General features: G+C 36.9%; 1 long non-coding RNA gene across 1 annotated transcript; it reads left to right on the top strand.

The window, feature by feature from the left end:
* Positions 1-14,356: 14,356 nt before the first annotated feature.
* LOC137026546 (uncharacterized) lies at positions 14,357-55,714 on the top strand. The gene is made up of 3 exons (XR_010895880.1): positions 14,357-14,513; positions 25,327-25,436; positions 55,527-55,714. It is a non-coding gene; the product is annotated as an uncharacterized lncRNA (long non-coding RNA).
* The last annotated feature ends 16,375 nt before the right edge of the window (positions 55,715-72,089 follow it).

Genomic DNA, 72,089 nt, shown 5'->3' with positions numbered 1-72,089 from the left:
GTCATTTGAGTAATTTCTTCATATTTCATCAGACTTTATTTTTTCCCCAGACTTCATTCAGTGTGTTGAATTGTGTTTGCCGGTATGACTTTGTGCTTTGATTTATTCTGTATTCAGAGCCTGTTAGCTACAAACCCAATTCTCAAAGGGGATGCAGCTCCACGGAGAGGTGTTTACTATTCTGAACATTACAGTAAATTAACTTATGATTGCTCTAACTTGATGTGTATGTTGTTTTTTTTCTTCACCATGCTTTAAGTTCCTCCCTTCTAATCAAACGTAATGACACTCCACGTCGTGTCGTTACACTAAATTTAAATTGCACAAAATCCTTGGTGGGTAACATAAATATGTTGCTCTGTGATGGTGTTGACGACCAGAGAGAGAAAAATGCAGAAACTCTTTAGTAATGTGTGATTTGCTAGGGGCCATTTTGACTCTGGCCAAAGAGTTTGTGCCAAGAGCCAGGATGGCTGCCAGTTTCCCAAACAATTGCAGACACCTGTGATGAATGGCTCAATGGTTTCAGCTCCACTGACCCAGCTGCACTTGCATGGGGTTGTGTATGGAGACAAAAAGGCCTGTGAGCAGGAGATAGACTCAGGGTTTAGAAGACTCCATGTTGCTTCAGGCCTGTGTAGAAGGAATTTTGACACGAAACAGCACTAAAGGAAGAGGTTTGGTTTTATTCTCCATGTTGTATGTTTTTCATATGTTATGACTAAGTATATTATGATAGTATTGCCACAATAGCATACTTTCATTCATTAATAACTACACCGGTATTTCACAATTCTTTATACCAATTTTGATTCTCCATCTATTGAATAAAAACAGCATCTTTTAAATAAATTATAAAATATATATGTTAATATCTGCAAATTTCAGGCCCGTTCACACCAAGAATAATAATTATAAAGATAACCATAGCGATATCTGTATTACTGTCCACCAACTAGTAAAGTAACTTTAAATAATTAACTTTTTTTAAATAGAAAATATCTAAGTTACTTAAAAAAATGAGTAACGCAAGTTACTGTTTTCCCATGTATTGACTGACAGCTCTCCTGTCCCCATGTTGAGAGAAATCAGTAGTAAGTGCCGAGGTGTTGTGTGCGCTGTGTGAACAAACATGATGGTTATTGTAGTTCGACTAAATGTGAACATGCATTTACTCATCTCACTTGCACAAAAACTGATTCAGTATTAATCAAAATGAATAAAAACAGTGAAGCACAGTCTCAGAATATTGCACAAACGTGCAATAGTTAAATATATTAAATTAAACAAATATACTTCATGTATTTAATCTCACTTTAACCAATGTATTTGCTGCTGACCTTCGATGATCCAATTCAACCATACTAATAAGCAAAAATTACTTTAGATAAATATCACATCTGTGATCAGCCTGAAGCTTATTCATTTCACTTTTGCTGTGAAAGGGCCTTTACATTTGACAAAAATAGAACTTTTTTGTTGTTATTAAAAAAACAAACAAACAAACAAACATGCAAGCCCAGCCCAGGTGAGAAAAAGTAATACAAAAGTAATGTAATGCTTTACTTTCCATAAAAAGTAACACAATTAGTTACACAATATTGTAATGCATTACTTTTAAACGTTACTTTCCCCAACACCAGTGGACGATATCATTCTATTTATTTAAGCATATGTTGCAGTTTGTTTGTCTGTCACTTTAAATGCTCAAGCTCTTTGGATTCTGGTTGGCTGTCAACGTTTTTTTATCATTCATCAGCTGGAAAAAATCGTTCTGAAAGAGATTTCAATTATATAGTTTCTCGGTGCCATTATCATTAGTGTGGTGTGGACTCTGCTATTCCTTTATATTTAAAATAATTTTAGAGCTATGTTTATTATATGTATCGTCCCTGGTCTGAATGGGCCTTATATAGTTCTGAATTGTTAATGCAAATGCAAATTCATTTTAATTTTAGTTTAAATTTGTATTTTCTATTTAATTTAGTTTCACTATATCACAAAGTTTTAGTTTTTTAGTTTTCTAGTTTCAGTTTATTTAGTTTTAGTATTTTTGGGCTCCCCAAGTTAAAGGGATAGTTCACCCAAAAATGAAAATTTGATGTTTATCTGCTTACCCCCAGGGCATCCAAGATGTAGAGGACTTTTTTTCTTCAGTTGAACGCAAATTATGATTTTTAACTGCAACCGCTGGCGTCTGTCAGTCAAATAATAGCAGTGATTGGGAACTTGAACAATAAGAGTCGAAAAAAACTTCCATAGACAAATCCAAATTAAACCCTGCGGCTCGTGACGACACATTGATGTCCTAAGACACGAAACGATCCGTTTGTGCGAGAAACCGAACAGTATTTATATAATTTTTTACCTCTAATACACCACTATGTCCAACTTCGTTCAGCTTCTGGTTAGTGAGGTCTGATCGCGCTCTGACAACGGAAGTGATGTCTCGCGCTCATTGAAGTATATGGGCGAGACATCACTTCCGTCATCACAACGCGTTTTTTGACCTCACTAACAGGAAGCTGAACGAAGTTGGACATAGTGGTGTATTAGAGGTAAAAATTATATAAATAATGTTCGGTTTCTCGCACAAACCAATCGTTTCGTGTCTTAGGACATTAATGTGTCGTCATGAGCCGCAGGGTTTAATTTGGATTTGTCTAAGCAAATTTTATTTACTGTTATAGTTGAAGTTCCCATCTACTGCTATTATTCGACTGACAGAGGGCAGCGGTTGCAGTTAAAAATCATAATTTGCGTTCGACTGAAGAAAAAAAGTCACCTACATCTTGGATGCACTGGGGGTAAGCAGATAAACATCAAATTTTCATTTTTGGGTGAACTATGTGCTTTTTTAGCTATTTATATTTTATTTTAGTTTGTTTGGGAGTCATTAGAATGTATTTTATTTATTTATTTATTATTGTTTTCTGTTTTGTTCTTGGCTACAATGTTTTCATTTACGTTTAATTTTAAAAAACTAATGGACATGGTCTATTAGATTTACTTATGAGATATACTTTTTTTTTTTAGTATTTGCTTATTACAGCTGATCTGCATCCACTTACAGGCATCACTTACTGTGTGTGATAATGCGTAATTGATGTTCATTAAGACCTCTTTCCTTTTTATCACTCTGTTACATTTGTTGTCGTTTAATTTATTATAAATTAACACATGAACCCTGAGATTGCATAAAAGGCCTCTTTAGAACACTAGGATGTTTGCTTGAGTCACCTCTGAGCTGCAACCTTTGTTTTGCTTTTGCAGAGAGACATGCTGGACGTTAATCAGATTATAAAGGACTTGGCCAGCATGGTACATGAACAAGGAGACACCATAGGTGAGATCTTATTTGTGTGTTTGTGACTCTTTGTTTCCAGTTAAGAGTCTGTTGACTCATCCTTGTTTGTCTGGCTCTTTATTGATAATCACTTCTCCCCTCATATCCATCCCATAATCCCCTGCTGTGCCAAGCTGAAGTTACAGAGGAGAAAACAAGTCATCACCTTCGCTAGCTCAATACATGACAAACAGAGAGTTAGTCTCTACAGCACAAGGCCTCTAGAGGAGACTAAGATCAGAGAAGATCCTCCAGGATTCAGTTTATAGGTAACAGGCAGAGAAAGAAAGAGGAAGCATGATTCAGAAACCGAGTCATCGCTTACTTATTTACAATTTTTTTTTCTAAATTCAACATCTCTTACATCATGTCAGTGGTCAACTGTGTTTGTTAAATTTATAACTAAACCAAGTTGCGAACAATTACACAATTAAATTGTTGTTATTATTATTATTATTAATGTATTTGTATTCCTATTGGTATCAGTTGGCATTGGACATCTAATTGTGCCTTCTCATTTTCCATATTTGTATATTTAGATTATTAAAGTAATCTTTAAAAACATTAATAATGTAATAACACAATTAAATGTAATCTTTAGCAAATCTCATAATGCATATCCATAGTCACTTCACATTATGTTATGCATAAATTCACTTGTAGCATTTAAAATAAGATTTAAATTTTTAGTGTTTTATTTTTTAATTTATTTAGAAATAACAATATATAAATAATACAAAAAATACACAATAACTTTAATATAAGCCATAATACTGAAATAATTATTGGTTTATCTGTATCAGCTAATAATTTTAATATCAGTGGATCTTTAGTGGTAAATGTTACTGTAAATGGAAAAAAAAAAAAAAGAAAAAAAAAAGCTGTGTCACTGTTATTTCACAAATCTTGAGGGTGTGAATTATGAGACCGTGCCCACAAGTGATGATGTAATGTAAATCACTTTATTTTGCCTTTTTTCTACTGAAGTAACACAACCATATGACTGGAAAGAAAGTCATACAGTATGAGTTTCAAAAGATTAGTAAATGATTTGTTAGGTGAACTATCCCTAGATTTTTCTAATTGTACATTTGTTTTGCGTTCCACTCATTCCTGTGAGCACACATACAAATATAATTTACTTCAGTTTATAAAAGGCATGTGTTTGAGAACATCAAAAATAAAAATGATTTTCTATAGCTGATTATGAAATGGTTACATAAGATCATAGACCCTTAGCTATGGGCTCTCTGTTGGACAATGTCCATTCTTGTTCTAATTGGTACCCATCCAGCACTGTGTCCTTTCCTTCGGCTGTTTTAATTAATCCTGTGTGTACTGTACATTCAACAGGCCAGATGAGTAAAGATATGATGATTCCTTCAGGAGAAGTTAAGGATGTGCTTTTCACATTCTTCATCCTAATTTAACACTCACACGGTCACAATACAACCGCTTCTCAAGGAAAAAGGAGAGAAAATGGAAGAGTAATACAATAAGGAGTTCACAAGAGAAAAGGGATATTGAAACTTTCCTCGTCCCCAACTTCTTCCTCACATGGACACTTAACATTTACACAGGGAAATGATGTCAGACATGCTGAAGGTTATCACAAGTTATGACTAGCGAAATAGCTAAATTCTAGTGGGATGCACAGTATACAATAAACCACCCAATAATGCCGTTCTGCCCTTTAGAAGGACACTTGAGGATGTAGGTGCACTATATTTTGTTTTGTATTCTTCTGTGCTTCTTTGGGGCTTCTCATTATGCTACATGCATTACGATTTTCTTCCCCTGCGAACTTTGTTCATTTGTTATTTTCCAAAACCAAGCCTATCTGGGCTACATTTTTAGGTGTCTTAAGCGTTATCCTGTTAATTTTCCACAAAATGATGCTACTGTATGTAATTTTGACCTGCAAATACCCTTTGTCGATAAGGTGATACCAGAATGCATTGCATTGAGGTCTGTTTATTCTAAGATTCATTCAGTTTTTAAATGTTTTGAAACATTCATATACATTCATAACTGTTTATTTAGTTATAACAGAGGAAAATGTTTTATTATACACAGTATATTTTTTTTATAATTTTATTTCATGTTTTACTGAAAATAATATAAAATTGATTTTTCAAATTTAAAAAAAAAAAAAAAAAAAAAAAAAATTTTACCCCAATTAGAATAAAGTTCATTAGCTTTAAAACATGGTAACCTCATACTCTATTGGAAACAATTGTGAAATTAGTAAAATCTTGTGTACTTCATAAAGAGCGATATTGTGGTATGTCTGAGGGTCCTGTAGAGAGATTCTATACACCTACATGTTATGCGCATGCAAACATTTCATAGATGCATGTTTAAAAAAAAAAGAAAAAAAAACAAAAAAAAAAACAACAACAATAGATCTGTTGCATCCAGATGTGAGGATTTCAGAAGCATGCAGTTCTGTATATGAAGTAAGGCTTGAACAAAAGCCTGTGTGACACATTTCTGTTATGCTAAGAATCCATTAGAGTTTAAAGAGCCTGAAATAGAAATGGCTAAATTGCTCTTTACCATTGAACCCAGGATGTTTATTAGGAGGTGGGTGTGAATAAAGTCTCTGTGGTTGGATGTGGTTGGAAGGGAGGAGTGGAGGGGGGGATAGGACAGAGGAGGCAAGTAAACAGGTGCAGGAACATAGGATTGGTGCTTTTAACACAGCTTTATGGAAAGGTGGACTTCAGAGTCGTGTCGTGACATACCTGAATGAAACTAGTCATGCTGTGCTTTTAGTGCTTTTAATTTGTGAAGTTTACTTAAAGCTGCTGTCTGTAACTTTTTTTGATTAAAATGATCCAAAATCAATTTTTGAGCAAGTATATAATCAGCCAGTGTTCAAAACTATCTCCTTACCTTAGCCCGATTCACAGTGGTAAGCTTGTAATAATGTTTTCTTATTCAAATGGTACTGGTAGGTTTCAGCAGGAAATTCGAGAATGTAGAATTTGCTTCATTACGTCACGTCTGTTTACATAAAGAAGGAGTCCCAGCTAGTAGGCTGTATGACGTGGAGGATGCTACAGACAGTAGATCATTTATAACCTTTTCTCACAGCAGCTGAAACAAGTAAACTTATCATTTTGATGGCGGATTGTAATCCAGAAAGTTCCAAATGACAATCATCAGTGAAAACTGGAAATTAACCCGTAGCCAATAGCAAAAGACTTCGGACTGCAGAGTAGCTACAGAAATTGAAATCTACAGGAAACTCTAATACACACTAAATACGCATAGTCACGCAATGCTGATGTTGTTAACATTAACAATTTGAGAACAAACAATAATAATAATTTGCAGGGTTTGACGTGATCCGAGCTAAGCAATCGTTAGATATAATCACAATTGGCAGCGCGATTTATTGTAATGCTTTTTTTCCTCAGTTGGTCAGAACAAAAGTGGCAGATTTGTTACTTACTTGTTCAGATGACATTTTCCGGTGAAAATTCTTATTTTGGTCATACTTCCAAGACGCAGAATCTGTGATTCCGAAGTACAGTATCCACACTGATGTGGTGACTGACAGCAAACATTAGATTCAAGATGATAATTCCACAAATAACTGTAGTTGCAGGTTTCAAACAGAGATGGCGACAAAGAGGCAAAACTTACGTACAGCTTAGCATTGGGATTACGTGTATTTTTTTTTCCTCTGAAATATAGTACTCCACTAAATTAAAATATAATCATTTATTTATGCCTTGTTGTATGCAATGAAAAAACTAAATTGCCAGTGTTTGGTGAAAATGCATTTTAAATGTATTAAAAATTTGTCAGAGACTTTAGATATACAAAGACAGTGGACTCATATTACTATGAATGAGAGAAAGTGCAACCTGCAATATGGCGGAATAAGTCCCGCCATCTAAATAAAAGATCTAATCACCAATTGCTAAAGTCATTGCATCATTGCAACTGCCTTTAGATGCTCCGGTTGCTTTAGAAACAGTCAGTATTTTGAGATGCATGCTTAGTAATTGGCTGGTGTAGCCGGAAAAAATGCCATTTCATGCGTATATGTTATTTCCATATTAACATTTCCTCAAGTGTGATTGTATTGCCACATCTGTCTTACTGAAGTCAGCGCTAATCCTGCTCTATTTATTTACTTCTTAAGCATTGCTTAAGGTTGTCTGTGTACATGGTGCGCCTATTAATTCCGTAAAGAGGTGATTTGATTCTGCAGCTACGAATGGTAAATTGTGTTTCAAACTAATTGGGTGTTTGTTTTACGGCTCAGCTTTGTGCTTCCCTAAGTGGTTGATTCTTTAATTATTTCTAACCTAATGTTTTCAGGAGTATTCAATGTGCGCACATGTGCGTTCGAGTCAGTGGTGACCAATTGAGGAGTCTCTAGAAAAGAGCTTGTCAAGCCTGTTCATTTACAGTCATTGTAAAGTACAGTATGTCCCTGTAATTCTTAAATAAATTGAGGATGATTGAAATTAAAAAGTAACAATTATTGTTTGTTTTCTGAGCCTGTTAACCCATGTTTGGCAGCCGATAAGGTTATATCACACATAGCATGACTCTGCATATAAAAACTGAATTAAAAGAGGAACAAGAGCTGGTGTGAATCAGCTAGTTCAAAGCACAAACAGTACTGGCCTTTTTGGATCCCAGTGCCACCTCATCTCTACAGCCGAGCTAGAATTTCATTACGGTTAATGGTGCATCTTTTTTTTTTTTTTTTTTTAATTACTAAATCAAATTTTGTTCAGTTGGTGAATTAAAAATTAAGCTATGCACTTTTGTTCTGTTCCAAAATCTAGATTGCTTAGCAAAACATTAGCTAGACAATATTTTTGTGCATTATACTGATGTGAAGCAAGTTCAAAACACTATGTAGCAAAACTGTGTTGAACAAGGCAATCTCAGAATGCATTGTGACAAGCATACTGAAAGTTTTAGACCAGATGGCTGATGTAGTCTCTGGAAATGTCAAGTACTTTTTATTTACTACTGACAAAGTTTTCTGTTGATACAAATATCAAAATTGATTGATTGGCTGATTGTATTGTATTTTGTAGAGTATCAAGCCATTATCTTAGTGTTAACATCAATAACTAGGAAAATCCCATTCATTATGTCTACATTTTTAACAATAATGTTTAAATCTTTAAAGACAAGTGCTCATATGACATAGAATCCAAAAGTATGTGTTATTTCGACTTTCTCAATTTGTAATATTGTGTTTTTCATCTCAGAGCTGGTTGGATTGGTTCATGGCTTAAAACTCTTTATTGCAGAATATTTGTAAATCTCTATGCATACAATGAATGGGAAGAATACTGTACTTCTTCAAACCAAGGCTGTTGAAAAAAGTGGGCGGTCACTGTTGAGGTCTATTGAAATCATCTGAGCGCAAGTCGAGTCTCTTGTGTGCTTCATGTAAGGAGCCACTTGTGCTGTGTAAGTGAGTGACAGCTTACGGAGTTGCTATGAAAAACATTTCAAATCATTCAATTACAAAGTTCCATTTCAGTTGTGATGCTGCTGTAGAAGATAACTGATTGTGTAGACAGTAAACAGTGAGGCGGCTCTCTAAGTTTTGGAACAGCATCGCTCAATAACTTTGATAAAATTCCATTTAGAATATCTGTTTGACACAAATGACACTAATAAGAGGTTGGTTGCCCTGCAGGGTGTCTTTAGCAGACATGGCTGATGATTCATCAAGCACAGAGCCCTCTTTTCAGTTTCGCTATTGAAATATTGATTGATAAGTCTCCGTATGATGTGTCATCTCTCTTCAGTGTTTCTAAATGAGCCATTTCTCATTTCCACACAGATTCTGTGTGCTTATATTGGTAGTAGATGACAGGTCAGTAATCTCAGATGGAGACAGAAGAATTGTTCACGCTGGGAGGGTTATATTGGTCACCGGAGTATACTGAGGTACTGAGAACTTCCTGAATAACGTACAGCCCACACACACTTTCAGATATTGCTTTGTGTAAACTTTAGTCTGTTTGTTCCCATCTGCTGCACTCTAAACCTTATTCTTGCTATTTTTCACATTTGTTACTCAATGAATCTTGTTGTTAAGGAGGGCAGGCTTGTGACGAGAACATAAAATAACTAAATGGGAAACTATGATGTGGTACAACAGCTCCTACAGGTTTAATTATACCAGGGAGTGACTGCGCTCCACCCAGCTCATTTAAAACAGGCAATTTAGCTGTTACCAGAAATAGAAAGAAACATGGGGTAGAAATGAATGCAAGTCAGGAAGGTGGGATGAAAGATTACAAGTTGATAGCATGTTAGAGCTCTTGTTAATCCTTTTAAAAAGCCACCTTACTGAAAGACGAATAGACACATATGTAGCAAATTAGATCAAAAGGGACATATGAATAATTAATTCTAACTCATTATAATTTTTTATAAATATTTGGATCAGTTAATAGAATTAACTTGATGTAGCTGAATCAATATTATAATCAATTCATCTGTCTGTCTAGTGAACACTCAGTATTGATCGTTTATCAACTCTCAGAAAGGGTATTTTTTTTTATGGCCACAGAAAATTAACTCTCTTCAGCATGTAGCTGTGATTGTAATCGTTAAATTGATGTTGATTTACAAGCAGGGACCAGAATCAAAATGTGTGAAAGGTACACCAAAAATTTTAACTAAATCAGGAACACATGACTAATATAAACAAACACACACACACACCAGAGGGAAAGTTTACGACTCTTTTTCTTCAAGCATGTTATTTGCATATGTAACTGGATTGGGTGTTGATGCAGAAACTATTAAAGATTCTTGTAATACTACTTGCATAGGTATCAACCAGTCCCTCCAGAAAAACGCGATTATGCGATCGCCTGATTTAACGCATAATCAGCCAAAGTCCGCATATTTATGCTGGGGTCGCATTTTTTCAAATACGTCGCACTTTCGCCGCATAAATTGCCGATTTCAGCAAGCAAAATATGCGGGGCTAGCATGATTTCATAATCCCTGTATTTTCGTTGCAAAAAAGTCACATATATCTTAGCAGAAAGTTGAAAAATTTTGCATTTACTTCACACAAGTAAAGCGCCATTATTTCCCCCTATTGCCATGGGAACCTTAAGAAGTGACGCAATTACGTGACGTGAACATCATCTGCAAACCCCACGGTGAAACCATGATGAAGCACGCAAATCATTCTCATTTGCCAACAAAAATAAGCGCAAAAGACTGCGTGAAGCATTTTCCCGGTGTGTTACATGACAGTGGGGGCTAATTATTTTGCACTGCGTTTGCAACTGCGTGTTGGACCACAGACGGAAGTTTGAGCCATGTGTTAATTAAGGTCTGAAATAAAACAGATTGAGAACTTAAATATTCTGTGATTTAGTATGCTTGCTTATCATAGGAAGTAATAAGAAATGACTCTTTACATTAAGGTAGTAGTAGCCAAGTGAAAACAGGGTGTTGGGGAAATTACCTTTTTTTTCTCTTTTTCATCAAACCGCAGTTTTTGCAAGTTCCCGCAATTTCATCGCATAAAATTGCAAAAATATCCCGCATATTCCATCACATTTTTTAAGAATACGTGCCGCATAATCAAGGATTTTTGCCCGCAACAATCACAAAAAAAATCTGCGTTTTTCTGGAGGGACTGATCAACATACAGCTTGATCATTTAGATCATCAAAATACAAATTTGTAGATACCAAGAATGCTCAAAAAAAAATAAAGGAACACTTTTAAATCAGAGAATAGCATCAAGTTAGTTAAAATCCTGGGATATTGATCTGGTCGGTTAAGTAGCAGAGGGGTTTTTTAATCAGTTTCAGCTGCTTTGGTGTTAATGAAATTAACAACAGGTGCACTAGATGGTCAACAATGAGACGACCCCCAAAACAGGAATGGTTTTACAGGTGGAGGCCATTGACATTTTTTTCCCTACTCATCTTTTCTGAGTGTTTTTCACTAGTTTTGCATTTGGCTATGGTCAATGTCACTACTGGTAACATGAGGCGATACCTGGACCCTACAGAGGTTGCACAGGAAGTCCAACTTCTCCAGGATGGCACATCAATGCGTGCCATTGCCAGAAGGTTTGCTGTGTCTTCCAGCACAGTCTCACGAGCATGGAGGAGAGAGACAGGCAGTTACTCTAGGAGAGCTGGACAGGGCCGTAGAAGGTCCTTAACCCATCAGCAGGACCGGTATCTGCTCCTTTGTGCAAGGAGGAACAGGATGAGCACTGCCAGAGCCCTGCAAAATGACCTCCAGCAGGCCACTGGTGTGAATTTCTCTGACCAAACAATCAGAAACAGTCTTCATGTGGGCGGCCTGAGGGCCCAACGTCCTCTAGTGGGCCCTGTGCTCACTGCCCGGTACCGTGGAGCTCGATTGGCATTTGCCATTGAACACCAGAATTGGCAGTTCCTCCACTGGCACCCTGTGCTTTTCACAGATGAAAGCAGATTCACCCTGAGCACGTGACAGATGTGAAAGGGTCTGGAGAAGCCTTGGAGAACGTTGTGCTACCTGTAACATCATTCAGCAGGGTCTGGTCTGGGGAGGGATGCACAGACCTCTAAAGGCTAGACAATGGCACCCTGACTGGCATTAGGTATTAGGATGAAATCCTTGGACCCACAGTCAGAACCTACGCTGGTGCAGTGGGTCCTGGGTTCCTCCTGGTGCACGACAATGCCTGGCTTTATGTGGCGAGAGTATGCAGGCAGTTCCTGTAGGATGAAGGAATTGATTCCATTGAATGGTGCCCGAGCTCGCCTGACCTAAATCCAATAGAACACCTCTGGGACATTGTTTCGGTCCATCCGATGCCACCAGGTTGCACCTCAGACTGTCCAGGAGTTCAGTAATGCCCTGGTCCAGATCTGGGAAGAAATACCCCAGGACACCATCCTTCGTCTCATTAGAAGCATGCCCCGACGTTGTCAGGCATGAATACAAGCACGTGGGGGCCAAAACACACTACTGAGTACCATTTTGAGTTGCTGCAATGAAATTTCAGCAAAATGGACTAGCCTGCTGCATCATTTTTTCACTTTGATTTCCACTTCGAATTCAGTCCTCTGTAGGTTGATAATTTTAATCTCCATCAAACCATGTGGCATCCTTTCGTTCCTAACACATTACCCAGTCCATATCAGTATAGATATCCAGCCTGATATTTTTCCCCCACTGAGATCTGATGTGTTTTCAAAGTGTTCCTTTCATTTTTTTGAGCAGTGTATATCTTGATTAATCAAGTAATGCTAACACATTCATTCAAGGATTAAATCATAGGCAAACACTATAAAAGAATGTATGATCACATAGGGAAACTGGATACATGATTGTACATGTCTCAAGTGATTATACAACTGAGTAGGAAAAAGGTAAGGCATGCATAAAATGGTATACAGTACAAAAGACAGTAATAATCATACACACAATAATCATATGATTGCATGTTCATTCATAGAAGAGCTTGTTTAATTAATGCAGTAAAATCTGTTTGTCTGGCTTTATGTGTCTTTTCTATGGCTTATGCTTTTTCATGTGGCCAACTTTCACATTCTTTCTGGTCGTAAATCATACCTTGATGTTAATTGCTCTTTGGGGGTTGTCGGTGTCTCTTTTTGTTGTTGGGATTATTTGTTAAATATAACAGATAATTGTGTCTGATTGGTCCAGCCATTACAAATACATCACTTCCTCGCATAGGTTTCCAGCTTCTTTCCATGCAAACCCTCCTTCACCTCCCTTTCCACATCTCACAGCGACGGCCAAATCAAATCAGAGAAAGATAAACAAAACTTCATTAGTTCCTCCAGCTAGGCGAAGGTGAGGTCTACAGTGTTCCCCTCAGCTGAGCTTGCCCTGTTTTAACCCCGCTGTAACTCCCCCGCTTCTGCTTTCGTTCTGCTCTCCTGTGTGGTGAACCGCACATTTGTTTTTAATTGGGAAGGGAATTGACTTTGCATTTGAATCAATGTTCTCACTTGCTAGTATAAGTACATGCGCATTGGAACAAGACAACTCATTTGGATTATCCAAAGTTAATAATTGGCTGACTTTCCTACGATTTAAGGAAGCAAGGACATAACAGTCTTTGTGTGTTTCTTGCTGATTATCATACAGTATGTGTTTTCTAAGCGCAATTGTCTGTGGAAAATGTCTTTTTGTGTTGTGTTTCTTGAGTAGAATATTAGCTAATCTTGCCTTGCTACCATAAGAGATGCAACAACTATTTGTTTACACTTCTATACTAAATATCGCCTAAAACACAAATGGTCACACTTCTGACACTAATGACGAAGTACTTTTTCACAGATTTTAAGAGTAACACTATAATTTCACAGACCAGTAATGCTGTAAATGCTTCCCAAAACAATGCAGAATTGAATCTTAATAATTCATATGGCACAACTACATCCTGCTTAAGAGAGGCTAATCACTGTGATGAAGAGCACCTAATTATAATTCACCTAAAAATTAACATTCTGTCATTTGTATATTTATGCTCATCTGGCAACAAAATCTTTTCTGTTTTCGGTTCTGTGGTAATTGAATGTTTTTTTGTTTTTTTTTTCCTCGGCATGAACATAGGCAAGGTTATGCAGTGAATAATGACAATAATAGTGTGCAGGTTTGGAACAACATGAGGGTGAGTAAATAATGACAGAAGTTTCATTTTTGGCTGAACTCTTCCTTTCAACATGGCCTTTTGTGACGATGGTGTATATAGGCATACAAAATGTGATACAGCTTCAGTTTTTGGCAGCATTAACATTGAGCACTTTGCTCTCTAATCTCTTTCTCCCTGAAAAAGGGAACATGAATGATAGAGTGGGTATGCTTTAAAGATGCTCTGGTACACCATGTACTTGGACATTCTTTTTGTTTTTGTGAATGTATGAGTGAGTCACACCTTCTCTTATGAATTTTAAGGTTTTGCGCACATGGGCTGAAAATCATTTGGAAATAGTCTGACAGAACATCCTGATCACATTGTAACATTGTGTACATCAAAACACAACAACGATGACAACAACAATAATAATGCTCATTTTCTCTCTTCACAGACAGCATCGAAGACTACATTCAGACCACTTCGTCACATGTGGAATCAGCCAATCAAGAGCTTGCGAAGGCCAGCCATTATCAGGTAAGTTATTGACTTCTTGGAAAACTACTGCATTATGGCACACAAAAAGCAGTTTGGTATGTAAAAGGAGTCTCTCTGTAACAGTCTATGAACACAATTATTGTAGCAGGTTTGTTTATTAGTTTCAGTTGACATCACACAGTGAGATTTTCAACATGCTGTCATTCATTAGCCGCTCACTTCAGTAATCACCAATCACCTGACGGATAGACCATAAACCTATTTGAAAATTTGTCATTGATTGTTCACTTGCTCTGTTTGAGTATTAAGTATTGTGTATGTAGAAACAAAATGGCTGTATTATGTCTTTCTCTACCCTGGTGCCATGCATAATTTACACATTTTACAATTTTAAACAAATCTCAGTTTTGTCACCTATGAGATATACATTTTTCTGCTAAACAAATGACCCATCTCAACAATCTACTTTCAATCAATCAATCAATCAATCAATCAATCAATCAATCAATCAAAAAACAAACAAACAAACAAAAAAGCAGGTTAAAAAACAAACATATGATGAAAGCCTCTGGCTTTCTTTTAATAACATATTGACAAAAGTGTCATTGGTATAATGAAAAATCCCCCCTTTCTGAAGCTTGAAAGCTTAAATGAGCTTCACACAAAAGCGTTACCCATGCTCCATTTATTTGTTCAAACTACAATAAAAAAATTGTTATAGTAATAAAATGAAGAACAGTAATATTGTGAAATATTACTACAGTTTAAAATAACGGTTTTGTATTTATTGTATTTAAAATGTAATGTATTCCTTTGATGGCAAAGCTGAATTTTCAGCATCAATACTCCATTCAGTCTTCAGTGTCACACGATTCTGCAGAAATCATTCTAATATGCTGATTTGGTGCTCAAGTAACATTTCCTATTATTATCAATGAGGAAACAATTGTGCTGCTTAATATTTTTGAGGATATCATGATGTTATTTTTTTAAATGTATGCGTGCATGCTTCCAGACTTTTGAAAGAAAGTGTATGTTTTTGTTTTCTTTTGGATATTTTTTATTCTCCTCCTTTTTTAGGTTTCTCCACCTCATTGACTACCCCAGTAGGCCTTATTAAAATAATTTCACCTCATCATCATTTATTTCTTATCTCTGTTGTCCTGTCATAGATGTGAGACACGTTCAACGGTTGTTGTCTGCTCAGAGCATGTCTGCACCTTTTTTCTACTTTGACAACCTCACACTTATACTTTGACCCTTTGTTATATTCCTGTCTGATTAGAGCAGTTGGTGTTGGTTGTGTTCTTTCGCATTGTTCTTCTCTGGGATTCGCAATAAAAAAAAACTCTGGCTAATAATGAGTGGTCAAGCACATGTGCTCTCACACGTTCATGCGTTTGTGTTTCTACCCATCCACCGGTTCCCATCCATGTGAGTTTGTGTGTCAAAACAAATGAAAGTCCCAAAGGTGTGCTTTAGCATTCCTCTCTTGGCTGTAGATTTCTCGCCTCTTCCTTCCTCCACTTACAAGAGCGCAAGGGAGTAAATGAGTGAGTAGCAACAGCTTTTGGATTAATTGTCATTTCATTATCTCAAGGAGAGCTCAGCCGTGACCAAACTCACGCAGAGCAATTTAGCACTTCGTCGGTCCCGCTGCCGCCCACCCTGAGGGGAGGAGGGAAGCGCGTCTGGCTTAGGGCGCTACCCCATTTCCTTTCGAACATCTCCTATAAACCCACAGTGTTGAACACTACCCACGCAAGTCAATTAAAAATAGCAAGTCATTTTCTTTCCGTGGCCCAAAATGTCAGTTAACTGAACGCGGGAAATAAATTGAATCTATAATCCATCAAGCCAAAAGTAGTTCCTCTTCGCTCATGGAAGGTCTGTAAATGACAAGAATGATGTTGTATCGGCCCCATCAGAGTTCAATGGACCACGATGGAACATGATTGTTCATTACCATGCTGCTGCTCCAAACTCTAAACTCAAATGAACAGACAGTGAACAGAGTTCACACCATAATACATAGACTCCAGACTTCAATTACCATTATTCATTTTCTCACTCTCTCCATTACAAGGCCATTTTGTGATGTGGAAATGTGCTTTACTGGGTGCTCTTAACTAAGTGAACCTTAGTTAGGTTTATTTAATTCAGTTCTAAGGTCAGGAAGTCTTTTACAATTTTTATGTCCCTTTTCCTGTAACTAGAAATACTGTGTAATACAGTAATGGCAGTTTATAATTAAAATACATTTTAGAAACAATATTTGTAGTTATTTTCTCCATTTTTGCTCCTCAACGCAAATAGTGAAGTGAATAGTAATAGTGAATAGCCAAAGCAGAGCACATGAATGAATCAGATTTCTTTGTGAATCATTTGAACAAAAGATTCAATGATTCACTCATAAATAGTCAACTGAACGTAAAGTAAATTGAAAGAAAAATTCACTAGATAGATTTTTTTCAGTGTTTTTTTGTGTGTGTGTGTTTGTGTGTGTGTGTGTATGTATATGTGTATATTTATATATATATATATATATATATATATATATATATATATATATAGATATATAATTTTTTTTTTTATTATTATTTATTTATTTATTTATGTATATATGTGTGTGTGTGTGTGTGCATATATATACTAATTACGTAAAAGTCTTTCATTTTACTTTCGATCATTGGAATGTGTCCTTGTTAAATAAAGGCATTAATTTCTTTTAAAAATGTGTTCAATTAAAAAAAAAAAAAAAAAGAAAATCTGTTAAGGCACAGTTTAACTTTGCAAATTCTTTTAGATCAAAATGTTGATGCGTGCATAAAAATTAAGTGCTTTTCAAGAGGCAAGAAAACAAATGATCAGTAAAATGTTTTCTTTGAAGAAAAGGTTAGGAGTTACTGCCCTTGCCGAGAAACGAAAGAAAAAAAAAACCTCCTAGACCATAATTCAAGCAAACATGTGTATTAGAATGCACATAGTAATCTAGTAAAAACCAATACCATAACTACTGTTGTGCAACAAGATTATTGCTTAAACATACATAGCTCATATCTGGTGTGTACTACATTTTTTTTTGTGTGTGTGTGTGGGCTGTGTTGGGCTGTATTTATGTCAGTTGGATGATCTCGTGGCCTGTAGAGTGTGACAGTGAGCGGGGTGTTGGATTATTATTTTCTATCTGGTTCTACATAAGCCGCATGCTGTCCCGATTGCACTGAATCCATGCAGACCAGACGGCTTATTTGTGTGCCCAGAGCAGATTCACTGCTTCAACATACCCTCCATAACCCTCCCTCCCACACACACAAAAACATAAGGGAGCCAAAGTGTGATCTAAGGGGGCAGAATGAAATTCAATTTATTAGTATCACTATTACTGTTGCGAATACTTGGGGTTAGGGACTTGATGATACCTCAAATCATGCAGTTTGTGGAGGAGAGGTGTGCTATTGCTTTTCTGAGCCATCAGACTTGTGATTTTTGCCTGGTATACGATAAAATGGACAAAAAAATGTCATTTATTTATATTGAAGGAGGGATCCTAGTTATATATGGAGACCATTATCGGTCACCTTTGGCTAGTTGGGCATTCAGCTGGCGTTCTGACGTAGAACCTGGAAGCGCTGAATATAAACAGCGTACAAGAATGACACAGAGAAGAGAAGATATTGTTGAATAAAGTCGTTATTTTTATTTTGTTTTTGCACACAAAAAGTATTCTCGTCGCTTCATAAAATTAAGGTTGAACCACTGCATGTTACGGGTGTTGGTAGAGAGATGAGGCTGATACGGATTTCCACAAACACTTAACACTTTTAATGAACAGAAGGCAGAGCAAACCAAACACACATTTAACTTAAACAGAGAACGGACAAGGAGTGCAGGGAGTGAGTGCCATATAAAGGGAGTGATGATAATAGAGTCCAGATGCAGGTGATGAGTGATGATGAGGAGCTGACGAGGGAAGTGAGTGCAGGTGACGAAACAGGAGGATCATGGGAATTAGAGTCCAGGGGAACAAGGGATCTTTAACACTGCAGTCACGTTGGCTTTTTTGATAATGTCTTTACTACCTTTCTGGGCCTGGACAGTGATAGTTACATTAATTGCTGTCTATGCAGGAGTCAGAGAACTCTCAGATTTCATCAAAAATATCTTAATTTGTTTTCCCTAAGATGAACAAAGGTCTTACGGGTGTGGAAATGACGTGAGGGGAAGTAATTCATGACACAATTTAAATTTTTGGGTGAACTAACCCTTTAATGTTCAGTAATATTATCAATTTGACTGCAGTGATTGGATGAGAAAAATCTTGAACTGAATTGAACTACTCACCATACCCAAGATCCAGTTTCCATTGGTTGAACTTTTAAAGGCGCTCTAAGTGAACACGTTTTTAGGCCAAAACATTTTTTGTCACATACAGCAAACATCTCCTCACTGTCCGCTAGCTGCCTGTCCCCTGAACATACTGGGAAAAAATATGTGGTCTCTGTAGTCGCCACAAGCTCCGAAAACGGCAATAAAAACAAACTGGTGCAGCCTGGACCACGAAACATAATAAACATGCTCCAGCCAATAACCGTCAAGAATGATTTTAAATGTGCGTTCATGACTGTTTCAGGAAGCACGGAGGGGAGGGGGTTGAGGAGGAGGAGGGAGGGTCTTGCTAGCCTCTGTTTTGTTTGACAACACTTCGAACGTCAACAGGAAGTTACTCCACCCAGGATCGCTTAGAGAACCTTTAAATAACATTGTAAAACACTACATCATGCATCGTGACGCAAACGGATCCCGGAAGTCCTATAGTTTTAGCCAAGCAGCATGTCATGTCATGTGAGGATTTTCATGTTATGTTACATGTAGGCTTGTTTGAATTGAGACAACCTTTTCAAAATAAAGATGTGCGATTTACTAGATCGTTTACTAATGTTTTGCAAAGTTACAAAGCAGAATGTGGTGCAAAATCCTCATCTATACTGTTTACATTCACGTCGACGGTAACTTTTTCAGTGCTATCTCACGACCAATTTGTACGCATTTTATGAAGTGGCTATTTCCGTACGTATTTGTCTAAACCCCAGTGATGGGTAGGTTTAGGGGCGGGGTTAGGGGGTAGGTCATTACTATGAATTCATAAAAATTTGTCAACTTATAAAATACGTACGATTTAGCAAAAAAAAAACTTACTAATTCATAAAAGTGGGGTCGTACGAATTCATACGAATTAGCCACATCGCAAAATAAGTACAAATTGCTGTGAGGTCGGGTTGGACTTTTTATGGTTTTACGTCAATAAATTGCTATGGGTTCATGAGATCGGCCAAATTTAGCGACTACTGATCGAGTCATAGATTGTGATTATCGTCCGATACCGATCTGCAGAAGATTGATTGAAGCATCCCTAAAAACCACCCAGAACACTCTATCAACAACCAGGACCACCCTAGTACCACTTTGTAACCACATAGCAACACTCTAGCAACCACCCTAGTGACCTATTAAAAACTACATCGAACAACTTAGCATCTGTATGCTTTAGCAATACCCTGACAACAATTTTGCATGATACAGCATCACTCACCTTTTCTCCTGAAGATGTGAAACATTGTTACATGCAATATTTGCTTTACGTTGGTGCATTTTCACTCTCATTGTCAAAATTTGGTGTAGAAAATAGGCCTATAATATAATGAGAAAACATGTTTTTGGTTTACACGTTCTTTACAAGTGAATTGCATATTGTGTTGAAAGTTTGTCAGGTTTGTGTAATGAATGCAGAAAGCAGCTGATCAGTGCTATGTCATACTGTGATCAGGCACAGCAATGCAAATCAATCATGCAGTGTAATTTAGGTAATGGTGATGAATGGAGTTTAGATGGTGGTGATGACTGTCACATAGGCCTGTCTGTAATACTGGAGCTGAAGTGGAATGAATATGTATGTGAATGAGGGGATGTTGTGGAGAGTTTAGCATAGGAGCATTATTCTCCATGAGCTGGGATGTGGCAATGTTGGGATGTTGCCAAACTCGCTTCTGCTAATAATGCAATAGCCTACCTTACTTACAGATACTTACAGATGTACAGATGCAGATATAAACTCATATTGAAAGCATATATATTATATTATATTATATTATATTATATTATATTATATTATATTATATTATATTATATTATATTACAATATATATAATATAATATAATATAATATAATATAATATAATATAATATAATATAATATAATATAATATAATATAATATAATATAATATAATATAATATAATGGCCCTTTTACGAATGTAAAGAGTAATTTAGAGTTCATGCTGAATTTAAAGTTCTTTTTTTTTTCTTTTCCAAACTAGTTACAGATCTTTGTATTATGTAATGATTCCTAATGACTTATTAACTAAATTTATTATAAAGTGCTACCTTTAAAAAAATAATAATAATAATCAACACCTATTTTGTCAATAACTGTCCCTCTTAACAATCAATATAGCGCAAACATTTGGCATATGTAGGTGTCAGGATCAAGGTACAACTCTATAACCCTCCTTGTTCATCTGTAACACTTTCTTCCACTGAGCTTTCATGTACTTACAGCAGCCTAAGGCGAAGAACAGCGTGCTCTAAAGGCTGAACTGCAAAGTGAGGACCTCAAGTTCCTATTTGCTGTGTCTTTTAAGCATCATAATCAAGAAGACTTGTATTCTGAATTTTTATGTAAATTGCACATAAGCCGATTACAAGCCAGGCACTGGCAGCGCAAACATTATTTATTTTATGGACCTTCAATTTTCTGAGCAGATGAGATAAAGGCAGAATAATATTATGACAGTAATCATCATGCTGCGTTATTATGCCATTATAAAGACGTTTTTCATGTCACACAAGGTAAATGACTATCTCCCCCTTCTTTCTCTCTCTTGAAACCAATGTCATTTTGTTTCTCACAAAAATGGCATGTCCATATGTGACTTATGTGGGTTAAAGTGAAATTTGCTGCTTTGTTCAGGGTTTGTTACAGGGGTTAATTCAGTTGAGTTCCTGGTGCAGAGGTTAGTAGATATGTTCCGCCCTTCTCCATGGCTGGAAATCCTTTAGTGGTCACATGATGAGCTGGTCCAGCAGAAACAGCATTTTGCACATGCCCTCATATAATGGATAGTGGAAAATTTGGTTTTTCATACGTATGTTAAATATGATGTAAAACCATACTAATATAGGAAAAATGCCCAAGAATTAAATGACCCTCCTACCTCATCCTCAGGTGGAAAACAGTTCTACCAGTAGCATAAATAGTAAAGTAGTTCTGATAAAACCCAGTACAATTAAAACGATTATAGTTCACCACCTACAGTGAAAAATAAAGGATTCGTTCTCTTTAAAATGAAAATCACCCCAAGCTTTACTCCCCTTCAAGCCATCCTAGGTGTATATGATTTTCTTCTTTCTGATGAACACAATCGGAGTTATATTAATAAATATCCTGATGCGTCCAAGCTTTATAATGGCAGTGAATGGGAGCAAAGAGTATGAAGATCAAGAAAGTGCATCCATACATTATACTCCACACGGCTACAGGGGGTTATTAAAGGCCTTCTGAAGCGAAGCAAAGCGATAGCTAGATATTTTACTTTATAACTTGTTAAATATGGATATTTTTCTTACACAGATGCCTTTATTAACCCCCCGGAGGCGTGTGCAGTACGTTTATAATGTATGGATGCACTTTCTTGAGCTTCAGACTTGGTTGGTCCTGTTCACTGCCATTATAAAGCTTGGATGCGACAGGATATTTATTAATATAACTCTGTGTTCATCAGAAAGAAGAAATTCATATACACCTAGTAATTTTCATTTTAAAATGAATAATCTTTTAACTCATGACAATGAGCTATGTCATTGTCATTCCAAATCTGTATGACTTTTTTATATATATTGTTGTTGTTGTTGTTTATTACTGTATTACTGTATTTTTGTTCAAATTAATGTAGCCTTGATGAGCATGAGACTCTTTTTCAAAAACATTACAAATAGTAACAGTATAGTGACATCAGTATCATATGCAATATACATTTTTGTACAATTTAAATAAGTTAAAATCTTTAAGAACTAAATCAAAGCTTCTGATTAAACTATCAGCACATATTCATACAGTAGTTTCATCATTTATAGGACTACCCTAAAAAACTTTTTCAATATCAAGGTGCTTTAGTTTTAGTGTTCTACAGCGGCTTGATTAAATTGGATACTTGGAGATGGAGAAAATTCATTTCCCTTTTCCTTTTCTCCCCTCTCGCCGGCACTTCACTGCATCAGCTTTCCTTTTATCCTTAAGTCATTTTCACTTTCTCTTTCTCACTCTGTGAACGTCTGCACACTCCATCTCCACCTTGCCTCCCCACCACAGCATCAGGAGAAAATTCAAGCTCCGAAATGGAGCAACAGTTGTATTGTCACCTAAAGCTTTTTGTGTTCCCTTTTTACCTGATTTATTTTCCTGTTTTCTCTGAATGACAGAGCAGGCCTGGGATAACACAGAGTGAAAATCAGCGCCGAGAGACTGTATGCTGAGTGATAGAGCGAACGAGGGAGAGAGAGAGAGAGAAAGTTTATAAGGCGCGGTTTTGGAGAAATGTAAGAAAGAAGCGAGGGAATCTATGGTGACCAGCTGCAAGAGAGGAGATAGCAGAGAGAGGCTTTTAATTCCCAATCCCTACAGAGCCTTTGAAAATTACCAATCTTCTTATCACAGACGCAGGGCTGCTTATGCAAATTGTTGTGGAGTGGAACGTTTAAACGGAAAATTACTCGACAGCAGTTTTTTTTTTTTTTTTTTTTTTTTGCCTCCTTGCCTCCCTCTCCCCCTCCCTCCCTCCCCCCACATGCACACTTCCACATAGAAAGCCTGTTTCCAGTCTCAGATAAGAAGATGAATTGCTCTTCGCACTTTGAAGCACGTCAGGATTTAAAGACTTCAGCCTAGCTGTGGTCTACAACTGGTGCTCTTTCTAGCTTTGTCAAAAGAAAAAAAGATGGGGAGTAGGGAAGGGTATTTCAAAACAACATAGAATCTGCGCTCCAAAACGTCGGAGCCGCCCGCGAAGTCGGAAAAACATATTGAAACGCACCCAGCAAGCAAATTTTATTCACTGTTGTTTATTTTCCCCACACTTGTTGGTTGCATTGGTTCTGAACTGGATCTCGGACATGACAAAGCAATAGATACGCGGGGGTTCCAGTCTTAGACGTTGAAAGTCCAATTGACACTTTCGGCAGTTTTCCAAAATTCTTTTGAAAATGGAGCGGGGCGTCCTCCCACCGCAGCGTCTTATCAGAGCCGAAGAGCATCAGAGAGCCAGATGGGTTTTGCGAATACTGTTCAACCAGAACTCGAGCACGGCGGAGAATGCGGCTCTCTCATGCTTGTCCAACAGCTCTTGACTTTAGGCCACAATTCAATTCTGTCTTAGAGAAATCATTTTCAAAGCCTGTTTCTGTATTGAGGAGAGAGCCTATAGAGGTCAATTGATGGCAGTGCCTTCATTTCGTATTGCGGTATTGCGTCGGTGGCAAGAACCTGTTTGGAAAATTACGGTGTAATTTTGTTCTTTTATTCCATGCGGGTCCTTTTGTACCTAGATGGGCCGTTCATACTGGATAATAACTGTTGATTTATTGATTTTAAAAGCGGTGTGCGACCGAGAAAGAATTTATTCGATGGATTTTTTTATTTTACTTTTCCACGTTTTTTTGGCAAATCTATGGGTTATTACTCACAAGTCTTGCTGTTGTTATTAGTCTGTCAAGAGTAGCTGGATGGTATCTGAATGAATTTTCAGTTATTGTGGCAAAGTCTCGACTAATTTAACTGTTATATTCTGTATCTTGAGAGTACACTGAAAAAAATTTGGTGTAGAAACAAGTTTCAAATTTTTACAAACAAAAGAAAAAGGAAACAGCCAGTAACACACAGAATTAAAAATGACATTCGATGAAAACTGAAATAGTATTTTCTATTATAAAACTGTTAGTTCCAGTCCTTGATTCTGATTGGTCAATAGCTGTTTATTCACAATACAACATGGCTATGACCGCTTCACCCAATGGAAAAATCTTTTTTTATAGTGTAGCTCATTGTTTTTATTTATGTACTTTTTGCATACTTTACTCACCCTCATGTTGTATCAAACCTGTGTGCCTTTCTTTCTTTTCTGGAATACAACATAGCGGAACACTGACACGGCATTATGCTGTACTGAAAGTGAATGGTGACCAAGGGCTGTCAAGCTCCAAAAATAATAAAAAGTATGTAAAAAAATGATACACACACACAGCCACGCAATATCGCGTTCATATCGCAGATGAATCGCCGTCGATATTGAACGCGATGTTGCGTGGCTTGTCAGTGAACTACGGCTCTGTCTATTAAATGCCGCTCCAATTGAAGGCAGGTGATGGCGATTTAGCGGTAATCAGGGAACCGGCTTTACTGTCTCCACTGCAGTTCTTGTGAATATATGCATATTCAAATGTACAAATAAGATTTGAGAACTACAGCAACAGGAAAGATTTTCATGGCTTCAGTAGACCTGGTATATAATGCATGTTGTTGTATGGAATAATTTTATAGTGTCAATTTTAAAGCAAATTTTAAGCCATTGGTTACCATTCACATTGTATGGAAAAGAGCAGCATAAACATCCTGCCAAACAACTCCCTTTTGTGTTAAACGGGGCAAGTTAAACAGATTTATACTGAATTTTTGGGTGAGCTATCATTAATCGTACAGTAACATCTCAAACCTTTTCTTCTTTTATTCTGTTATCCACAGAGGCAGCTGAGGAGGAGGAAGTGTTATCTGCTAATCGCTGGAGTGCTGCTTCTTACATTGCTTATCATCATTATTGCAGTCTCAGCCAGAAAATGAGAGCAAGGCCATAGGTGAGCAATGTCTGTTGTGTCCAGTCTGTAATATAAACAACAACATAAAAAAAAAGTAAGAGAGAAGTTTCAGAGCTCATGGTGTTCTCACTGAGCTCCTAAAATTGGCTGTGAATTTGGCTGATCACTGTGATTGGCTGATGATGGATTTTACCCAGGTAATGATGCTGTGACGTTCGTTACAGTTGCACAAATCTGTGTAGTCCACTTGGATGTCTTCACTTTAGGTTCTTGAAATATTCATGTTATTGTATTATATATAGTAGTGCCCAAAAATGATGTCCGGCGAGGATATTTGTTTTTATGACCTTTTTATGACCTATATATATATCCAAAAGTTTGGAACCACTAAGATTTTTAATGTTTTTAAAAGAAGTATCGTCTGCTCACCAAGGCTACATTTATTTAATTAAAAATACAGTAAAAAACAGTAATATTGTGAAATATTATTACAATTTAAAATAACTGTGTACTATTTAAATATATTTGACAAAGTAATTTATTCCTGTGATGCAAAGCTGAATTTTCAGCATCGTTACTCCAGTCTTCAGTGTCACATGATCCTTCAGAAATCAGAAATTTTCAATGTTGAAAACAGTTGTGTACTTTTTTTTTTTTTTTCAGGATTCCTTGAATAGAAAGTTCAAAAGAACAGCATTTATCTGAAATACAAAGCTTCTGTAGCATTATACACTACCGTTCAAAAGTTTGGGGTCAGTAAGAATTTTTATTTTTATTTTTTTGAAAAGAAATTAAAGAAATGAATACTTTTATTCAGCAAGGATGCATTAAATCAATCAAAAGTGGCAGTAAAGACATTTATAATGTTACAAAAGATTATATTTCAGATAAACACTGTTCTTTTGAACTATCTATTCATCAAATAATCCTGAAAAAAAATATTGTACACAAATATTTTGTACAATTGTACGCATTAAATGTTTCTTGAGCAGCAGATCAGCATATTAGAATTATTTCTGAAGGATCATGTGACACTGAAGACTGAAGTAATGATGCTGAAAATTCAGCTTTGCATCACAGGAATAAATTATTTTGTGAAATATATTCAAATAGAAAACAGTTATTTTAAATTGTAATAATATTTCACAATATTACTGTTTTTTACTGTGATTTTAATTAAATAAATGTAGCCTTGGTGAGCAGACAAAACTTCTTTTAAAACATTAAAAAACTTAGTGGTTCCAAACTTTTGGACTGTACTATATATATATATATATATATATATATATATATATATATATATATATATATATATATATATATATATATATATATATATATATATATATATATATATATATATATATATATATATATATATATATATATATATATATATATATATAGTATATAATATAGTATATAGATTAATATAGTATATAGATTAATATAGTTATTTTTACATTTGCCTCAGCTTTAATTTTTACTTAATCATAGCATAGTATTATATTAGCCTAAAGTAGCAGTTCAGGAAAAGACTTGCCTCTTCATTTCGTGAACTGATAACACAAGTCAGTCAGAGTAATCAAAGTATCTATACCTGCCTCATTTATCCCCAAAATACAGTGCAGAATGTTCTAAACAATTCATTTTGACTGAAGCAAGTAATTTAGACATCTGTTGTCATAACTGAATAGTAAAATATCCAATGCCTCCAGCTGCCCCTTGTTTAAAAATTTTTAAGTCGATCATCTCCATAAAAAAGGTGACAAAACAATCTTGCTTGCCTAATTGTTTCTTGACATTTGTGTAACCTGAACCGATGTATCAGGATGCTATTTTTCACCACGAAAAGCCAATGTGTGAAAGTACTTCAGACTAATATTTCACCATTGAGCAGCCTCTCTGAGGGGAGTGGGATTTTATCAGTTAGATGGATTACCTCCTCATTCATCTCTGAAAGGGCAACTGACAATTACACTCTTCTGTTATTCATTTATCCTCACAATCTACTTTTATTCGTTCATTGACTCATTCATTAGTTCATTGGTTTTTCTCATTCATCTATCTGTGAGCAGGAAGAGTGTTGGGAACTGGGTGAGGACTGACTCCATTTCCATGAGATGTTTATCTATGTGTTCGATCTCTCGCGGCCTCCCTCGGGGAGACGAGGCTGAGTGACAGCCTGGACTCCCTCTCGTATCGATCAGTACCCCCTCCGCTCTCCCGCTTTTCCTCTGGCAACACGCACACACCTCCTTTTATGTGGTGTGTGTGAAACTGAAAGCAGATAGAATCTTTAATTAAGTAGCTCTTAACTCACATTTGTGAAATAGAGTGAAACAGGGAACACAAGTTGTTTGAACTTTGGTGCTAAGATCTCATCTTTTACCAAGCGCTTGAGCAAAGAAGAACAGTTGAGAGATTTTGTCACTAAAAAAATCACTCAACTCAAGCATACTCTCCCATTTGCATTGTTCACAAATGGAGAACTCTTAAGTACTAATTGATGTAGACATTTCAGTATTCCACCACTTAAAGGGGTGATGAACTGAGAAATCAATTTTTCTTGAGCTTTTGACATCTAAGAGGTCATCATACTATAAGAATATCCTGTAAGTTTCAGAGCTGAAAAACTTCCTTGTTAGTCCAATAAAAGCTTTTATTGACACCAGACCCAGCAAAAGACAGGATTTTCATGATGTCAAAGGGCAGCAAGCACCGCCTCTGCAGAAGAAGATCAACGCCTACTTCATCACTGCCTGTTTAGCCCCGCCCACCGATTAGCACATGACATGCAATAGTAACATAGGCCTAAGTGGTGCTGCAAAACCAGATCGAGCTACCAAGCAATAAACATGTTGTTGAGGATTACAAAATATTGCACAGTGCCTGGACTCGACAGTAATGCGACAACATGTAAGTAACTGTGTTAAATCTAATGCCTGATCTGATATGTAATGATTCATGTACAGTCAGATGTTCTTTGTCAAACCTGTGACTAAGCGTCAACTTGCGTTGTTTCTCTTAGTAGGATGATTAAATTATATAAAGAAAGCGATCAAATAAAGCTCCCTTTGCAATCGTTGGAGCAGCGCGCACTGAAGCTGTCAATCAAACAGCGCGAGTTTATCAGTGACTGACACGCAAAACTACCATTTTATTCAACGAATCTCTTAGTTATATCTCGTTCGCACTGTTAGTGAAGATGAAAGCATTTGTTAGTGTATAGAAATTGAGTTTCAATGACGAGATCACCACTTTCATGCGCTCAACATGTCTGTGATTGGCTACACATGTGGAGTGTTCATCTCTGAAACCTTTCAAGCCACGATCTAAATATAATGCCATATATCTAAATGTAATGCAACACTTTTCACAATTAGTTAAACTTGAGAGCTGTAATAGTAAAAATGCGCTAAAAGAGAGAGTAATACTTGGCTATTTAAAATGGAAAGATGTTAGCCAATCACAGCAGTGGGCATTTACACTAAAGTCTCACAGCAGACACGCCCTATGGTTCAAACCAGAGGGCTAAAATCAGGGTAGGAAAAATGCCTTTTATTTATAAATTATGATCATTTTGGAAGTAAAAAGCATACTAACATTATAAATGCACCCCATGAATCATTATAAAACAATAAAACAACGCAGTCCATGACCCCTTTAAGTTGTTTTGATCTCATTTATGCTGTTATGTCTTTTATAATTTAAATCCTAAATTTTCACATTTTCAGAAGAAACTGTAACTTGAAACTTTTCTGTGCATACAGTATATATATAACATTTAAAGGGTTAGTTCACCCAAAAATGAAAATTCTGTCATTAATTACTCATCCTCATGTCACTCCACACCCATATGACCTTCGTTCATCTTCGGAACACAAATTAAGATATAAAATATGATATAAAAGATGATAAAATCCGATGGCTCAGTGAGGCCTGCATTGACAGCAAGATAATTAAAGGTGCCCTAGAATCAGAATTTGAATTTACCTCGGCATAGTTGAATAACAAGAGTTCAGTACATGGAAAAGACATACAGTGAGTTTCAAACTCCATTGTTTCCTCCTTTTTATATAAATCTCATTTGTTTAAAAGACCTCCGGAAAACACTCGGATCTCAACATAACACCGACTGTTACGTAACAGTCGGGATCATTAATATGTATGACCCCAATATTTGCATAATGCCAGCCCATTCGACGCATTAGACAAGGAAAGGCAGTATTAACGTCTGGATCTGTGCACAGACAAGGTAAGCAAGCAAGAACAACAGCGAAAAATGGCAGATGGAGCAATAATAACTGACATGATCCATGATAACATGATATTTTTAGTGATATTTGTAAATTGTCTTTCTAAATGTTTCATTAGCATGTTGCTAATGTTTACTGTTAAATGTGTTTAAAGTTACCATCGTTTCTTACTGTATTCACGGAGACAAGAGAGCCGTCCCTATTTTCATTTTTAAACACTTGCAGTCTGTATAATGCACAAACACAACTTCATTTCTTTATAAATCTCTCCAACAGTGTAGAATTAGACGTTAGCCACAGAGCATATCCTCAAACTCACACAGAATCAAACGTGACCATCTAAATAAATACTTTACTCACATAATTCGAAGCATGCATGATGAAAATCTTGTAAAGATCCATTTGAGCGTTATATTAGCTGTGTAAACTTTGTAAATGCACTGTAATATAGTCGAGAGCTCGTGTGGCAGAGGAAGCGCATCTCTTAAAGGGGCTGGCTGAAAAAATCAGTGCATAGTTAATGATGCCCCAAAATAGGCAGTTAAAAAAATTAATAAAAAAATCTATGGGGTATTTTGAGCTGAAACTTCACAGACATTCAGGGGACACCTAGGACTTATATTACATCTTGTAAAAAAACAATCTAGGGCACCTTTAACACTTTCAATTGCTCAGAAAGGTACTAAAGACATATTTAAAACAGCTCATGTGACTACAGTGGTTCAACTGTAATGTTATGAAACGACGAGAATACTTTTTGTGTGCCAAAAAAAAAATAAAATAAATAATGACTTTATTCAATATCTATGATGGGTGACTTCAAAACACACTGCTTCATGAAGCCTCGAAGCATTACAAATCTTTTGTTTCGAATCAGTGGTTCGGAGCACGTATCAAACTGCCATAGTCACGCCCCCTGGTGGTGAAGCATTAAAATTTCGAAACACTTATGACATAACAAAGCCTCATTTACTGACATCACATGACTTAGGCAGTTTGATACATGCTTCAAACCACTGATTCAAAACAAAAGATTCGTAAAGCTTTGAAGCTTCATGAAGTGGTGTTTTGAAATCGCCCATCACTAGATATGGTTGAATAAAGTCCTTATTTTGTATTCATTTTTTATTCATCCCTCTAACTCAAACAGGTTCACCACCATGCTGATCACTTTTTGCTCACCTCTCTATTCCTGATTAAGCACATCTTTTAATTCTCAAGTTGACTCTAAGTTAGAGGATAACTGCTTTAAGTGACCCATGAAGCAATGTGTACCAAATTATGTTTGCAGACCCTATGGTCTTTAGAGAAAGGCGTGGGAAAGGGGGGGTTCACCCTAAGCCGCACTGTTTGGTTCAGTGCCATAACAGACTATAAGCTCAGCAGAGCTTGCCAGCTTGTGTGCGAGGAACCGGCTCCAAAAACGGCATAGATTTATTGAGAATTAACAGCTCTGAATCTATGTAAACACAGGCCATTCGGTTCTGGTGAGACTTGTTTTTTCATGCCCTGCACAGTTTGTGATTATCGCATGTCTCCTTATAACCCCAAGCTGTTTGCAGATTTTCTTCTTTTTCTTTTTTTTTTTCTGTAAAATTAAAGGGTTAGTTCCTCAAAAAAAAAAAAAAAAATCTGTCATTAATTACCCTTATGTCATTCCTGTAAGGCTTTTGTTCATCTTCGGAACACAAATTAAGATATTATATATATATATATATATATATATATATATATATATATATATATATATATATATATATATATATATATATATATATATATATATATATATATATATATATATATATATATATATATATATATATATATATATATATATATATATATATATATATATATATATATATATATATATATATATATATATATATATATATATATATATATATATATATATATATATATATATATATATATATATATATATATATATATATATATATATATATATATATATATATATATATATATATATATATATATATATATATATATATATATATATATATATATATATATATATATATATATATATATATATATATATATATATATATATATATATATATATATATATATATATTGTATATATATTGTATATATATATATATATATATATATATATATATATATATATATATATATATATATATATATATATATATATATATATATATATATATATATATATATATATATATATATATATATATATATATATATATATATATATATATATATATACTATATATATATATATATATATAGTCACTGTCCGATGTAATGTATGTCCATTTTGCCGATTTTGAGATTTTTCGACGGATTAAATGTCCAGGTTCATTTCCGTATACAGTATGCTTCACATATCTAAATGGCCAATGAAAAGTTGTGAAATCATGTCATCTGATTTTCACGTATATCCATTTGGTTTCAAAGCTGTCAATCACGCCACGTATCTCCCGCCCTGTGGAAGCATCTCGCCGGTCTCGTGAAGTTTCATCGAAGCTCAGCACTGGATAACCAAATAACACTGTGAGGTTACATTGCCAAATAAACATAGCCTGGTGAGACAATGACTTTCCTTTATCGAGGTAAACGTTTCCCCCCTGACGCCAGGTAGGACTGTGCAAACAAAGTATCTGTCTAGCATTACCATGTCAGTGTATTGATTCATTGTCCCTTCATAGTTTCAAGAGACATTTAATAAATTTATAATTAATATTAAATAAACTAAGCTTATTTAATAAACTAAGACGTAGGCTATTTAATAAACTGAGCGTATTCATATGTCAATATAAAACACGACTTGGCCATTCTAATTAATGATCGGAAGAACGCGCATCGACCACCGTTATTGTAAAATATGCACGTATGTCCATTTAAACTCAATTTTGGTCAAATGTGGATTATATCATTACACTGGCAAGAATATGGTTACATGTAAAGATGCCGTACCAAGTATGACAACGCTACATTCAACTGCTTTTGAAATACTGTGTTTTTTTCACTTCCTGAAAAGTAACCGTTTTGGACATACGTGAGTATAATATATATTTCACAGTGGTGTGAAAAAGTGCTTGCCCTTTTCCTGATTTTTTTATTATTTGCATGTTTGTCACACTTTAATGTTTCAGATCATCAAACTAATTTAAACATGAACATTGCAATGACTCAGTAAACCATGACAGAATAATACAACAAACACACAAGTAAACCCAACATACAGTTTTTAAATTAAGGTTTTTATTATGAAGGGAAAACAAAATCCAAACCCACATGGCCCTGTGTGAAAAAGTGCTTGCCCCCCGCTGTGAAAACATAACTTAACTGTGGTTTACCACACCTGAGTTCAGTTTCTCTAGCAACACCCAGGCCTGATTACTGCCACACCTGTTCGCAATCAAGAAATCACTTAAGTAGGACCTGCCTGACAAAGTGAAGTAGACCAAAAGATCCTCAAAAGCTACACATCATGTTGAGATCCAAAGAAATTCAGGAACAAATGAGAAAGAAAGTATTTGAGATCTATCAGTCTGAAAAAGGTTATAAAGCCATTTCCAAAGCTTTGGGACTCCAGCGAACCACAGTGAGAGCCATTATCCACAAATGACTAAAACATAGAACAGTGGTGAACCTTCCCAGGAGTGGCCAGCCGACCAAAATTACCCCAAGAGCGCAGCGACGACTCATCCAAGAGGTCACAAAAGACCCCACAACAACATCCAAAGAACTGCAGGCCTCACTTGCCTCAGTTAAGCTTAGTGTTCATGATTCCACCATAAGAAAGAGACTGGGCAAAAATGGCCTGCATGGCAGAGTTCCAAGACGAAAACCGCTGCTGAGCAAAAAGAACATAAAGGCTCATCTTAGTTTTGTCAGAAAACATATTGATAATCCCCAAGACTTTTGGGAAAATACTCTGTGGACTGACGAGACAAAAGTTGAACTTTTTGGAAGGTGTATGTCCCATTACGTCTGGCGTAAAAGTAACACAGCATTTCAGAAAAAGCACAGCATACCAACAGTAAAATATGGCGGTGGTGGTGTGATGGTCTGGGGCTGTTTTGCTGCTTCAGAACCTGGAAGATTTGCTGTGATAAATGGAACCATGAATTCTGCTGTCTACCAAAAAATCCTGAAGGACAATGTCCGGCCATCTGTTCATGACCTCAAGCTGAAGCGAACTTGGATTCTGCAGCAGGACAATGATCCAAAACACACCAGCAAGTCCACCTCTGAATGGCTGAAGAAAAACAAAATGAAGACTTTGGAGTGGCCTAGTCAAAGTCCTGACCTCAATCCTATTGAGATGCTGTGGCATGACCTTAAAAAGGTGGTTCCCTCCAATGTGGCTGAATTACAACAATTTTGCAAAGATGAGTGGGCCAAAATTCCTCCACAGTGCTGTAACGGACTCATTGCAAGTTATTGGAAATGCTTGATTGTAGTTGTTGCTGCTAAGGGTGGCCCTTCATAATAAAAACCTTCATTTAAAAACTGCATGTTGTGTTTACTTGTGTTGTCTTTGATTCATATTTAAATTTGTTTGATGATCTGAAACATTAAAATGTGACAAACATGCAAACAAATAAAAAATCAGAAGGTGGCAAGCACTTTTTCACACCACTGTGTGTGTGTGTGTGTGTGTATATATATATATTTATATTTATATATATATATATTTATATATTTATTTGTTCACTGTAATTTCTTTATTTACATTATCTAGTAGTCTATTTCTACATTAATTATTAATTAGTTAGTTCCCTCAACTGAATCAGTGGCTGGTTGCATAAACTGCTTAGTCTTACAAGTTAATCATCACATTGTTTTTTTCTTTAAGACTGGTCATAACTTTAAGTCAGTTACATAAAAGTAGACTGGTCTAATTTGAAACTGAAAATTAAGACTGATTAGGCTAACTGCTAATTGGTCAGACTAGTTCTCAAGACACAGTTTTAACATAGTGGCTATATTTATGGAACTGGCCCCTGATCAGATGTTCACAGGAGGTGTATTTGAGATTAATGTTAATGCTAGGTGTACGTGGAAATATAATCTTGTGATCTAATAATCCAAAAGTGACGTTAATTCCAGGTGTACACAGGGCCTTAGACGCTCAGAAAAAGTTGGAATGACAAATCCGAGGGGTTAATAATGAGATCCTTCACAAAAGCAAGGAATATTGGAAATGTGTTGGACTGATGTTGTTTGAAACAGACAGGGTGGCAGAGGGAAGAGCATAGTGCCTAATATATCAGTTTAATGATTCAGCAATGACAGAAATAACCAGAGAGCTGCTTTGCCTCTCAAATCAATAGCCCTGCGCTTTATGGTGCTCTAAATAACGCAATAACTGTTCCTTGACACTTATTCCTGCGAGTTGTGTTGCCAATGCTTACCCTCACATCTTGTTTACAGACTCATTTGGGTGAAAGGGATCTTTCAATATGCATGTCAGTGCCATGAACTACAGCCGTTCCATCTACTCTGAGCTGTTGAAATTGAGAGCAATTTGAGAGCGGCCCCAACTCATTGAGTCACCAATTGCTTAAAATGAACCCTCAACAGCATGACAACACACTATTACTGTGTTTTAATGTTGTGACCGTTATGCATTATCTTATAGAAGAAGCATTTGAATCTCCATCTGTCAGCCAGTTTGACGAGGGACGTGAGAATCTTTAAGCATTTTCAGACCCCAGTGGTGTCTGGACCCCTGAAGAACATCACCTCTTATCTCATGTCAGCAAATGTCTAGATAGAATGTGATTTTTGAAGGGTGAAATTTCGATTTCATTTAGTGAATTGACACATTTTTGTTGCGTTGGTGGCTGAGAAATATTATCTTTTTCTTTAAATGTACCTATTTTCTGTTGCTTTCTGGAAAAAAAGTACTAGTGTTCAGTTTTTTATTCTATAGAGCTGTTCATTCATCATGCCACAATATGTGGTATGATGGCTGTCCAATTCACTAGCACATAAAGTCACATATGTGGTAGCTGAAGTTCTACTCTAGTGTTCAAACATTTGGGGTTAGTAAGATGTTTTCAGCTGATGCAAAAGAACTTTGTTGAACTTTCTATTTATCAAAGAAAAAAAATATATCATGGTTTTCACAAAAATATTAAGCAGCACAACTTATATAATAACAATAGGATTGTTACTTGAGCACTAAATCGGCATATTATAATGATTTCTGAAGGATCATGTGACACTGAAGACTGCAGTAATGATGTTGAAAATTCAGCTTTGCCACATAAATTACATTTTAAAATATATTAAAATGGAAAATTATTTTAAATTGTAATAATATTTTACAATATTATTGTTTTACTGTATTTTTGGTGAGCATGAGATTTCTTTCAAAAACATAAAAAAATCTTACCAACCCCAAACTTTTGTGTATATATTCGGCAACATTTTTAAACAAAATGCTGAAACTTCAGAATTCATGCTTGAAATGTTCACTGCATGTAATTTATGCTGTCAGACAAAGCGTGGATGTAATGACAAAGTGTCTGTCCGACATTGCCCCCTATACTCTAAAATAGGGCACTATTTGAGGGCACAGACACTTGTAGGGGTGTCTGAAACTATAGTGGACGTTATCAAGTGCTCTCAATCAATTACCATAATGCACAGCGTAATTTCATACAGATATAAACTCCATGACAAGTTTCAAGATAAATCTTTTCATTACTGCTGGAGCTGCAGTTAGCTAAGTGTCAAATGATTGCAAAAGCGATTTTGAACATATTACATGTTAAAGGGCTGAAAAAAAAAAAAACGTTCTTTGCGGTCAAAAATGACCTACAGTACATAGGAAATGAATGGGAAATACCAAAAAAAAAAAAAAAAAAAAAACTAAAAAATTAGCCACTGTGCAGAAAAAAAGTGCACAGCAAAGAAGGGGTGACACTCTTAAATGCCAAGAGTACAAAATAGACAAACTCAACCCCCAGTTAATAAATTATATATATATATATATATATATATATATATATATATATATATATATATATATATATATATATATATATATATAATATATGAACTAGCACGACTATAAGACAGAGCAGGTTTATGCAAATCAATAATTCACCCGCAAAGTAAAAAAGTGAACAGCAAGAGAGAGGTTACACTCAAAAACATTGAGAGTACAAAACAGAAACACCCACTCAAACACACATTCACAGACACACTCACACAACACACCATTATACACACACAAATAAACCGGTGTGGCTGTAACAATATGGTAAAATTGAGCCAAAACTCAAATAAGAGGTTGAAATCAGATCAGACCCAGATTTATTAAGCTGTAATAAAACATACCTGTAAATTTTGATGTTATGTGTAACAAAATGGCCTCCTCTGTGTTCAGGTTTGACTGTAGTAAAATTAATTTCCAATCAACTTTAAAAAAAATAAATAAAAATAAATAAAATAAAATAAATAAATAAATAAAATAAATAAATAAATCTAAACATTGACAAAAAGTAGTCTTTGAGAATTATAAATCCAAATCCAAAACTTCATAAAAGTAAGTATTTTTGTCTAAAAACCACTAGAGAATTCATACGCCACTCTATATAGAACTATATAGGAATCTAGTGGTTACAACATGGTGTTACAAAAGTTTTTCTTTTTTTACTGATGGCACTAATTTACCTTGGATTTTAAATGCCTTGTCTCTGTTTTAACATAGAATACTGCTTTAAATGAAAAATAATTTAAAAATATATATTAGAAAAAAATTGTGTATTATTTTCAATGGACAAAAATAGCTAATAAAAATTGTATAAATATTGCATAGTATCTTAAAATACCCTCACATTTTTCTAAGATATTAAAAATTTGGCACATTTGGCATAGCAAAATCTGACTAGACTAGAAATAAAACAGGAGCTCAATCCCATTGTGTTGCTTACAGTTTTATTATTTTGCTATAGATTAAATGTCAGAACACGAAATAAGATACAGTACTATTTGTCTTCTTCAAATTGGCTTCCTTGTATTCATATGAATAACAGCAGTCTGCACATTGTAATATCAGCTTATTTTATGATGATTTCTGATCACATTATATCTTTATTTACAGGGTTTTGTGAATGTGTAAGCATGAAGAAAACATTTAAATATACATTCTACCATACAAATATCACTTGTCTTTTTAAGACTGTATACTTTTTAAGATAAAAGTCTAGGTTTGGCCATACTGTTGTATAAAGACTTTACAGAGTGTAAAACTCAATATTGTGTAAAAATGAACCTGAATTATGAATTTGCCTCAGAGATCTCTATCCGTACACAACATGGCATCCCATAAGCTCTTCTGATTTGTTTACAGCCCTTGTGTTTTGAACTTCTAGGAAAAATGTTGTCAGACTGCTGAAGAGAATTAATATCTGTGAGGAGATTGCTTCTTGGAAGTACATTGCTGCCATAGAAACAGAACATTTAGTTTATGATACAGATTAATTGCAGACCCTGACAAAATAAGCACCAAATATATGCACAGTGTAAACCAAGAATTCAAATATTATAAAAAAAAAAAAAGTAGATATTTTTCCAAGAGCTTTTTATGATACAACATTTTTCATAGTATAAAAAAGACTCCCATTCTATTACCAAGGCAGTTTCATTCATTTCAGCATCATCCATTTTTTGCTTGTTTGTGTTTTTCGAATGTTCACACAACCCACATTAAAAACACAGTCTGTGTCCAACCTCACGTGGGCTGCCTCTTTTTGAACACGGAGAAGAAGGGCGCAAAGCCAGAACACTTCCCCGGTTCTCCCCGGCACAGAACTGCACGGCTGGGCCAAGTCTCAGTTTGACCCTTATCATGTCTGAGACTGACCGCTGAGTGCAGGATTAGTGGGCAGGCCTGCACCTGTGTGGGCAGACACCATACCCTCCACTGAAGCAGCAGCGTGGGCTGCAGTCAAACCGTGCAGCCAGACACCGTCACAGAAAGAAGGGACATAACAGACCCAACCCACCCACCACAGGCATGCTGGGAAGGGCAGGGGGAGGAGGGCAGAATTTACCTCTGCTTATCCTTAGAAGCCTTTAATGTCTCTCTTCCATCACTGCTGCTACTGGCTTAGTGTGTTGCCTTTGCAAATGTTGACTGTTTCAGAGGAAGAAGGTATTATGGGAGGTGAAGTGGTGGAGGTTTCTGAGAGGGTCATTTAGCTCATTGTTTATTTTTTATGTTGCCAGAGCTTTTTAAAATACTTTTGTTTAAGCTAAATGACTCATTGAACCATAATGTATTAATATAGTATTTATTAATATTTTGAATCGGCTTTTATTTTTATATTTTCAGTTTTGTTTTAGTCATTTTTATGTGCTTTTTTCAATTTTTTAATTAGTCATTTTTTTTTTACATTTTTGTTTCTGTGTTTGTTTTTATTAATTTCAGTACTAAAACTTATTTTATTTCATTTAGTTGCCAAGACTTCTAATTTTCATCAATTTTTTGCATTATACGTTTTTCATTTAATATTTATATTAGGGCTGTCAAGCGACTAAAATCTAATTAACCGCAAATTAATCACACATCAAAATTTGCTGAGAAATTACCCCCAAAATATAATCTAAAGTCATTATTGTGTTAAATGAGAAAAGCATCAAATAGACATTATCATAAAACTACCTTTTGAAATAAATATTTTATTTTATTCAACATAGAATTTATTACACATAAACTTTTCGGCTACAACAGCAATGATTCATTTTTTTAAGAAGCTGCATCTGAATTGGTATTTAGATATATTTACAGACCAAAACAGTTTAGTTACCAAAATTCTTTAAAATATCTTATTTTATGTTCCGCAAAAGAAAAAAAAGTTTGAAAGGAATAAATGTAAATAAACAGATTTTTCATTGTTGGGCAAACTCTCCAAAATAAGATTTTTTTTTTTTTTTTTTTTAATGAAATTATACTCTAAATAAGAAACTAAAACTGCCAGTTGGTGGCGGTAAATGTCTAAATGAGTAAGTCACTGAGTCATCTATTCATTTGATTCATTCAAATGGCTGATTCATTCAGGAATGAAGTAAATAGATGTGTTCGATATGAAGTGGCGTTGCAAAGACCGATCGATGTAAGACATCAAAGTACTGCGAGAGCGATTTGAAATCATACGGAGCTGTCTGCTCTCTAATCACTCTCACAGTACTTTTTAGTTAACAAAACTTTCTGGTTCTGAGAAAGTTTTGTAGATCTCTCTGCACCATTTCAGTGGAAAACAGTATTCAGTGTGTAGCTGTAGTTCAACCCCAGTGTTGCCTCTGGTCAGGGCCGGCGCAAGCTCAACTGCCACTCTAGGCAAAACCCTGTCGTGCCACCCCCACTTCACACTCACAATTAAACTCGTTAATTAATTAAACTTTTTTTATTGATTTATTAATAAACTTGCACTAAAGTAAAAGCTAAGAAGTGCTTCCCCTTTAAAAACACATAGATTTCCTTGTAATAGTTCCAGTTTCCGTGTCGTCGCACAACATACACAGCCCAGCATAAACTCTCCTGACAAACCATTATTAAGGCGTCTAAGTACGTTCACAAACCACTGCTAATTTCAACAGAAAATGTATAATGAATTTGGCATGGCAGAAAGTGCGCAAAGAGCGCTCCCTCAATAATCACTAGAAAAGTTGTCATATTAGGCAACTTTATCGTGATCCACGAAAGTTCTCTTATAATAAATAAAGCTGTCTGCACAATGAATCTCTTATTTACATAATGTTTAAAATTAGTTTATTATTATGAGAGGATTTGTGAGAGTGTTTTTGTTCAGTGTGCTCACTCTTGGTTGGGGTGGGTTTTGGTAATTTGTAGAATGAAGGAAAGGTAATTTAGATTCAGAATAACTAATCTGTTGATAACTTTTTGATATAAGTGAAATAATTTCAAACAAATGTACAAAAAATAAATGAATAAAAATAAAAACTAAATTCCTCTCTTTTTTTGCTGCCTTCACTCTGCTGCCGCCCTAGGCGGCTGCCTAGTTTGCCTATAGGCACGCGCCGACCCTGCCTCTGGTTGCACTTATTATTCAGTGCAAGTTGCTCTCAGCTACTTGTTGGTAATGTTATCTTTTCCCCTATTTGATTCTTTTTTTTTTTTTTTCTTCTTTCTTCTTTGTATTTGCACTTTTCATGTTTTCAGGAGAGTTTGAATTTCCTTTTTTAATAATAACATTAAAGTGTACAAGTCATGCTACACACATCCAACTCCAGTTTGAGTTTTTAGGATCAACTGAGGCATCGAAGCTTATGTGCAGCTTGTCATTCTCTCTGAACTGCTAGCGGGGCCGAAGCAGAATTTCAAGCACCTTTTTTTGCTGATAAATATTAAAGAATTAATGCTCAGGAAACATTTTTATATTTAGCCGCTAAAGCTGATTTAGCCTCAGTGAAACAGAGCAGACAGGTTTCTGCAGAAAGAGGCTTATTCAAATGAAAAAGCTAAGTTGACAACACTGAGCTGGTATTCACCATGATGAGACATTGCAAAGATGAAAAGAAAGAAATCCGAGAGAGGCACACAGAGAGCCAGAGAATATTTAAGGGTGCCTAGAGTACTAAACATCAGACCCTCTACCACTGAACATCTGATTAACATAGTCCTATATATGTTGTTTTGTCATCATATCATATCGTCGCTGCCCGATAAAACTCACATATGTCCAAAATGGTTACTTTTCAGGAAGTGAAAAAAAACACCGTATTTCAAAAGCAGTTGAATGTAGCATTGTCATACTTGGTACGGCATCTTTACATGTAACCATACGTTCATATTTTACAGTAATGGTGGTCGACGCGTTCTTCCGATCATTAATTAGAATGGCCAAGTCGCGTTTTATATTGACATATGAATACGCTCAGTTTATTAAATAGCCTACGTCTTAGTTTATTAAATAAGCTTAGTTTATTTAATATTAATTATAAATTTACTAAATGTCTCTTGCAAACTATGAAGGGACAATGAATCAATACACTGACATGGTAATGCTAGACAGATACTTTGTTTGCACAGTCCTACCGTAATTTTGTCACTCCTAGACGTACGTCTGGCGTCAGGGGGGAAACGTTTACCTCGATAAAGGAAAGTCATTGTCTCACCAGGCTATGTTTATTTGGCAATGTAACCTCACAGTGTTATTCGGCTATCCAGTGCTGAGTTTCGATGAAACTTCACGAGACCGGCGAGATGCTTCCACAGGGCGGGAGATACGCGGCGTGATTGACAGCTTTGACACCAAATGGATATACGTGAAAATCAGATGACATGATTTCACAACTTTTCATTGGCCATTTAGATATGTGAAGCATACTGTATACGGAAATGAACCTGGACATTCAATCCGTCGAAAAATCTCAAAATCGGCAAAATGGACATGCATGGTTTTCATCGGACAGCGACGATATACACTGTTTATTAATGCATTTGATATTAGTCCTTATTAAGAATATTAGTTATAATATTTAATATTGTATTAAATGCATTAGAGATGTTTTATCAGAACTATTACTTATTACTATTAACTGTCAAATTCTGATGTCAAAAAACTTGACACTGACGCGCAAGATTGGGAATTGCACTTTGCAAATTAGCACAAGTTTTTAGCTGTGTTGCAATGTTAACTAATTTGCAGAATTGCTTTAGTGAATTAATGCATGAAAGTAAATGATGCTATTATTTACAGACCAAAACAGTTTAGTTACCAAAATTCTTTAAAATATCTTATTTTATGTTCTGCAAAAGAACCATATATAATAGTATCATTGAGATATTCGTTTTTTTAATTAGATTTTATATTTTCCATTTTCATTTTGAAATTGAAAGTGACAGGTGAAGGCCAAGTATAGTAACCCAAACTCGAAATTCGTCCTCTAATGAAATGAAATTGAAAGTCGTGCTCTTCCTCTGAGGTAAATTCTTCCTGAATTATTAAGTATTTGGTACTGTGATGAACAACATTGTGAATGCAGAAAACTGAATGGCTGTTTGAAGCATTTGAAATACTGTTCAGTAGCGCAGCTGCTTTGTTTACAGCGCTTCCTGGGTAACCGCTTCATTTCTGCTGTTCCATCTGCTCTCAGAGAGTGAACCTGCACTTTCATTCTGCGGGTTTCCTTCGCTAGTTCCGCCATGTGCTTCTCATGCATGTTGGGCTTGTTTACATGCACGTGTCTCTTTGACACAGCTTACAACGGTGCATTTTATTATTTGTGCATTTTATACTCTTAATGGGGAAAGTATTATTAAAATGCATTATAAAAATGTGTATAATTCATAATAAATAATTATTCACGGTATTTTGAAGTGCCCGCAATTACAATATCATGCATATTCATTATCCTGATATATCGTATTACCGAATATTGGTACATGTCTAGCTCACGCATCATGTTAGTTTTCTTTATTTTGCAAAAAACACAACATTTTATTTTTACTGTGAGTGTACACAAATAAAAGAAGACATTCCACAGTTTTTAGTAATGTATTTGTATGTCCAAAGTTGACAGATTATTTTGAGTCTTTTTCGCACTGGTAAGAAAAAAACCGAGGTGGTATCGCCGACGCAACCGCCGACCCGAGTGTTAACCCATCCAGTTAGTGCACACACATTAGCAGTAGTAATAGTGAACACACGCATACTGCAAACCATGGACACACACACCCAGAGCAGTGGGCAGCCATTTTTTGCTGTGGCACCCAGGAAGTGATTGGGGGTTAGGTGCCTTCCAGTTATTTTGTTCCTTAATTTTGTCATTTTGTCAAGGTTTTTTTTTTGTTACAACAATTTTTGTTGTTTATTTTGTCCAAAGCAACCTGCCCAAGGAAGGTTTCCATCAGAACAGGCTGGGGTTAAATGCTTTTCTCGAGGGTAGAATGGCGATAGAGAACTCAGCAACTTGATTAGCCTGCAGCTAGTTGCAACAAACTCCTTAATAATAATTTCACCTAAAGTTCTAAAATAGTGTTTTCTTAGCTTAAGGGGTTCATTGCGACCGGCCCCTGATCTTTAACCGCCCCACAACCCCCAGTACATTAGTGAAGGTCATTTTGTACTTGCTACTTGCCAGTAGCAGCCGTCAGAAATGAAAGGCAGCTTGTGCACCCGCAGTTAGCATAGTGCACTAGTCCTAGTATATTTAATCCACATCCATGAACAAGTGTGACAATAAGCCCTCTGTATGGACTAAAATCCTCTTAGGCAAAGCTTTGTGGGTAAACTTGCCTGATGCAAATTCTAAACCCCATTAGCTTTGAGGAACTAGTCAGCTGCATTGAGATTAATGGCAGGGCGACTACTTGATTTAATAGGGTTATTTCACTGCTTCCGGGCAAGAATGAACAACAAACTTAATGCAAGACATTACTCACTTTCTCCACTAACTGATAGAAGTTTCTGAGTTAACTTATGGCTGAGGTTTGTTGTCGCTCTGTTTGGTTCAATTTGCTCTACTTATACCTTTTGCCGCCTCTCTTTCTTTAGAATCAGCAAGAGCACTGCGATGTAAATTTGAGTTATTTTCCAGAAAAAAAAGCAGTCTGATAGAACATGCTATGTAAAGTGTATTTAAAATGTTTTATATCGATTTCTCCGGTATGAGTGGAAAAAGGAGTGAGGGTGAAACAAGAAAATGTTTAACAAACTGTGTTTCCTACCTGCAGAAAAAAATGTTCTTTTCTCCGCAATGAAGTGATTTTGTGAAATTAGGGGATATGGATTTGCAGCAGCTATTAAGGATAAATGCTGAGTGAGAAATGTTATGTGCAATTTTCCATTACGGAGTGAAAAATGAAAATCCTTATTTATCTATTTTTTAGTGCTGTCAGCTCGCTCTGAACTTTACTCATGGGGATTACCGACAAACTCTCCGGGTGAGAGACAGGCGCTGAAGCTCCCATGTGAGAAACAGATGTGTGGTGGAGGTATTATAAGTTTGCAGAGTCCCAAACCTAAATGTTAGTAGCTTATAGAAGGAAACAGAGAGATAGAGACGACATCTTTCTGAAATGGAGGATGACAGAAATCACACTTGTCTTTTTTTTTTTTTGGATATGCTTCTCCAGGTGTCACGATGAGACAGCCCCCTCCTGGTTTCAGCTGCTGGCTGATGTCTCCAGGAAGAGCTGAGATTACCTAAAGCTGATTGGTCACCTTAATGTGCTAGACACCACATTAAAAAAAAAAAAACTTAAAAGTGCCATTATAGCCGAATGATCAGCACAGAGTCATCGAATCCATGCCGCTGGGGGAGCTGCATGCAGGGAGTGATTTTAAAAGAATTTTATAGTGTTGTCAGTCCCTTGAAAATATAACTATGACGCCCCCTTTACAAAAATGTACATTGAAATTTCAACATATTTAGATATGAATGTAACATGCAAATATCGGTAACACTTTAAAATAAGGTTCATTTGTTAACGTTAAGAAGAAAGAACATTAATGTATTAACTAACATGAACTAACCATGATAAATACATTTGTTACTGTATTTGTTAGTCTTTTTTAACGTTAGTTTTTTTTTTTAGTTCACAGTTCAGTGCATTAACTAATTAACTAATGAAACTTATATATACTTATATATATACTGTGTGTGTGTGTGTATATATATATATATATATATATATTTATATACTTTTAAAGATTGTAATAATTAATAAAAAAATAATTATTATTTATTTCTGTGATATCAAAGCTGAATTTTCAGCATCATTACTCCAGTCTTCGGTGACACAACCTTCAGAAATCATTCTGATTTGCTGCTCTAATTATAATCAATTATTATTGGTGCTCAAATATCAATTATGGTTTTTATTATGGTGCTTATTAGTTTCGCATCAGTCTTCAAAAACCATTCTAATATGCTGATTTGGTGCTCAAGAAACATTATTATCAATGTTGAAAACAGTTTTCGGTGCTTAATATTTTGAGGATACCATGATGCGTACCATTCAAAAGTTTATGGTAAGAAAATAAAAACTTTTTTTCACAGAGGACACAATAAATAGATCAAAAATGACTGTAAACACATTTAGAATGTTACAAAAGTTTTCTAGTATTTCAAATAAATGTTTTTGAACTTACTTTTCATCAAGGAATCCTGAAAAAATATCCAGTTTTAACAAAAAATATTAAGCATCACAAATAAAGTTTTGTCATGAAACTCTAGATGTCGCGGGCTAATAGGTCCTTTAACCTGCTCGTATCACATTGTTATCTATAACTGATTGGTTCCTGCTGTATCAGTAGCCAATGAGCTTACATGCTCAACTTTCACAATACTTTGGTAGCATTGCCTTAGCAATGCAGTGCGATTCAGAAACCCTCCACCTTCCCCAGCTCCACCTTTATAGATCTGCTATGGCTAATTTATGTGCGCTATATTGTACAGCAGCAGCATAGCAGAAGACCAAACATACAACAATGTCATACCCATTACCATGCCAAACACTCAGAGAGTTGTCATGACAGAACTGTTTTCAACATTGATAATAATAAGAAATGTTTCTTGAGCATTTGATTTCTTGATTTCATAAGGATTGTGTGATACTGAAGACTGGACTAATGGCTGTAATTCAGCTTTGCCATCATAAAAATGACATTTTTACATTTTCCTGCATTTTTCAAATAAGTGCAGCCTTGGTGTGTATATGAGAAAAATAAACAAAATTTACAAACATCTTAAAAAAAAAAATCTAAAAAGGTGTTGAGGTTGATGAAATTAAGAATGTATTGAAATAAGATTTAGTGAGATCCATATGTCAAGATGCAAATCAATGGTACGCTTGAATGGAGAATCATCTTGCCCCATCTAACTAGCATGACTCACATTCTATGTCTGCTTTTAAGGATGGGGGGTGGGAATCACTAAATATTTTTCAACTGGGCAAGTGGGCAGCTTGACATGAAGATGGTCGACTGACTCTCAGATAGCTTGTCTATTCACCGTTGGAGGTGTAAAAGCTTGTGCACTTAGTGAGTAGACTCTGTTCTGGTGTGTCCAAAAGTGTGTTTGCCTTAATGTGGGCAGCTGGACTAGAATGTGAAGTTTCAAACAGCTCTCTGCCTTCAGCTCATATAGAGCACTCGCTCTGCGTCTGTGGAGGTGCTGAGGTACCATTTAATTCCCTCTCTGACAATCAATACTTTGGCTGTGAAGAGTGCTTGGCTTTGATTGATATGAGCTATCGGGGGAAGGCATCTGGACGTGGACTGGAAATGGGGCGAGACGGATGCTTTTGGAGTGCAGGGGCCCATCTGTCCACATTGATTTGCCCCGAATAGCGTCTGACTACTAAATCTTAGAACTCTTGGATTGGGAAAAATAGGGCAGAAAACCCTTCTTATCCAGGTCTGGAGTTTAATCTGCCATATGAAGGTTTTGACATTCCCAACAGCTGTTTTCATCTGTTGCTTAAATTCCTTGAACATCAACCAAAAACATGAACATGTTGGAGCCGTGGACTTGCGGTTAGTGCATATGTTTTGGTATATTCAGCTGTCATGTTAACACAGAAAACACATAAGAGTATGGCATGCAACATTGCCTTGTATCCTTCCCCAACTTTATCAGTGTTGACATTGTAACTTTTAGCGTCTCTTACAACCAACTTCATAAGATGCATTCTGGGATGCTTTTTAAACAGAATAGAAGTTGCAATGCATTCTCCAAATGTAGTTTTAATTATTATTTAAGTTTTGTAATGAATAAATTAATTATTTTATTTATCTACAGTCATTCAGACAAAAGCTTTTAAATGAACTTGTTATGGGAAAAAAAAATAGTCCATGATGTGTCCAGACTTTTGACTATTAGCAAGCATTGAGTAGCAAGCATTAGGGAATTCATTCATTCATTCATTCATTCATTCATTCATTCATTCATTCATTCATTCATTCATTCATTCATTCATTCATTCATTCATTCATTCATATATATTTTTGTGGTCTCAAAGTGTATGATTATCATATATAAGATAATCCACTGCATAATTTGTTCAGAAGTTTGGGATTTAATTTATTTTAAAATTTTTATATTTTTTTTTTATTTGAAAAATGAATACTTGTATTTATCAAGGATGCATTCAATTGATCAAAAGTGACTGTAAAGACTTTTATATTGTTACTAATCAATTCTATTTAATTCTTTTGAACTTTCTATTCATAGAAAACCTTTATTTTAAATTATAATATTTTACAATATTACGGTTTTACTGTATTTTGATCAAATATACACCTTCATATACACCTTCAACTATTGAATGGTAGTGTATATTAATTCATATAAGTGTATACTAATTCATGATTTTATATAATGAATATAATATATTGTTTTGATTAAAATCATGCAAATATAAAGGCAATATATTTTGCCCCCAGCTTGGCAAAATGTGTCATAATAAGCAAATACTTAGCCTAGCAAGATTCTTCTTAAATAACATTTAAGTGCACACTTAATCAAAATAACCACATCAGCAAATGTTGAGCCAATTTTATCACTTCTTAATCACTTTTGAGATTTCATAACCTCAAAACTAAGTATTTATATAAGAACTCCTGTAATATTCTGTTTTTTTTGGTCAGTACATCTCAGAGCTAAAATGTAAATGCAGGCATATTTCTCAAATTAATCTCAGTTGTGATTGTGCCGATTTAAACATCCTTTGCAAGAAATATATTCCTTTGAAATTCTTTCTTCTGCTGAACACAAAAGAAGATATTTTGAAGAATGTTGTTAACAAAACAGTTGAAGGGCTCCATTGACTTACAACTGTTTTGTAACCCATATTCTTCAAAATATCTTCTTTTGTGTTAAGCAGAAGAAAGAAATTCATACAGGTTTAGAAGAACTTGAGGGTGAGTAAATGACAGAATTTTCATTTTTGGGTGAACAATACCTTTAAAGGATTAGTTCACTTTAAAAAAAAAAAAAAAAAAAAAAAAAATCCTAATAATTTACTCGCCCCCATGTCATCCAAGATGTCCATGTCCTTCTCTCTTCAGTCGAAAAGAAATGAAGGTTTCTGATGAAAACATTCCACGATTTTTTCCATATAGTGGACTTCAATGGACCCCAAATGGTTGAAGGTCAAAATTACAGTTTCAGTGCAGCTTCAAAGTGTTCTACACGATCCCAGATGAGGAATAAGGGTCTTATCTAGAGAAACCTTCAACCGTTTGGAGGCCATTGAAGTCCACTATATAGAGAAAAATCCTGGAATGTTTCATCAAAAACCTTAATTTCTTTTCAACTGAAGAAAGAAAGACATGAACATCTTGGATGACATGGGGGTGAGGAAATTATAAGGAAATTAATTTGAAAGTGAACTAATCCTTTAACTCTGTGTTTATTGATTTAGAAGCCTTGGAAGCTGAAGCTCACGATTATGGTAAGGGACGTTACATTTTCGACTCACACTTGAGATGTTTGGCCAATCACAACACACTGGGTCTGCTGGCCAATCAGAGCACTCGTAAGCTTTTTGTAAGGAGGGGCTTTGTAGAAATCAGTGTGTTTCAGACAGACTGGGAATAAAGGAGCTGCAATAATGTACAGAAAAAATGATGTGCATTAAAACATGTTAACTTATTCACCCAATAAACTAAATCATTATTTTTTAAAATAACATCATATGACCCCTTTAAGTATTTTCTCATATTTATTTTGAAATGTATTTCAAAATTTCTTATTACAGTACATATGCAACATTTTAAAATGTATTTAATTGTAGCTCAAATTACCTCAAATTCAGACTTTACTCATTGCACGCGATGATCTCATGGATTTTTGCAGTTTTGCAGTTCAGAGCGACAGATGGACCCCTTTACCCTGAGAGCTTTTGACCCATATACTCTAGTCTTCAGCTATTGCTCTGTTTTGCCAGTTTATGTGCTTACAGTATGTTTAGAAAATTCCTCATCACTTCAACTCTGTCTCATAAGCCTGCAAGTTTTTTTAGAGGCTCTCTAGCTCCCCTCTCATGTCATGTTCACTCAGTATAATGGGTATAGTGGCACAGTTGGCACAGAGGAAGAGCGAGACTTGTGAGCTCGGTGGCTGGGGAAGATCCTCCCCGCGGTGGTTGTGAAGCAGCCTTTGATGTGGACGTACCCAGCAGAGTGAGCTTCTTGGCCAGAGAGACAGCCTGGGTGGAGGTTGCCCTCTGATCTCTGTCACTTCAAAGCAGGTGTTCCTTCTTTCTCAGTTCTCCATCCTTTCATCCTTTGACTCTTTTACCATTCCCCTCACTTACTGGCTCGTTCACTCCCGGTCTGTCTCTCATCGTCTCAGCCAAAATTCCCACACAGTGGCGACAATGACATCAGAACTGATGGACATCTCTGAGACCTTTTTGTCAGACGTTCACATAATGCTCATCTGTCATTTCTGTCTGTCTCTCTCTCTTTCTCTCTCTCTCTCTGTCTTGTTTTGCTTTTATTTTATTTTTCCTGTTTCACACACACATTAAAAACCTCCTCCTCTTCTCTTTGGCAGAATCCTCATTTGACATTTATTTTGTTGTTGTTCTCAATATTACTGGAATTCATACGAGATGCTTAGTCACACATATCTGGCTGTTTTTGAAACAATATTGCAAATCACAGAGTGTGGCAATAACAATTATGAGAACACAAACATTTATGTGGCATTAAAAAAAATATGTATTGTAAAGGGAATTGGATTGAATAGAAAAGTCTATCATGGTGAAATGCGTGTATATCTCAGAAATTCCTTCACCTCACCCCAACTTAAAGGTATAGCTCACCCAAAATTGATCTGCTCACCCTCATATTATTTAAAAAAACATATTTTTACGCATACACATCTAATGTTTTCAAAATGTATTAAGAAATGAAAATTCAGTTTTCTGCAAAAAATTTAATTTTGCCATAACAGGAATAAATTACATTTTAAAAATATATTAAAATATAAAATTTTTAAATATTTCACAATATTACTATTTTTACTGTATTGTTTATCAAATAAATGTAGCCTTGGTGAGCATCAGAGACATAAAAAAAAAAATAAAAAAATATATATATATATATATATAAAAGTATAATATACAGGGCTTGACATTAACAAACGCCAACCTGGATTTCAGGGGTGTCGTGTAACGGAATTACTCTTACTAACCACTTTGGCGGGTGGAACTTTGTTTATAATATATACATTTTTCAGTTGTAGTATTCTAAAAATGCATCTGAAATAATAAACTAAGTGCAATAGTGTCAAAAATATTGATTTTTCAACACATACTGATACTGAAATATCTGAAACACTTCCAATACCAATTTTCCGCAGATACCCGATACCAGCTGTGCTTTCTAGCTCTTTCTCATCTCTTTGATAGCGAAGTTGACACAAACCCGCCTCCCCTCACTCACTTGTTCCATTTGCTCCGGATGAATATTGTTGGTGTTTCAGCACCTGAATTGCAGCGTGGGATTGCACCTATTGCACATAATTTTACTCATTCCCACAGATTTTGTGCTCACACACAAAGTGTTTGCACATAAAGCCGCCTCTCAGTACTAAATTGAGTTCTTTCGCTGCTTAATGCGCTTAAACAGTCAAATAATCACAAAACAATGTCAAAATGGCGGTCTTGGCGAATATTCACGTAAACACAGTCAGTTGAAATGAAAATGCTGAGTGGCTACTAACTTTGAAAAAACACTAGCCACAGGTTGGTGAGCTAAAAAGTTAATGTCAAGTCATTTTATAAGATATTTACAGTGGGTATGGAAAGTATTCCCCCTTAAATTTTTCATTCTTTGTTATATTGCAGCCATTTGCTAAAAATCATTTAAGTTCTTTTTTTTTTTTTTCCTCATTAATGTACACACAGCACCCCATATTGACAGAAAAACACAGAATTGTTGATATTTTTGCAGATTTATTAAAAAAGAAACACTGAAATATCACATGGTCCTAAGTATTCAGACCCTTTGCTCAGTATTTAGTAGAAGCACCCTTTTGATCTAATACAGCCATGAGTCTTTTTGGGAAAGATGCAACAGGTTTTTCACACCTGGATTTGGGGATCCTCTGCCATTCCTCCTTGCAGATCCTCTCCAGTTCTGTCAGGTAGGATGGTAAACGTTGGTGGACAGCCATTTTTAGGTCTCTCCAGAGATGCTCAATTGAGTTTAAGTCAGGGCTCTGGCTGGGCCATTCAAGAACACGGAGTTGTTGTGAAGCCACTCCTTTGTTATTTTATCTGTGTGCTTAGGGTCATTGTCTTGTTGGAAGGTAAACCTTCGGCCCAGTCTGAGGTCCTGAGCACTCTGGAGAAGGTTTTCGTCCAGGATATCCCTGTACTTGGCCGCATTCATCTTTCCCTCGATTGTAACCAGTCGTCCTGTCCCACAGGACACCCCCACAGCATGATGCTGCCACCACCATGCTTCACTGTTGGGACTGTATTGGACAGGTGATGAGCAGTGCCTGGTTTTCTCCACACATACCGCTTAGAATTAAGGCCAAAAAGTTCTATCTTGGTCTCATCAGACCAGAGAATCTTATTTCTCACCATCTTGGCAAACTCCATGCAGGCTTTCATGTGTCTTGCACTGAGGAGAGGCTTCCGTCGGGCCACTCTGCCATAAAGCCCCGACTGGTGGAGGGCTGCAGTGATGGTTGACTTTCTACAACTTTCTCCCATCTCCCGACTGCATCTCTGGAGCTCAGCCACAGTGATCTTTGGGTTCTTCTTTACCTCTCTCACAAAGGCTCTTCTCCCCCGATAGCTCAGTTTGGCCAGACGGCCAGCTCTAGGAAGGGTTCTGGTCGTCCCAATTGTCTTCCATTTAAGGATTATGGAGGCCACTGTGCTTTGAGGAACCTTAAGTGCAGCAGAATTTTTTTTGTAACCTTGGCCAGATCTATGCCTTGCCACAATTCTGTCTCTGAGCTCTTCAGGCAGTTCCTTTGACCTCATGATTAGGCTTGGGTATCGAGTATCGATTGGAACCGGGACTAGCTTTGCGATTTTCCTGGAATCGTTCAAAAGTTTAAATTTCGATTCCTAGTTTCGATTCCCAGTCCGCCGACTGGAAGAAGAAACCGCTTAACATCAACGAAGAAGCATCCACCAAATTTGTAGGCATAACCGAGCGAGTCGAACATGGATAGCGTGCGTCGGCGGTCCAAAGTGTGGCTTAAATTTTCTAAATAGAAAGAAATCTCGGCAAAATGCAACATTTGCGGCAAGATTGTTTGTGCATAGGAGGGTGCACGTCAAACCTGATAAAGCACCTCTGAGTTCATGGAGTAGAAATAAATAAATCTCTTTGATGCGCTGCGCCGACCGTCCTCCGCTGCCTCTTCCTCTGACTCCGACCCCCAGCCTGGCAATCCACACGAGATCCAATTTTTTTGTATCCGATCAGAGCCACTTCCAAATGTGGTTTTAAATCCGATACATATCCAATCTCTGAACATGCGACCTACGTCTAAACACGCATATCCGATTCCTATTGTAATTCCATGCCATCAAACGGCAAGGGCGGCACGTTTGCTCACTAAAATATAGCTTCAATGTTGTATTATGAAGCAGACGTGCATGTATGCACTCGCACTAAAAATTCGCAGCTCAATATTAATGTGGGAACTTTGTCTAACATGAAAGAAATTGCGCACACACATATACCGGTATTCAGCAGCTTCGCACGCGCGCGCTCTCTCCCTTGCTCGCTCGAATTCATTCAAAAAACGAAATTCTAAAACTAATAAATGTAGATAAAAGTCAAAAGATTGGATTTGTGCATTAAGACTTGCAGTGTAAATGCAGCCATACACTCATGTGTAAATGTGTTTTCAATATATTCATAATTTATAATATTTATATTCAAGTTCATAGATTTGATATTTATATTGTAGTTGACAGCCCTGTGAGAAATTCATAGTAAAGTTCATAAAAAGTAAAAAGTTCATAGAATTAATTGATGGAGAAGGTCAGACTATTTCCTTCAGAAAGACCGTTGGTTAGCTAGCTCATTTAAAATATCCTAAACTTTTTTTGACCCTGCCTCTTAAAAGAATCGGAATCGAGAATCGTTAGGAACCAGAATCGAAATCGGAATCGTTCAAATTCAAACGATACCCAACCCTACCAATGATTCTCATTTGCTCTGACATGCACTGTGAGCTGTAAGGTCTTATATAGACAGGTGTGTGGCTTTCCTAATCAATTCCAATCAGTATAATCAAACACAGCTGGACTCAAATGAAGGTGTAGAACCATCTCAAGGATGTTCAGAAGAAATGGAGAGCACCTGAGTTAAATATATGAGTGTGTATATATATATATATATATATATATATATATATATATAATACACACACACATACATACATTATAAAATTAATTATTCCATAGAGTGACATATTACATGTATTTAGCAGACTTAGTATTTAGTTCATAAAAAAAAAAAAAACAGAATTTAGCAAATTTAAGATGTGGAATGAGTTCATGTTTTGCTTTCATTTAGGTATGCAGATTTTTTCTACAGAAAAATGGTTTAAATTTCCATTTGCAATTCACAATGAGTTGTTAAGTACCACTTTTTGGGAAAATGCCTTTATTCTGTGCATCTTTTTTTCTTGTTTACTTAATCTTGTTCTCTGTCTTGTTTTCTTGTCACAAGCGACAAGAAAGTTCTGTCGTTATCTGCGTTTATTTGTGTGTGCATGGATTAGAAGCCAAACCACCGCACATGGGTGGGGAGGTCAAAGCAGGTAAAGAAGCACATCAAAAGACTGCAGTGCCCCTTCACTCTTATTTCATTGGCCCGTTCTGAGTCCTCCGTGTGTCAGCGCTGGCCTCAGATCAGCCCTGCAGAACTAGACGGGCTGAGACAGGTCATTTGAGATGAGACTTACTGTTCAGACCCTGGTGACGTGACCTGGAAGCCTTAGGTACAGAAGGTGAAATGAGTCTGATGGAAAAGAAAGACAGAGAGGAAGGTGGGTGAAATGGAGAGAACTTTAAAAGATGCGGGGTATAAATACAGGTTATTGTAAATACAGGACAGTGGGAAGTGGTTAGCAAGATTTTCAAGTAAACAAGTAACAAGTTATGTAAAAGCTGATTCATTCATTTTGGCCAGTTGCATACAGAATCATTCAAATCATACTGCACAGATGGATGGACTGCAACTGCTGAGGAGGAGAAGTCGCATATTTAAGAAAAATCACACAAGCAAGAGTGTATATCAGCTGTAACATTTATTTTTTTAAATAAATAAATATTCATGTTTGTTTCTTATCCCATTGGCAATTCTTTTTCTTTCTGACAATTACTAAACAACATCTAGTGACAGGGAGTAATACCTCCAGAACTCTCATTTACTTAAAGGTTTCTTGTTTGCACTCTGAATAAAGATAATTTAGGATGAAAGTGATGAGCTATGGCCTTTTATGGATTGCCTAGTTGGGTGATTAATGAACCACTTCTGTTCCAAACTTAGGCTTGCACTCAATTAAAACTTTAGGTCTGACCACTAATCATAATTTACATAACCAAACCTCAGGACACTTTAATAATAAAATTTAAAATTTGCTTCCACACCAGTTAATGTTTTAACTGGCTGGAGATGTCATGCCGTCGGTGAAGCAGTTTGCCAGTGCATCCACCAGTTTATGTAGCTTCAAGGTTCACAGTTTATATATATATATATATATATATATATATATATATATATATATATATATATAAACACAAAGTTCTTGTATCTTTTTTTATTTCTCCCTCATAATTGTGTTGACCTACTTTGTGACCTTTGACCTCTTTCTGCTGTTCTTTCAGAGATCTCTGTTTCCGCTCCAATTTCCCATCAAAACAAGAATCTGTACGTAGAGGTGTCCACCTGCGCTCACTTCCTCTTCTCTTATCTTCGTCGGTATTTCTGTCGGATTGTGTGCTTTTTCTGTTTATGCATGTATGAAAATGTGAGTGTGTGTGAATGTTCATTAAAAGAGTCTATTTTTAATGATTTTTAATCAGAGCTTTGTACTGTAATGTGCAATTAATTGCTCCTTACCTCTTCAAAGTAGACTCGAATCAAAGAACAAAATCCAAATAGACTAAATGTTGCTGTGGGCTTCTATGCCAATGTTAAAATCTCTTTTCTGTCCTTTATCGCTGATTCTTGAGTATAAGACAAAACTGGCTGTGTTTTTGCTTACCTATAATTCAATTTGGGTAAACTCCATAAGATGTAAAAAAAATAAAATAAAAAATAATAATAATATATACAATATGTGTTATAAAAATGGACAAATCTATCATTCACCTTAATTAATGAACTGATACTACAAGATCAGCTCTATTTATGTTATCATCATTTTAAGGTTTTTTTAAGTAGTGTTGCTACTAATATGACATACTTAAATGGAAGAAATAATCTAAAAATTGTCTGCACAGTTTGTGTAACAGAAAAACATCTAGGTTGTGGCAAAAATGTATAAGCACAATAAATTAAATGATGAATTTGTGTTAAAATCATCAAGGTCCAAATGTTGATTTTTACGTTTTGTCCAATATGTCTCAAGAATCAGTCTTATGTTAGTTCTCATATCAGCTCATGTTGATACACTGTGCTCAAAATAAATGTGTATATTTATTTTTCTAGGGCGCAAATATATAATCTGTGAAAAAAACTGTAATTGTGACATTCTTTTTATGAACTTTCTTTATAAGGCTATTTATTTCTTATGAAGACAAATAATTGGTGTACATTTCTCTTTTAATATTGTAACCTGCTGTCTGTGTTTACCAAAAGCTGGTATTATAAACTGACATTTGAATGCAGCAGGTAGCCTACTGTTATAGAACACCTGATGAGAGAGAGAGAATGAAGCTATTGTTATCATTTGCATAACCATAAAATCATAAATAGGCTTTATTTCCAAATTGAATAATGTTTAAAATGTTCAGTATCGTCTTGTATTGCACTGCTCTTATTTAAGTTGATTTTTATTGTTTATTTGCTGGCTTTGATTAAACAGTACAATGTAAAAACCAGTCTCTCCATTTATTTCACTGTCTCTCTTTCGCACACACACTTAAAGCTCATAAAACTTAAGCAGATTCTGATGGAAAGAAAACTGACATACAAATAATAGAAATAATAGGTTTGTACTAGCTCAGTCATTCACCTGCTAATCAATATGAGACAGGAACTTCATGGCTCACTATTCATTCAGAGACAGCAACAAGCTCACTATGCTTCCCTCCCAGAGTGATTATCTTCACTGTCAGATGATCTCTGTGGTGAGCAGAGAAAGTCAACGTACAATTTGAATAGGATATAGTTACAGTATAGCTTTTTCTGTCATAGCGATTTCGACTGGTACATCAGTGATGGCTGCTACAGAATGTTAATGCTTAGCTTCTGTGTTTATAGATTACTGTAGAAGCTGTTTAAGTGTATGTGTTCATAAATCTGAAGTACATGAGAAGGGTTAGCTTTCATTCAAGCATTCAGCTTCTTTTTTGTTTTTAACATTTAACTAAGGGAACAACGATATATATAGGAAGGGGCCGGAAAGTTACTAATACATTACAGTATTATTGGGCTGGTCTGGGCTTGCTTGTTTGTTTTTAACAACAACAACAAAAAATGTTTGATTTTTGGCAAAAGTTTAAGCCTCAGGCTGAAAATGCATATTTATGCCTGTACAGTAGAGGGCGCAGCTCAAACAAAGCTTTCAGCTGTGCTGCCATTCTGGATAAAAGAAGAAAAGGATACAAGAGAAGGAAGTTCAACACTCTTATTTCTAAATCAGTTTTTTTCTTATTAGTATGGTTGAATTAGATTATTGAAGGTCAGCAGCAAAGAAATTGGTTAATAAAGTATACTTGTGTAATTGAATATAGGTAAATAATTACAGGTTTGCGTAAAATTCTGAGATTGCATTTCACTATTTTTATTCATTTTGAGGAATACTGAATGTTTTTGTGCAAGTGAGATGAGTAAATGCATGCTCACATTTAGTCTAGAACTACAATAACCATCATGTTCACACAGCGCGCACAACACCTCTGCACATTATTTCTCTCAACATGGGGACAGGAGAGCTGTCACTTAATACATATCAGTTAATACATACTTATTTGAAAAAGTAGCTTCAATATTTTGTTGTAAATTGAAAAAAAGTAATGCATTACTTTACTAGTTACTTGAAAAAAGTAAACTGATTACGTAACTCAAGTTACTTATAATGCATTACCCACAACATTGGGAAGGAGTCAGCATGGACTCTGCTTGTAGATGCTGTATCTACACAATTTGGCTGGTAATAGAATCTTTCTCCTTTGACGATTTTTCAAAAGACAGCAAATTTCAAATCGCATACATTTAGCTGAGCAACAGCCGTTAAGATGAATGGGTTACACAAGGTTCTACATTAAGGCCTTGTCAGCTTAGTTTTACCTAACATTTGTTACTGCTAAAATAGAAAGAAACATTATCACTGAGAGCCTAAACTGATTTTAAGCCATAATTTGTGAGATATTCGTAAAGCTTGGATGATAGCCGTGCATATTTACATAGCTTAATGTAGCTAAGGTTTCTTGTTAGCTAAATCTGTGTATGAATGTAACAATTGAAAGTTACCAAAAATGTGTATGAAAATGATAACATAAGATCAATTGCCTTCATTGTATTAACTCAAATCTTTAATTTCAATTAACTCAATTAAGACAACCAGGTAACTTACACAATGAGCTTTAGATCTTTAGTCTTTATCTTCTGTCACCATGCTAACCCAAAAGGTGCAAAGTTATATAATCATTTAGAAAAAAAGATTTTAAAGGTATGAGTGTTAATTAATCATTATGGGATTGGGAATGAAGTACAATACTGTTTAAAATCTGGGGTAAGTAAGATTTATGTATATATATATGCTCACCAAGGCTGCATTTATTTTAAAACAGTAAAATGTGACAATTTATTACAATTTCAAAATAGATGTTTTTAATTTTATGTTTTAAAATGTAATTTATTCCTGTGATGGCAAAGCTGAATTTTCAGCAGTCATTACTCCAGTCCTCCAGTGTCACATGATTCTTCAGAAATCATTCTAATATGCTGATTTTTATGCTGGAAAACCTGTTTTTCAGTTTTTATTTTTGTCCTCCGGATTCTTTGATGAATAGAAAGTTCAAAAGAACTGCATTTATTTTAAATAGATTTGTCTTTACTGTCACTTTTCATCAATTTAATGTGTCAGTAGATCAGTAGTGATCAAAAAATAAAATATTTTGTGATATTGAATGTTTGGTCCTCTAGAGATATTCAACAAATCATGTCTTTGTCTTCTCTTTAAGGAAACTAATTTTTATTGTGTCCCTTATGTGCAAAAAAATCCCTTGGGTCAAACTAGTAGAAATATATGCTAACATGCTTTCTATTCTTCCTGAATCCATCTTTGTTTGGATGGTAAAATGTTGGCTAACTGGCAGCAACAGTACATCATCAGCTTCTCTTGGCTGTCCCATTTGCAACTCAGTTAGCAGGGGATAAATCTCTGAGTTATTGCTCCTCTTGGCCTCATGAATCAGGGAGCCCTCTATAGTGAGAATTAAAGTCCTTCTAATGGATCGGCGCTACTGCAACATATTGTAGTGTTTGCGATCACAATAGCTACCAAGGCTTTAATAAATTTTGCAAAACAAGTCATTGGAGAAAACAAAAATATTAGAAGATAATCTGCCACAGGCAATTTGCCATCTTTGACAGAAACCATGCTGGGAAAAAAAATTTAAAAAAATAAACCAGTCTAAGATGGTCTTCAATCTGGTCTCCCAGACTAATATAACATAGTAGTATCCCACTGAATACATAAACATGATTATGCAATTTCAAACGGTCAAATTTATCTTTCCAAAGTGTGCATTTAATAGCTACAGCTGCATAAAAGTATAAATTTAGTAAACATGTCAATTGGAAACATTTGTCACTGCACTTCCATTAAAGCTTCCATCATGATGGCAGTCACTTACACACACATAAATGCAGACAGCGTGGTCAATAATGCAACACTGTCTCCACTGCTTAGGCAATGGGCAAATTTGCTCTTGACAGATACAGGATGGAATAAGAAAGAGGACGGAGGTGTGTTTGTTATCGATGATTTCTAAAATGCCTCTAGCTGGCATTGATCGCACAAAAGAACTCCGCGTGCAGTCAGAGAGAGTGTTTACGCATCGGGTGGTGCAGTTTAGCATCAAGGCTTTGACAGGTTGCCTCTTATCACTGACATATGGATAAATGTCTTCCACCACTTCATAACTTCTCACTGACCAGCCTGCTCACTCACTGCTGCTTTTTAAAGAGCAGCAAAATGTCAGGAATCCCAATCCATAAGCACGAATATATGGGCAAGATGTTATGCCATACAGATTGATTTGGAGTGCATGTTGGTCATTTCTGTTGTAGGTTTGATACTGATTGATTTTGCGCTTCTGCACTTGTTCACACAGAACAAGTTTTTACTGTTAAAATCACAAGACGCAGGTAAGTGAAACGCAAAAAGATCTTAAAACTTGAGCTCCACGTTTTTGAATGCAGCGTCATGTGCAAGATGCTGCAAAAGAGACAAGACGTGAACACAATGGCTAAAAACGTACGTCTAGCACGTGTTTACCTTGAAAACAAATAAAAAAAGTAGGGCAGGGGAATGGAAAAATGCATTATGTGTGAATGGCCCTAATAATATATGAGGCAAATAGCTAGACAGTCGTAATTGCTTCAGAATAGACTTGATGTTTTTACTCATAAAAGATACCTGCCTTTCATTAAGTCACCAATAAAAATGCTCTGAAAATACAGTGCCACATCAAACGTCTACATAGTTTGAGCACTATCAATATGAATGTGGAGGACAAATGCAGTTTGCCAATTATCCAAAATCATACATGGCACACCTGAGGACTTTACACATTTGGGAAGCTCGTCATAGACAGTTGAAGAAACTGCAAACGTATTATTTGATAACTTTGAAAATAGGTGTCTCAGAGAAGAGGTGTTTTCATAATCACATCTTGAGGATGTCAGCAGAAAAGCAAGTATTATGCAGTTGGACAACTAGCAATTGAGAGTTCATAGTGTATCATTATGTTAACATGGGATGACATCTTTGGCATCAAACTGAAATATCTCTGTCAAAATTAAATGCAATCTGTCATTTCAGTCTTTTTATTTAATTATTAATTTTTCTGAAATAGAGTATCCTGCCTCTTGTCTATGTACCCCCTGTGTAAAGTATGAATAGAATACTGATTGTTTTTGTGACAAAAAATATAATTTCACACTCTTTATAAATCAAACAATCATCACCACAACACTACAGAGGATGGATGGATGGATGGATGGATGGATGGATGGATGGATGGAAATGGTGCATTTAAGTCCTCCTGGGAAGTTAATATTTACGAGGTCAGGTGCGTTCAAGTCACTTTCATTGGCGCAAGATGGTGGCGCTTATTTAACTACACAAAAATATAGCAAGGTTTTTAAGTCTGCTTTAGAAAATGATGAACAAAGAATGTGTATCAGGTGTGTTTTACTTTTTTATGTTTTTAATTAAATTATGAAGCCTCTGTAAACTTTATCGTTACATATAATAGCTTGTTATATTACATTTTTAAATATTGTTATATTACAACGCTATCATATTTTATGCAGGCAATTAGCTTATTTCGTTGTTAATAAAAAAGCCTGACAATCCCACTGCTAAAAACCTTTAAGTATTGTGGTATTCTGCCATGTTTCTTACTGTTACGGCACCAACTCGTAAACTCTGTTCTCAAAGAAAAAACAGTTTCCCACTCGTATTTACGACTTTGTGGTGGCATTCATGTGCGTTCAACTCGTAAATATACAATTTTGTGACATGTCTTGAATACACTAAAATAGATAGATCTGACGCATTGAAAGGAATTGGTTCTTAATTAGTTTTTTATTCAATTATTTGTTGGCAAATCGGACATCACAGATTATACTGTGTTCGTTGTTGCGTGCAGGAAACACCGGCACGCTTTCTAATCAGATGATATTGACGCGATTGCAGTCCGCGATTTTTGGCCCTCTAGCGGTTAATAAACAGAAGCGCACGCGTCTTGCGGAAGAACATTATAGCCGGAGCTACTTTTCTCTGTGTATGTCTATGGCAAGTCACGCAGTTACTGTGAAACTCTGCGGCGGGTCCTACCAGTCTGGTCTGAAATAGTCCAAATATAAACACTTATTATAAGTGTACCATGATGATTCAGGGTAAGACAAAAACACAGTTTGGAAAATGGATTCATGTTGTACATTCTTATTATATCATTTTGTACATTTTGAAAACAAAAAATAGTTACGTACAGCAGCTTTAAATGATTTTCTCACTCACATTTTTATTTTATGTCGCATTTAAGTCACACTGTTGACGATTCGCCAAGTGCTAGGTGAAATCTGACATGGATCATTCCTGGAACAGGGAGTGAATCATGGTACATTAACCTTACACTTCATGTTTTATAACATTATGAAGTAGATTTAAATTCTACATGACCCCAAACACAAATCCTCAGACAAATGTCATCTTAGGCAAGATAATTCTTGGTTAGGCTTGTTTGTTGTCAGGTGAAGAACTTCTAAAGGGACCAGTCAGTAAAAAGGAGGGCAGGCGGTGTACAGGCCTCTCATGCATAATGCATTTCTCTGTGCATGTTCTAAAAAAGAAAACTGTCGGGCCCAATTAGACCTGGCTGGAAGAAGATTGCACCCACGTCCCACTGAGCATATGCTTTTGTCCGGCCCGTGCATTAACACGTATGTTTTGATCTTTTGGCCTCATTTGCAGGCACTAGCAAATTTGTTTCACACCTAAAGAACAAAGATTTTAATAATCTACAATGATTTACTTGGCTGAGTCTAGTACAGTAAAGTATAAATAAAGACCTTTGTTTCTGAAATTAAGAAAATCCCTATGAGTTGAGTGTGAGAAAAAAAAAAAAATCACATTTGTTGAGGAAACCATCTCTAATAAGTGTTATGCATATCTGTGCGCAACAGTGCAGGCAACTTCAGAGTGTAACCGCATGTATTATTTAAGTGGATAGTGTTCTGTGTTAGAGGCAATAACAGCATGTCTGCTCCATAAGATCCATGCTATTTCATAGCAGACCTTCCAAAAAATATTTTTTTTTTTATGCTTTCAGTTACAGAGTTTTGTTGTAGTGACAACTAAAGTGCATAGGTTTTAAGGGTAACTGATTCTATATGGTTTCCAGTTGGTTGAAGTTGAATGTTTATGGTATGATTCTATAGCTTTCAGGTCAGTGCTGCTTTATCACTGAATCTTTTTGTTGATTTGTACATCCATTTTGTTTGATTTTATTTGATTGTTGTTGCACATTCTTATCACCAAGATAATGCTTTTTATTTAGCATTTTTTTGTCAAAATTTTCATAGTTTTGATAGAATCATATACAATTAAAGGGTCAAATAACATTAAAATACCATCAAGTTACAAGTTACATAATATGAAGAAAAATATTTGAATTTTTTTGTGTTCTCTCGCAAACAAATAGGTTTTGCTAGAGAACAAACCAATAACGCATATGTTTTGCTAGAGAACGCAACCACATTGAAATACTGTATAATTTTGTCATAATCACAATTATGGGCTCCGCCTTATAAAAATTATTAGCTTATGCGAATTGAAATTTTGTTCAGAAGAAAATAATTTTGTTAATGTGACCCATGCTGGCAAAATGAGTCGGAATGTGCGGCTAATTACGAGCTACAGGCAAAACAAGTCAAAAATTAATCGATTTTTAGCTTTTCACAAAAATGAGTTCATTAAGCCCTTGTCTAGCGATCCAAATGCTTCAAATAGCAATTAAACATTTAAAAGTGTCTTTATTTATATGTTTTCTGAGAGGAGTATCTTTCCTTTGTCTATGAAAAATGTCGTTTCTCTCGCTTTACCATTCGCTCTGTTTCCTCAGCTCAAGTATGGCAGCATTACAACTTTGTGAATATTCATAGCAAATGTTTGATGGCATGAGTCTGAACCAATGAAATGTGATTTTCAAACTCATGCTGATGTAAACAAATCAGTCTTACTTGCGCTGACTGACGCGCACACAAAGATGCCTCAAACAGCGCGCAATCCCGATATACACATAAACAGAATTACAGTACTTAAAATAAGTTGAAAAAATAGTTGTAAAATATTGAAAAAAAAGGTTGAATATATATATATTTTCCTATGGATATTTGGTTTTGACGAGGTATGTGCCAAATTAGGTGTTATTGCTAGGTGATTTTGTTTTGGAACCTTCATAAAACTTGATTTTTCTCAAAATTGACTTTGCTGACTCTATTGACTTCAAGCAGGTGTAGCTCAGTCATTTGTTCTCTGATTCCCACAAATCATACATCAGTTTGAAGTTTTTTTTTTTTTTTTTTTAATAGAGATTGTGAACTAAAATACTTTGGTGGTCAGCTCTGGACTGGCTGACCACCTTGGCTAAGCTACAGTAGTAATGCCATCTTGACCACCATGTTTTACCTAGATTTTTCATCAGGGTATATGTACAAGTTCAGCCCCTTCTTTTTCCTTTGCATCAAAATATATGCCCTCACTCTACCCACAATGCTTTTATGTAGTAGACATTCAATTAGATAAGATGGAGCATGTCAGTCAATTTCCCTTTTCCTATTTACATTTATTTTGAACATCCTTCAGTGTGGCGCAAGTTGAAAAAAAGAACAGAAGAATGCACCGCTCTCACCCTGGAATTTGCAAACATTAAAATGACATTCTGTCAGTGTTTGGCGCGGGCAGAGATGCCAAGAGAGACAGGCTGAAGACTAGGCTGTCACTGTATGCAGTCAAGCGCTTATTCATGAAATGGAATTACTTTCTGACAATAGCCAGGCATACTTCTGAAGCTTCCTGCTATTGCTGGACTTTAAATCTCTTAGTTGGCAGGCAGCCTCTTTTTCCCCATTGGTCTCGACCATTCTAGTTACTCTGTGAGTGGTGAAGAGCATTTCATGTGTGATCATTTTCAAAAAGGGAAAACTGGACAGGAAATTATTGACAGGGTGAGCACTGATGTTGCTATGGATGTCGCTAGCTACAAATAATATATACATTTGCTATCATTTGTTCTAATGCTTAACCATTGTCATTAAACGTTAGAAACATCTGAAATGTTATTTTAGCTGTCATTTAATTAATTAGCAATAAATATGTGGCACGTCCTGACTGATGCGTTCCTAACATATTTTGTTGATCCTGGAACAACATTCCTGTCTGAAAATCTAATCCTAACCATATCCCTACCCCTAAACCCAATAATTTATCCCTTAAAATCAGAGGAAAAATAATGAATAACACTGATGTAGAAGCACCTAACCCTGGTTGTAAGACCAAACTTGACATAAACTGTAAACTTGTCCCTCAAACCTGATTGGTTGATTGAAATGTTGTTCCATTATCGACAAAGATGTTGATCCAGGAACATGTTGCACTTGGTGAAATCAAGCTCTGCAAATATGTGTATAAGACTGATGTGTCTCAGTTTATTGCACTATTTTTTGTTTCTTTTCTTCCAGCTCAAATTTCCCATATTTATATCATCACATTATTTTGCTGTTCTTGTGGGATTTTAAAAGTCGTGTTAGTTATAAACTGGGACAAAACAAGTGACAGTTGTTCCCTTTCCTTTTTCCTTCCAAGCCAGAGACATTGCCAGACTGTCATAAACTCGAAGAGATAATTTACTAAGAATATTTAAACAATGAAACACATCACTTGCTTCCAAGAGACTGACACTCTTTTAGCTGGATGTGAATTTAATTGTGAAGACTGAACAATAAGGCAAATTATAAAACAAGCGAAAGTCATGAAAGAGAATTAAGAACTGCATATTTTAGGAGGTTTTGAGCTTCCGTACTAAAACAGATTCATTGTTGTAGTAGGGTGTTTAAATCCAGACAATCTGTCTGTGGTCAGGTTTAAAAGGTTTGTTCACCCCAAAATAAAATTTCTGTCATCATTTACTCATCCTCATATTGTTCCAAACCTGTATGACTTTCCTACTTCTTTTATTTTTCCATACACTGAGTTAGCTGGGTCCAGTTTTGATTTGGTGACTTGTATTGTATTGGACGAAATCATTTTTCAAAAAATCATCTTTTGTGAGTGAAAGCCATATAGTTTTGGAACGAAAAAAAATGTTTGTTTTTTCCCCTTTTTCGGTGCTACAATAACTGAACTGAGTGATGACCTCACATATAGACACTCGCTAGTGGTGTATTCATTAGGGTGCTTAACAAGACAACATGAATAGGGCTCATCTCTGAAAACATCCCTCTCTGTAAAAGACAGCGATATAAAGGCTTTTTGCAGTGTGTTGCTTTGAAAAATGATCAAAGAACTAAATCTGAGCTAGAGGCTGGAGACAGATGTAGAACCAAACATCAATTTGTGTCTGATAACGTCCAATTCTCAAGAGGTCAGAAGTTGGCCCCTTTTAGCTTCTGAGCCAAGACTAACGAAGACAGTGCCAGTATTAGCAAACACTTTCCAGAAGGCACGAAATGAGAGTTCAGTTATCGTGATCCTTGGCCCTCATTAAGCAATTAAAAGTCAGACACTGACAGAGATACTACTTATTAGAGTCCTTTCACTGTATATTTGACTAGAATTACAATCCATCTCCAATCAGCCCCTACTTACAAGGCAGAGATGTTTCTTTCATGCATAACCAAAGGGCTGGTTTTTTGATCATCTTCCATTTGTTGTTGTCTCTTCCAATATCCATCATTCTATTGGATCAGACTGAAAAACCAACATGATCACATTAGTAATCGTAGTTATTTGTACATAAAAGTGCAATTTTAACACACATACATTTTCACATGTTTGCATTGACACCGAAAGGCATCTAAAATATAAGCATTTTACATATGAATAACTTTAGAAATATACAAATGTTTACAAATCCTTTTAGGATGATAGAATATTGTATTATTGGAATTAATAGGTGATTTGGTAACACTTTATTTTGATGGTCCCCTTTAGACATTCTGTTAACTATAAGTAACTTTGCACGTATATGTCAACTGACTCTCATTAGTGCACTGCAAAAAAAATGCTGTTCTTACTTAGAGTTTTTGTCTTGTTTCTAGTCAAAATATCTCAATGAAGCATTTTCTTGACAAGTAAAAATTATTTTCTTGTTTTCAGGAAAAATAAGTCAAAATTACGTAAGTTTTTGACTTTTTGACAAAATTACGTAAGTTTTTGACAAGCAAAATAATCTGCCAATGGGGTAAGCAAAATAATCTTATTTCAAACCAAGAATAAGCTATATAATCTTGTTCCCTTTCATGGGAACATCGACGCTGCGTAAGCGCTTTGGGAACGCCTCTGCGTGTTACGTCTTGAAGCACTCGTGAAATCGAACCAATAGTGTGACGGGACGTCAGAGCGAGTGACGTCACGGACCAGGAAACTATAAAGCACCCTTGAGAACAAAGAACGCCAGCTTCTGAAGTCTTCAGCAGTGCTCTGTGTTATCGTGTGTCTTATTTGGTGTTGTCTGTCCCTTTATATTTACACAGCAAACAAAATATCTCTTCGTCCGATGACAAGAGTATTTTAGTTCACCAAAGCACATATATACATACATATATATATATATTAAGACACAAATGGCAAGTTCAAGCAAGCAACAGTTTGTTAAGTGTGTTCATCCCTGCCCTCGCTTCATCTCGGGCGGGGATACACACGAGATGTGCGTTGCTTGTTTGGGAGTGGAGCATGCACAGGCAGCTCTCGAGGGAGCTGTCTGTGTACATTGTGAAAAGCTAACGCTCCGTGTACTCCGATCACGCCGCGCGTTCTTTGATAAAAAAGAGGATGCCGCGGCGAGTGTTCCCCAGGGCTCAGGTCCCGATGCTGCCGAGGCACAGCGGCGGCTTCAGTCCTGGGGTTCACAGATGGATCTGGCGGAGGGGCTAGAGACGGGTCCTGCCCTATCTCAGCCTTCACCCGCCAGACCCAGTGTCTCTCCCCTGGCTGCGGAAGCACGCGCTGCGGTTTCTTCCCCCAGGGTAGAGGCACCTGCACCGGCGCTTCTCTTATCCAGCTCTGAGGAGATGGATGTAGCGAGCGTCGGGGCTGGAGATGAGGACCCGCCATCCTCATCTCCAGCTCATGAGGAGCTTTTAGATGTTGTGACTCGGGCGGTGGCAAAGTTAAAAATAGAATGGCCAGAAGAAAGATCAGAAGCGCAAACAAAAAGCAAACTGGATGAGCGCTTTCTCCCCGCCCGATCACAGCCTCAGCCCCGGGGATTGCCGTTTTTCCACGATCTCCACACTGAGGTGTCGAGATCGTGGCATAAGCCAGCACAATTTCGTGTTTACAATCCACAAACCACTCTATATAGTAATATAGTAGGAGGTAAAAAGCACGGTTATGGGGCGATGCCTCAGGTCGAGGAGACGCTCGCGAGCTATCTCTCGCCTGAGACGGCATCGTCCCTAAAATCCCCGACTTTGCCCACCAGACCCCTGCGTACAACATCAGCGCTGGTGGGCAGGGCTTATGCCTCAGCAGGTCAGGCGGCCGCATGTCTCCACACTATGGCCATCCTCCAGGCATATCAAGCCGACCTGCTGGGGGAGATAGACGAGAGTGGCGAGGCGACTTTTGATGCGATCCAAGAGCTCAGGAAGGCTACCGACTTATCTCTCCGGGCCACCAAGGAGACGGCAAAATCAATAGGCCGCTCTATGGCAGCCCTGGTGGCCACGGAGAGACATTTATGGCTCAATCTGTCAGACATAAAAGAGCGAGATAAGTCTGTGCTTCTAGATGCACCTGTGTCTCCCCTGGGCCTCTTCGGCGACTCGGTTACATCTGTCGTCGAGAGGTTCCAGGAGGCAAAAAGACAGTCGGCGGCCTTCCAAAAGTTCCTCCCTCGCCGCTCTGCCGAGGTTGCTGAGCGGGAGCAGCCTCGGCCGTCTACAAGCTCCTCGACTGCGCATAGAGCGCAACAAAAACAAAGTGTTGCCACCCGTGCTCCCCCGCAAAGATCTTGGGGACCGGGGAGGGCAACGCAAGCGAAGCCTTCCAGGGGTAAGACAGATCTGCGTCATTATCGCTAGGAAGGCTTCGAAGAAGTCCTGACGCCAGGGGTTCAGGACTTCTGAGGGCAGCCCCCTCCGGAGAGGGTCTTGTAAAATTAAAATCTATAATACTAACCCCTCTTCGGCGCCCTCAGGGGGCCGTTCTGCCAACCCCGCCGTCTCGTGCGTTACGGGGCGCAGCGGTCCCCACCGACCCTCTGAGGAGGGCCGGTCAGCGCTTGATTCGACTTCTTCCTGCCGGCGCGCCGCTCCAGGGCGTCGAGCCAAGTGCTCAAAAAACACCAGAGACCAGCCTCGAGAGGTTGGTTCCCTTAGTAGAATTTTTGGAAGAATGGAAACGTCTTCCCAATATTTCTCAGTGGGTACTGCAGATGATAGAAAAGGGTTACAAAATACAATTCGGGTCTCGCCCACCCCAGTTCAACGGGGTCCTCCCTACAGTGGTGGGCCCCCAGCAGTCTCTGGTCATGGAACAAGAAGTTATGACACTTTTGCAAAAAGGAGCTATAGAGAGGGTTCCTCCTCCCGGCAAACAGTCAGGGTTTTACAGCCGCTACTTCATAGTTCCGAAGAAGGATGGAGGGTTGCGTCCTATTCTAGATTTACGCATGTTAAATCGCTCAGTACAAAAGCTCAAGTTCAAGATGCTTACACTCAGACAGATCACTACACAGATCAGGTCCGAGGACTGGTTTGTGACAATAGATCTGAAAGACGCGTACTTTCATGTGTCAATCCATCCTTCACATTGGAAGTTCCTCAGGTTCGCTTTCGGGGGCGAAGCTTACCAATACAAGGTTCTTCCGTTTGGCCTATCTCTTTCACCCCGCACCTTCACAAAGTGCGTGGATGCGGCTTTGGCTCCGCTGAGACTCCAGGGCATCCGCGTGCTGAATTATATCGACGATTGGTTGATTCTGGCTCAATCAGAGCAACAGGCAGTTCAACATCGAGATGTAGTTCTGTCACACATGAGAAGGTTAGGGTTGAGACTCAATACCAAGAAGAGTGTGCTTCTTCCAGCTCAAACTACCAGCTATCTAGGGGTGGTTTGGAATTCCACGACAATGCAGGCACATCTGTCTCCTGCCCGGGTGAATTCTATTCTCTCAACCGTGAAAGGGGTGAAATTAGGCCAGTCACTCACTGTAAAACAGTTTCAGAAACTGTTAGGTCTGATGGCAGCCGCCTCCAACGTGATACCTTTTGGTCTGCTGCACATGAGACCGTTACAGTGGTGGCTCAGAACCAGGGGGTTTTCTCCGAGGGGAAATCCTTTTCGCACAATCAAGGTCACGCGGCGGTGCCTTCGTGCCTTGGCAGTGTGGAAGAAACCCTGGTTTCTGTCCCAAGGTCCTGTGCTGGGGGCTCCTTGTCATCGCAAAATGCTAACGACGGATGCATCTCTCACAGGCTGGGGAGCGATCATGAGTGGTCGCCCAGCTCAGGGTCTTTGGGGGGACCATCATCGTTCCTGGCATATAAATCGGCTGGAGATGATGGCGGTATTTCGAGCACTCAAATACTTCCTCCCAGACCTAAGGGGCCATCATGTGTTAGTTCGTACAGACAACATGTCAGTGGTCTCCTATATCAACCATCAGGGGGGTCTGAGGTCTCGCCAGCTGTGCAAATTATCACATCAGATCCTCCTATGGTCCCAGGAAAAATTTCTCTCTCTGAGAGCAGCTCATATCCCGGGACATCAAAATGTGGGGGCAGACATCCTGTCGAGGCAGGGGCCGAGGCCCGGGGAATGGAGGCTCCACCCCGAGGTGGTGGAGCTGATATGGAAGAATTTCGGTCGCGCAGAAGTCGACTTGTTTGCCTCGAAAGAGACGTCTCATTGTCCGTTGTGGTATTCTTTGACTCATCCAGCCCCTCTGGGGCTGGATGCTATGGTACAGACGTGGCCGAGGCTGCGTCTGTACGCATTTCCCCCGATTGCTCTGCTCCCCGGAGTTCTGGAGAGGGTTCGACGGGACGGGGTCCGTCTAATAGTGGTAGCCCCGTTCTGGCCGACCCGGATATGTTTCACGGATCTAGTATCCCTCTTAGAAGGCTCCCCTATGGAGATTCCAATCAGGCAGGACCTTCTGTCTCAAGCGGGCGGCTCAATAGTTCACCCCCGCCCGGAGATATGGAAATTGTGGGCCTGGCCCCTGAGGGGGCCGAGCTCATAGAATCCGGTCTCTCAACTGAGGTTGTAGAGACCATTCTCCACTCCAGAGCTCCATCCACAAGAAAACTTTATGCGTATAAGTGGAAGCTGTTTGCTACTTGGTGTAGCCGATTACAGGTGGATCCGTTCCACTCTTCCATCAGTCATGTACTGCAATTTCTCCAAGAAAAATTCTCGGATGGTTTAACCCCTTCTACATTGAAGGTATATATTGCAGCGATTTCTGCTTATCACGCTAAAATAGAAGGCGTTTCTGTGGGTAGAAACCCTTTAGTCATACGTTTTCTCCGTGGTACTGAGGCTGAGGCCTGTGGTACGCACAAAAAATCCATCCTGGGACCTAGCCATTGTGTTGGAAGGGTTGGCTGCGGCTCCCTTTGAACCTTTGGAAGAAGTGTCTGAGAAGTTTCTCACTTTGAAAACCATATTTCTTCTGGCCATAACATCTCTCAAAAGAATTGGAGATTTACAAGCACTTTCCGTTGCTCCGTCATGTCTAGACTTTGCGCCTGGAATGGTCAAGGCTTTTCTGCATCCTAGACCTGGGTATATTCCCAAGGTCCCTACAAGTGTCCCGGGGCCGATTGTGCTGCAGGCCTTTTGTCCTCCACCTTTTGCAAATGCGGATCAGGAAAAACTAAATCTGCTCTGCCCAGTGAGGGCTTTAGACGCTTATGTCCACAGAGCTGCCCTGTGGCGAAAATCTGAACAATTATTTGTATGTTACGGATCTCCTAACAAAGGAGGTCCGGCGTCCAAGCAGAGAATGAGTAAGTGGGTGGTCGAGGCCATCTCGCTTGCCTATGAGTCCTCCGGGCAGCCTTCTCCGTTGGCTGTCCGGGCACATTCCACCAGGGGTATGGCTGCCTCAAAGGCTTTGATGTTGGGGGTCCCCCTCAATGACATATGTGAGGCTGCTGGGTGGTCGTCTCAGCATACCTTTATTAGGTTCTATAACCTTGACTTGGGCTCCACTCCAGGGTCCTCAGTACTGTCGTCCTGAAAGATAACAGACATGCAT

Source organism: Chanodichthys erythropterus, chromosome 2 (assembly GCF_024489055.1).
Source record: "Chanodichthys erythropterus isolate Z2021 chromosome 2, ASM2448905v1, whole genome shotgun sequence".
In the NCBI taxonomy this organism is placed as follows: Eukaryota; Metazoa; Chordata; class Actinopteri; order Cypriniformes; family Xenocyprididae; genus Chanodichthys; species Chanodichthys erythropterus.
The sequence above is the reverse complement of the archived record's forward strand: the minus strand, read 5'-3'. Positions and strand labels throughout refer to the sequence as shown.